The sequence below is a fragment of the Diadema antillarum genome, unplaced genomic scaffold (genome assembly GCF_040938485.1).
Source record: "Diadema antillarum isolate AM-2024a unplaced genomic scaffold, OU_Dant_1.0 seq00000406_RagTag, whole genome shotgun sequence".
NCBI lineage: Eukaryota > Metazoa > Echinodermata > Echinoidea > Diadematoida > Diadematidae > Diadema > Diadema antillarum.
The window spans coordinates 1148576-1220664 of NW_027271394.1; the positions used below are offsets into that span (position 1 = coordinate 1148576).

A 72089-nucleotide genomic window follows, 5' to 3' on the forward strand; every position below is an offset into this window, starting at 1 on the left:
GGAATGCTGGGGGATGATTGTTCCAATTCTTGTGGGATTCATTTAAGAGTATATTATGTATCTTTTGTTGTGTGAAAATTATTTGCTTCAGAACGGTCTCATATTCAAGTAATGCGCAGTTTAATGCCCCGTCACTGTACAGGCAGGTTAGCCTGAAAACATTAAACTGCACATTACTTGAATATGAGACCATTTTGAAGCGAACAATTTTCACACAACAATAGATATATAATATACTCTTCAATGAATCCCACAAGGATTGGAACAATCATCCCCAGCATTCCCACTGATTCCCACTGATCAGTTACTAGCCATCCCCTTTAAGTCTATGGGGATTTCAGAATTCAGTATGGAACGGGTTAAAGGAAGTGTCCATCAGACTCAAGCAGCGGCTCCTTTTACAAATGAGAAGAAAGTTCCACATGGGAGACTGCGCCCCCCCCCCCCCCAAAAAAAAAATGCATATCTACCATATTATGTAAATTAAAGAGATATGCAGGGATGAGTAGAAAGTTTGTTGTCCGACATGTTATAGGGTCTAGAGCAATTACCCCCTGAGCAATTGCTCCAGACCCTTCCCCTGACCCTAATCCTGATCCCAATCCTGAACCTTACTAACCCTAACCCAAACTCCTACCCTAAACCAACTCTAATCTTTACTAACCAGTATTAAGCTGGGGGTAATTGTCCTCGGGGGTAATTGGCCTGATACGGTTAAAGCCGTATAGTCCTAACGAAAACTGTGAGAGAGGAACTACAAGATGACATACGGGTCAGAAGGAGAGAAGCGGTAGGCCCTAGATAGAGTAATTATGGCGAGTAGGAGAGAAATGTACATAGAGGGGCCCCAGGGGCATATACGAGAAGAAAATAACGGGAGAGATATGAGTGGTACGGAACATGACTAGACGGAGCTGAAGAGATGGTGTCGACGCATAGAGCTGGCTGACTTCCCGTCTTCAAGATACTGTAATCCTTCCAGGAAAAGACAATGATATTCCTACGAGGAGAGTGGTTTGTATAAGCGGTCAGATGAATAAAGATAATGACGATGATGAAATGACAAACCACAAACATTTATATCTTCCTGTGATATTGACTTCTTGTGTTTGCTTTGGTCGATAATGTTGTAGAGCAATGAGTAAAATTTGCATCTTGAAAAGGATGTTAAAGACAGCGAAATGGCTAAAACGCTGCACCGAGGTTCACAGATAATATGTCGGTAATAATAACACTGATTCATCATTCTATTTCCACGTCATCTGACCCAGTACTTGTGTTTCTGGGTTTAATTTGACTGCGGCAAAACAAAATAACACATTTGCAATTGCGGAAAGGCAAAATGACTGTCGCTTATACGTTATACCTTAAAGAATTAATCTGATCTGTAAATCTGATCCGAGGCGCTGCTATAGCCCCATCAGCCCCGCACATTCGAAGACAGGTGTCTTCTGTACGCGAGAAGACCTGGCGATCGTGATGGAAGGGTGGCCGTTACACCCCGTGGGGCGGAGCGATACATCACCCTAGTTCTGACCGTATACATGCGTGCTTCCAAGCGAAGAAACGCTCTTGTCAGATGGCTTGAGGATCGAGCGAATTTCTCGGGCATCGTTTACACTGAACATCGTTTCGATCTTGTCTCCTCCTCTCCCTCCTCCTCCTCCTCCTCCTCCTCCTTCTTCTCCTCCTACTCCCACGCCTTCCTACACCCATTTCTTTTTTCTTCCCTTGATTGGGTGATTTATTGGTTGATTGATTGGTGGTTTTTGATACTTTCTGTATTTAAATAATTATATTGATATATTGGTTTATTGATGACAAGTAGAGTGTAAGCAAGCAATCTGCAATCTGCCTGCCTTCATTCTGAGTATAAACATAAACAACAAAACCCCTTCTGTTTGGGATCTGGGTCTCTCTCCCTCCCTCCCCCCCCCCCCTTGGATTATTGGAGCAACGAGATGACATTGTCAATGATTGTATTCTATTATAATAAGAATATTTTCTTAATTTCATATTCTTTGTCAGCATGATGGTCTTACGCACGAAGCTTTTTCCCCCTGGGAGGCTAAGGTAATCCCTCTGACCCCATATCCTATTTTTTGCATATTTTTCCATTGATTTACAATAACATTTGATTACTCTCTTTAATTTTTAAGAGTGTGTACCAATCATTCATGAAAATAACTTCTTCTTTTTTTTTAACTGACTTGGGGAAATTGCATCCGCTGACCACTGCTGCCTGAGACCTTAGGTGTCTCATGATGCGTCTATCTCCTATAATTCGTTCATTCATTTTATTCCACCGATGATCGATTAGTCTTCTTCGCATGCCACAATGTGCGTGCTTGCCATAAAGTTTGCTGATTATTGCCATTTATTCATCAGGGGTGAACCACGAGATAGAGGTTGGCATCGTCATTCGCCGTTTTCTGGTGTAAGTATGTGCGTGGACCACTTCACCGGGTATGGTGATCACCCTGCTCTTTGCGATAAACGAAGTGGGACGTGCGTGAGTCCTGGTTCCCTCAACAACACGAGACTTCTATGTAATGTCCTATCCAATGGACAGAGTGTTTTTACCTCTTCTTAAAGGGGACAGCATGATTACATGCAACATTGCTCAGCTATAGACTCAATGGGAATCGAACCATTTGATTGCGCGTCAGACGCGCCGCCGTATACCGACTGAGACAAATCACCGCCTTCGTCAAATATTCAATAAGTTGGTCAGAGCTCAAATATGTACCTTGATGCTTAGACCACAAATTAAGGCCATTAAATGTCTTGCTACGATTGATAATCATATGTCAGGCAGTCATTTCAAATTCACCTTATTTTAGTCAAATACACACACTGCCCACACAGATACCGAAAATCTTATACTCCAAACGAGTTGACAGCACGTCGGCATTCCTTCATGTTTTATTGAGCGGTCACTGATAACCAAATGCGGCATAAGAAATTCATACATTGGTATATCACCCCATCCCCCCCCCCCCACACACACACACACAATATGGAACAGATATAAAGCAGACAAAGGAAATAATAGTAAATGATAATAATAAATCGATCGCCTCAGATACGCGATGCCCTCGGCGAAGAGCTTGGCAAACGCCCCCTACGACAGACACCCAGTGCTGATCCATGCATCACTGTCGGTGGAAAATGGGGTGATCGAACGTGATTTGAAGAAGGCCCCCGTGTGCCCCGTAGAACGTGCAGACCTACATCCTCCAGCGAAAACAAATGACATTTGCCGAGCTGGATCGCGAGCTAAGCGAGAATCGGGAGCAGAGAGCTAAAACTCGCAGCTCTTCCCGTCGGGGATTAGCGGCAAACGCCATTCATGTCATTCATATTATTTGGAATGAAATATGACACCCTTTTTGCTAACTGCGTTTCGCTTATATCTATCGAGGTACACTGTAACGTCACAATTACGTTATCACTTGTTGTACATCTACCCAGATACCATCACTCCTTGAATCTCGAAGGAGTTCATAACGGAACCATCACATAAGCTTAACAATGAGAGACTGAATAGATAAGAAAGAACAGAAAAATAGAGGATCTAGAAAGGGAGGGGAAACGAATAGTAAGAGTACTACGCGTCATGAGAATGGCACATTGAATGCAGTTAGCTGATTTTGTTGTGTTTCTTGCGAACTTGTCGTTTCCTTCTCCTCTTCTGCCCTGCATGACGCTCGCGTTATCTATACACTTTCTTCTTTTCATTTGTTTCCCGCCCAAATCTACTCTTGCTCTTTCTACAACCAGTAATGGGAATAGTGATATCACTATCAACCACCACCACTACATAATCATAATCATCATCGTCATCATCGTCATCATCATCATCATCATCATCATCATCATCATTGCTGTTGTCATCAATCACCACCATCCTTTACTCTACTTCTAATATAGTAGGCCCATTATATGCGTGGTGTTTTACAAAGAATCTAAGTCGATCTTAAAAGTTAAAATCGCCTTAAATTATATGCCACTGGTTTTCCTGTTTAGATTCATGAATCTTTCAAAATTCACTTCCAACCGTTAATCAAAATTTACTGGAAAAAAAAATCATATCACTCTTTTTTTTTCTTTTTTTGGTATATTAATGGCTGCATGAAAAAGTCCAACATCTTTACAGTTAGAGCAATAAGGAAGACACACACACATCAGCATACCCATACAGCATTATGCTGTATGTGTGTAGCATATTATTGTTTTATGTCAAGCTTAACTTTAAATATCGAACTGCCAGTTTGTATCGCTCTCGTAAATAAAAACTAGCCATGTCACTCCAATTGCTACGAACTTATTGTTACCGCCGGCTGCGCACAGCAGCTACCATTTCAGACACTCCACATTTGTGCACACTACAAAAACCCATAACCGTCCATACATACCCGTTAACACTCATCTACAGATTAAGACGCACCGTTTTTTTCCCCCTGAAAAATAATGTCGAAAGTTGGGGTGCGTCTTATACACGAATGCAAAATACCTGTGTCAGCGTGCTTTTTCTTCCCCCCCCCCCCTCCCTCCCACCCACCTGATGTTCAAAGTCCGGTGCGTCTTTTACATGAGTGTTGTGTTTACGGTATACAAAAACGCAGATTTAAGTTTCACTGGGTTTTTCCTATCTCATCTCCCACCCCTTCCCTTTATCTCTCCGCTGATTTCCTACCTCAATCCCCATCCCCCTCCTCCGATTGCATCGGATTACATGTACAATTTGTATTTCTATCAACCACTCGGTGCAGAATTTGTCCCGTCGCTCTCCCCTTTTGCTCTGGAGGGTACTTGTGTTCCAAATCCAAAGTGGAACACCGAGGCGCTGAGAAGGATTATAATCATAAGCAGACCTTCGTTTTGTTTTGTTTTGTTTCTATTAATGCTCATGATCTTTATGAGTAGCTGTACGACAAATACAGTCATATCATATGAATTAAAATCAATACAGTGTAGTTGAGCACATCTCATACTTCCATTGCTAATCAAGGTGACTGTGGATTGTCTTTCTGAATAGCAAAAGAGCAAAGTGTCTACAATAAAAGAGACTGCATATCGCTTCGCCAGTGAGATATGGAACACCCTCTCCCTCCTTAACAAATGTTACTGTTATGCACATGTATAGTGGGGGGGATAATACTGACTGCAGCTAAGGGGAGGATGGTTAAAACTATTTGCCCGATTTCTCAACAGTACTACGAAGTCAAGGGGCATAGCACTGTTGGTAAATCACCAACTGCAAATAGTTATAACCATTTGACCTGAAAAGATGCAGTCAATATTTGTTTTATAATCAATTTTCAGATATTATGCTAACTCAAGGCATTGAAAGGAAGTTGTCATGCTCCCAGTCAGACAAATTACATAAAGTATAACTTCACTATGTGCATATATGAACATGCACACAAAATTTTCTTAAGCGCACCTTGAAAAATTGAGAGATGGCTGCCGGGCATTAAAGCAAAAACTAGTGACTGAACTTCTGACCAATCAGAATTGAGGATTCATCAAATCAGGTATGCAATATTGAATATGCACTTTTGGTGTTCAAGATGTTCTGCAAGATAATATTGTATTGGCATATGCACTCTGGATGGTATTCTGATGATACTTTTATCTACACATTTTCACTTTACTTAATGTTGCCAGCAAAAACAAACAAACAAACAAACAAACAAACAAGCACACAAACAAACAAACAAACAAACCTGAAAGACTTTTTGCTTTCAGCTAAAAATGCTGACCGACGTTGCAAAGGGGAGATTGAAATCCGTACACAGACATTTTCTGGACACAAAAATCTGGACAAACACCACACACAACAGCTCAGTGCATAGCATACAGAAAATTTATTATCCATGTCTCATTCATACAATAATCATACACAAATGATCATTTTCTTTTTTGCTTGTTCAGTTGCCTAGCTGGAGCACTACAATCTGATTTAAGTTCAAGAGAACATAAAGGGGGTAACAATTACAAGAAATTCATTCTTTCTTTTCTTTTTGGTAACAAAAACTTCTCTAGCTTCCCCTGACTGGATGAAATGACTTTTGATTTTAATCACCCTGTTTCTTACAAGAATACAATATTTCACTGGGTTTTTAACAGGATGCACCTGCTTTCTACAGGCAATAGATTAGGGTTTGGGATTCCAATCTGGGATTGGTATAGCAGCATATTGCATTTGACCAATGAATTCCATGAGAACTTATTCCCATGGGCTGCACGGCTGGATTTCCACCTATGAATTGTGAAGAGCTGAACAAATAAAGCCCTTTGAATTACACATTGCACAAACTATGACATCTTCCCATGTCTATTTCTTTCAAAAGCTGTACCTTACAAAATACTTCTGATTGGGAACACATTTGCTTGGAACACTTCTGTTTCATTTGTGTTCATTGTCTTGTGATGTGCTATATGGGATGCTTTTAGCTGCCTCTCCCTTATCTAAGGTCTTCAAATAACTGTTCATTAAACATACCTTTATTGGCTATCACTCTATTTTCAAAGAGCAGTATAACATTCCTCAAACTGAAACTTTCTAACAAGGATTCATTTAGAAATCAAAATCTGTCCTTGTAATCTACAGAAATTTAACATGTAAAGCACTTCACAGCAATGAGTGAGAGTGGCTGATAAACAGTCCCCCTTCTTTCCCCCTCGCCCGAATCAGTTTCGATGAAATTCAAAAATATGCAGGGGACATTAGGAATTTCTCAGTGGAAAGGGTATCAAAATATTCACTTAATCTTGTTCCAAAAGGCAGCTCAAATTATCTCTGCAAAGTATATGATTTTAGAATGGAAACCAAGCTCATTTTACTCCCTCCCATGCACATTCTGATCTGATTAAAAAGGCACAGCCCTTCAAGATAAGTGTATGCAGAATGTTTTATTTTTGAAGGGACTGTTCAGTTTTGGTTGGCAATGGAACATCAGAATGATTTTTTGTTGTTGTTGTTGTTGAAGATAATGAGAAACCATTTATAAAATATGAAAGAGCATTGAATTCTATGGGGAATTCAAAGTTTGTTTGACAAAAATTTGGAGTGAAATGGCTTTTCACTGTGGCGGCAGTTGGCTTGGCTGTAACTACAGCTATACAGACATACAACTGTCTCTAATATTCTGTATCCATTAGTGACCTGAAACATAAGTTTTGTTTCTTGAGAGTGATAATCAGTAAACTAATAGCCTTTCCAGTTGGATATCAGAGAACGTGCAGTTTACTATGTCTCACTGGATGGACCGGGTGGAAAATTATTCGAAGGTGATATGCCTGTCATGGTGTGGAAGAATCTAAACTGATTCCATTAATCATTTTACCACATTGCAATAAACTCTTCTGTTCATCTTACACACATATTTTTTTTCAAAAGGGGATTCGCTTCTTCATTTTGTGTTGTTTTATGAATGTCCAAACTTGGGCTTTAAAAATGGACACAACTGGAAATACATTTTGGCTTGACTTTATAATACGACACTTATGAGTAAAATAGAAAATGGGTAAAACAGAATCTCCTAACATGGGTCATGTGAGGAGCTTATAAAAGTGAAATTGTAGGGAAATGGTGTAGGAAAGGGTGGGGGTGATTTTTGCAAGTTTGCGGTAAATCCACTTTGCTTGTCTACAAAATGACCTCCTGATGAAACCTGGCACTTTATATGCAGGTTTAAGTAGTGGTTTATAGTTGTGTATAACACTGTGCCTAGCATCCACTTTAATTTAACACATACATTCAGTCTCTCGCCTCCACAGAGGTATTGTATAATGAAACAAGGAGTTAATAGTTTTAACACAGTAAGAATGTCAATTACAAAGAAATAAATCTTCTTCTCCGCTTTCCTAGCATATACAAACCGGATACTTTCAACCGACTAAACATGGTATTGAAATTCCATTTACTGTATCATGTTACTATTTACAAGAGATATGACCACAGGACAACTGCACTCTCCTGTGTGTGTGTGTGTTTTTTAAACACTCATCAATTTCTGTCTACTCGTGGGCTCATCAAAAAGACCTCAACACACAATGCATCCTACAGGTAGCTCTTTCCAAGTTGCGAATCGACTACAACATAAATCACCACAGTCTGAAGCTAGAGTAGAAATCATTAAAAGGAAAAAAAAAGATGACAATACGATGTCATCTGGGATCAACTGTCACCATCAACCCACCAAGCAGCTCAATGCTTTTCTGCTATTGGAACAGAGGATACGCGGCCTATAATCCACTTCAATCGCATCACTGGATCCAATTGCAAAGAGATCGTCTACCATTTACAAAGGATGATCCACCCACAGCAATGACACCTCCTGACTCCTCGAGGAGTTTATTTCAGAACTAGGAACAAAACAAAAGACCTCCACAGCTGTTAACTTGACAGTTAGATCTGTTGGTAGGAGTGGCCACAAGGCTGAATGGTCGAGGCCTGTCTTGCGAATTTACATTCTTGCCTCGTGGTGCCAGTATACCGCAAGAGGAGTTGACAATGTTTACCTTGAGCGCCACTATCTAGTTCTCTCGGGAGGAGTTCTGTCAAGTGTATATTACATGCAATGAACAGATTGCAGAATTTGTCAAATCAAAGAATGATACAATTGAATAGTAAGGATTCTATCTTTCTTTGTTCACTCATCAGCATTAGGAATTCCTACCGATTGCATTCCACTTCGCGACTGTCATCTAACATTCGCCTGACAACTAATATGCCTCTCCTTTCCTATGGGTGGACATAAAATACACGAGTACCATATTAAAAAAACTGTTGAGTAATGCAAACGAATAAATAAATTGTCAAGAACTTCAAACACACGGGAGAACAATCCTCGAGGGACTGAATCCCAGAAGTCATTTGATGAAAACCCACGGCAGCCGTAGCATTCTTATTGGCACTATAATGCATCACATTTACACTGTTTGAAGATTCTCGCATAAATTACAAAGACATAACCCGACACGCCGCGACACAGGCGTTGTGACGGATATTTTCTCAGAGAAATCGGGAGCACTTGTTCTTTGACAATACCTACTGGAGCCACAGTCTCTGTGTGTGTGTGTGTGTGTGCGTCTGTCTGTCTGTGTGAGCATGTTGTGAGTGTATGCCTGATTTGACACCTGTGCTGGAAACACATAGTTTCCCCTCCTCAACTGGACTGGTTCTTGTATTGTTGTGTGTTCTTTTTCATGTACCCATCATTCCACTGAACCTAAGTACATGGATGTACAAATTCTTGAAATAACCACACATTTTACACACTCTACATGCAAAAAAATGCATCTACTTCCAAACAGATCATTCAAGACATCTAAATCACTTTTGAAACAGACGTGATTGTTGTTAGTTTGTTTTTTCTTTTTTTTAAACAAGAAGTTAACCCTCTTCTTTGCCAAGACAAATGAGATCGAGCAAATATGAACAATATGTCCTTCTATTTCTCCTCTCATTCTGCTCCTCTCTCTTTCTCTCCGTGTCTTCTCCATGGCCTGCGAGGATTGGTCTCATTTCTGCTGTTATGCCGGAGTATGTTTGCTTTTTTGTACCTTTAGTTTTATAATCTCTGATTGATTGATGTTGCACGTTGTTGGTTGGTTGGTTGGTTGGTTGCTGGAATATTTCTTCTCTCCAGGGCTGCGACACCACGTTGCACGCTTCGGCTCGTCAGTGTCGGGCGCTGGATCTCGCCTCCGGGTTTCCTTCACGTGTCAGGCTTCTGCTGCTCCAGGCTCACCTTGTGGCCGAGGATCTTCTCGAGCGGTGACTGCTCCGCCCGCATCGGACTGGACCAGATACTCTGAAAGGCAGGGTAAGTCAATAAGTTACGGAGCGTACTGTAAAATCAGAAATTTCGCCAGCATGAAACTTTTGCAAATCTTGTGAGGAGCCTCTATTCGCGAAAATAAAATGCATGCAAAAATATTTGTCTACACAAAGCATAGAATGCCAGTCAACGGTTTGCAAAAGTTTCATGCCGCAAATGTTTCTGGTTTTACAGCACCATAACAAATGTAGACTATGCTCTTAAATTAAGACTATAATGCTCAGAAGAAATTTTTCATGTGAAATCATAACTTGGATTTAAACAAATGCTTTGACTAAGAATGCAATACTTAACCTCCTAGCTTGCACTCTTTTGGAATACTTCAGTATTTTCTCTTTCATACAAACACACAGATCCAATGACTGCTAGAAATTACAAACTGGCAACATTTATTTCAGATTATGGTACAGCAAGACACACGGATAACTGCTGACATTAAATACGATGCACCTTCAACATTTGGGGTTACAAACTCTAAACTAAGATGGGACCACTGATGAGCTAAGGCAGAATGATTTTTTTTTTTTTTCAATTGTGATCTACGTCAGTTGGCACTTTCAGCATCCATGCTAAATACACACTTTGTATCTCAACTTATTTTTGTTTTCATGAATGTCCTACAGGTAATACAACATATTCTATCACACCTGTGGCAAACTGCCATTACGACCTTACTGTGTGTATGGTGTACGGCATTTACAGAAGTGTGGATATGAGATACACCATTGAATATTCATTCCAGAATAGTGTGATGTCTATTCTTTATTTCAATGCTCACATGAACAGAACAGTATATAAAGGCACAAAGTCAACCTTGAAAGCAGAGAGTAGAAAGTTATGCATCCTGGGATAAGAGCAGTCATCTTTTCTTGTGTGCCTTCCAAATTTTCAATACATTTTTAGCCAAAGATGGCATTTGGTATTTGAAAGAATGACTCAACAAATGTTGTCTTGGTATTTTCCTTTTATATTTTCCAAATACTCAAAGGTTTCTTCAGTTTCCATCAGTTTTCTTACTAATGAACACTAAGAGCCAAGATGTTACGCACGATGTTTCGGCCATGGAGTGAATATAGACATGCCTATCCTTGATACACTGCACTCCCATTATAACTAAGTCCTCGGGACAGGCAGTTTTCTTTCGTTACATCAAAATTTCATAATAACCGAACAAATAAACGATAAAAACACATAGAGCCGATAAGCCTAAATTTTCATTTTGTTGTGACTGTACTGGAATTTCATTATAACCGTGTTCGTTATAACGGGAGTGCGCTGTACTGTCTTGTTGTCATCTAAAAGCCAACGGAAAGAGCCAATTTGTACTTAACATAAATGAAATTTTACTTGCCTGGCCTAAAGTGCATCAAGCCCTGAATAAGCTTTAATCCTTGTGTGAGCTTTGTTGATACTAATGTTTCTCACACTTTAACAGTTTGTAAAAGTGAGTCTACAGGGTAAATTCTATAAATCCAGGTCCACAGTTAGTAATGACTAAAAGGTTGCTATGAGATTGAGGACATATTTGAAAACACAAGAGCTCCTTCATCCATTCTCCCTAACCTGGCTTCCATGCACGTACCCTAGACTGAAGCAAACAGCTAAATACAGATGTTTCGCTCTGTTTTTGTTTTTGTTTTTGTTTTTTCTGGGAGGATCTGGATATTTCACACCTTTCCCTCACAGAGTCACATATTTCTAATAACCTGCTTTGTAAGTGTTTGTGGGCCTAGCAAAGAGATTATGTAATCTGACTAGGCCTTCGAAAAGAAAGAAAAACACAAGCACACAATAAATCCTTGGAGGCTCAGGGAGATGAATTTCCTTGGAATACTCAGTACTTTCTTTCGAGGTACACACCTTACAGGGGATGGCTAGTAACCGATCAGTGGGAATCAGTGGGAATGCTGAGGGATGATTGTTCCAGTCCTTGTGGGATTCATTCAAGAGTACATTATATATCTACTGTTGTGTGAAAATTATTTGCTTCAGAACGGTCTCATATTCAAGTAATGTGCAGATTAATGCCCCGTCACTGACCAGGCACGCTAACCTAGAAACATTAAACTGCACATTACTTGAATATGAGACCATTCTGAAGCAAATGATTTTCACACAACAATAGATATATAATGTACTCTTAAATGAATCCCAAAAGGATTGGAACAATCATCCTCCAGCATTCCCACTGATTCCCACTGATCAGTTACTAGCCATCCCCTTTAAATTGAAAGAAAACATAGTTGAATAATCTGTCACCTTGAGCTCAAGGAAGGCGGTCTGAAAGTGTTATACTGTGGGTTGCGTCTACTGTCGCTATGGTTGCTGATTAAGAAACTTACCATCACTCGATCATAATCATATGGGAACCTATTATGATATGGGCAGTAATAACAAAGATTTTGGCACATACCCTAGATTGTTTGCTTACATAAGTTTACAATTGCCAATAGTACTTGATATTAAGTTGGTACAGTATGTAGTGAGTGAAAAATGTACACCAGCAGACAAGACTGCTAACATACAAACACCATGTGTTGATTCTAAGGGCAGCTCCTGTGGATTTCAAACTCTTTGAAATGAGAAGATTATTGGGGTTTTAGACAAGAATGCCATTTGAGATTATGTCATCTACTACATCTTCATCCTTGCATACACTCTTTCTTGTATGGCTGGACTCCTCTGAACAGACAAAGAGTGTATAAAAGAAGGCCTTGAAGGGGGAACTGGACAGACAAATAGACAGACAGGCAGACAGACAAACACTCACGCCACCTTGGTCTGAAGGCAAGCAGGAATAAAGAATCCTATCTTAGGTTAACCCTTCCATTTTGTTTTCTTTTCAATTCTGAAATTGTTGCAGAGTGGATAGACACAGACAAATAATGTCATACAGAATGTTACCACTGCCTTCCTATATGGAATAATGAGTCATATCACAATTATATAATGGGGTGAGGGGGGTCTGTCAACTAGAACAGATGCAAATTCCATTAAAAAAAAAAGAGAGAGAAAGAGACTATCTAAGAACATTGAAATTTTCTGTAACCTGAGAAATATGTTGCTTTGAATAATTTTGGCATAAAGGGTCTTGTAAAATGGTTTTCATATCTAATGATTGCAGCTAATTCTGGCCTCAATGTATGGAAGGCCAAACGTGCTTAATCCAATGGGATTATGTCTAGAAGACATAGAAAGATGGGGGGGGGGGGTGGGTGTCCATACAATAGCAAAGCAGGATATGCAAACTCTCAATTCACCTCGGGTTAAAGGATGAATGGATACATTTTGTTTGAAGTGTGCCGGACAGATAGAATAGGTATCAAAGAAAGCTCTATAATGTACCTGGTAATGTTGATAGGATCTTATTTACCCAGGGTAGTCTCTGCTGTGTTTAAGTAGTGTTCTTCATAAGGAGGGCCCTGCCATTACCCCAATATGGCCATACATCCATATACTGTTTGGTTTCAGAAGGACATAGAAGTGAGTAAAAAGATCTTGTCCAAGGATGAACTTGCTAGGCATGACTCAGATCTGTTATTTATATGTACAATATATAATTAAGAGTCTAGGGCCTATTATGTAACTCATGTCTCACCATATGAAGTAAAACTTTTACAAAGTCTTTTAGCTTACCTGAGTAGATTGCCTAAGTTGTGTTCTGCTATCATTGAAGACTTTAATATTAAAGGTAGACAATGTTAAAGGGTGTGTACAGTTCTGGTTGAGGTGAGGATTTAGCTTTTAACGTTTTGCGAGATATTCAGAAACCACTCTATGAGATGTGAAAGAGCATGCAATTCTAAGGGGTATCAAAAGTTTATTTGATGAAAATCGGTTTTGAAATGGCTGAGATATCCAAAAACAAGGTGAAACAAAGATCCTAATAAAAGGCGTGGCCTGTCGCCTTTTATTATTATCACTTTTTTGGATATCTCAGCCATTTGAAAAGTGATTTTCATCAAATAAACGTTGAATTCTTCTTAAAATTACATGCTCTTTCATATTTCATGAGAGATTTCTCATTATATCACTTACGAATGTTCAAAACATGAATTCCCACCTCAACCAGTACTGTACAGTCCCTTTAAGTAAACTGCTTATAAGAATCGTGACATCATATTTCCCAAACTTGTGCTTTGCTTACACACTACGCATTTATTGTGCGATGCTCTTCTCCGGGGTTTGCCTTTGTTCAAATCATTATTGCACTAACATTTGTTGTGTACATTCAGTTGTCGCATCCTTACCTCCCAATATGGCTTGAAGAGAAGCTCCGTAATATGGCTTCAACGTAATGCCTTTTTTCCCTTAAATCTCTTAAGTCTCCCAGTGAACTTTTGATTACTGCACTCTTCAAAAGGACGAGCATGTTCATCCAGCATGGACCAGCCAAATTGTTTATAAAAAAAATGAATGTAGTCTTCAAATTTTGCAAGTTACTTAATGTACAGTCTTGTATAATTCCATGCAAGTGCTTTCCAAATCAGAGATTCGAATACTGATGATTGCTCATTTTTTCACGTAAGTAATGATGGCACCACACTGTCCAAAAATTGACAAAAGTTGGCGATACGAATATGAAATTTAATTTTTTTTCAAACAGCTGAAGCAAGCACAGTAGGTCATACGATGGCACTCGCACCACACACGAAAACTACACAAACATGTGAATCTTTATTTTGAAGTTTACCCGAAGAACACACAAAGAAACCACGATAGCTATACAAAGATTTCGCCACCACTCATGAAGTTGCTCCTTGAGCCTGAAAAAAAACCTCCCATATGTGGTCGTATGATGGCTCAAGATGCCCTCACAAATGATGCGTTGTTTATACAATCAGAGGTGAATTTGAATATTTCCTTTATCGTGTGTCCATCTTTGCTCAATTTGGGGGCAGAATTAAAATTTCTTTCCAGTTCAAAAGATGTGACTGAAACTACTCACAAGATATGTTGGCATTTAAGGCTTCAGGGAGTCTTTCTCTCACCCCCCCCCCCCACCCTTGAGCATTTTCTCGTTCAGTGTTGTAGCATTGTGCAAGGATGTACATCACATACTGTTGTCACTGTTACGATTGTAGAGAATCATATTACATAATACTGTATCTACCTGAAAGTCTCAGAATTATCAATAAGTATTTTATCTCCAGTTATATGCCATGTCTCCCAGGAAATATTTATAACTTTCTGTCATTCCCACCATGACTGCATTGTTATTTGTAGTAATGCATATTGTTTGCTGGTAATAAATGTCATTGAACTGAAAACTGAAACTGAAAACAAATGCTACACATCCAACCGAGTCAGTGTTTCTCATTAAACGATACTGAATTTCAATAGCATCATCCTCAGATAACGAAATGCACACTTCATTTCATCAGCGCAATTTTACAGCTATTCAAGCAACGTTCTGATTATCCCTGTTATGATTTCTCAAAAGAGGCTTGTAGGCACTATTATACAGTCACTTCATGTTCTTGTGATTTTTGTATCTGTGCTTTTTGTGTGTGTGTGTGCTTGTATGTTCTTTCGGTCTTGTCTGTACTGTTGAACTGTCTTGTTCAAAATGACTTTATATCTTTTATTTTATAATTTTTTGAGTCGATTGTATGAGTTGTCCACAATGCACAAGCTCTGCTTTTTAGAGGACTCCTAAATTTTCTTCTTTCCTCAGAGCATGAATATTGTAACATGTAACAAGGTTGACTTGTAACTATGTAAATATGCTTTTAATTCATAATTATCTCTACTTTTCACAGTACAGTCAACGCATATGTACTCAAGATCATCTGTGAACTTTTTTTTTGTCTATTATGCCCTGTGGAAGAACAAATGAAATAAATTGGATTGATGTTTTGAGGGCACATGTCCATCCACGAGACACAAAGTAGCACACAGTGTTTGCTTGGATTCTATTGAATAACACCCTTGTCTTCATTCTTGAGGTCACATCTTATGTAACAGAGACTAATGATAGATGCAGATGACCTCGTACCCTGCTTTGTTCATTTTCTCAGGCATTTTACTTGTATTCTGATTCTGTCTATGTTATTCGGTTACTGTATCACAGAGTATCTCTCCTACATTGATTTGGAGACGTTGCAGCTTTTGCTAAGTGTCTAGATACACCCACACTTGTGAATTTAATTTGTTTTTCTTAGCTTTTGATTTCATTATCATTTATATTCTTTCAAAGTTTGTCGAAATTCTGCTATGCAATGAAATTCTGCAGTAATACAACATACTAACACTTGCAGAATTCTTTTCATCCTGTAGTATTAAGTACCTACAAATAAATATACTTATATATACAGTTGTACCGTATCAGGGCAATTACCCGCCGAGGACAATTATTCCGATGCTTTGCGTCATTGTATCTATTGTCGATAAATTGCATGTGTGTGTAATGTCAAGAACTGAAATGGAAATGTTGCCCTGTGGATCCCAGTAATACCTGGATTCTCTCGGGGAGAAGGCTACTCGTGGGTGAGCTGGACAGCTGCTGCTCTCTCCACTTCCAGCCCAGGCTGCCCCCAAGACCCTCTCCTGCCTTGCCTGACTTAGCACCGAATCCAGCTCCATCTGAAGAACAGGACCAGAATGGTGTAACATATATACTATACGGAACAATTCTACATCAAACTTATTCCACATCATTTCATTATGTGTAACAGTAGCAGGGAATGTGCACTTTAAAAAAATGGATAAAAAAAAAAAGAATATTTGCAGTGGTTTTCAGCTCAGAATGTAGCATGGTAGGATGTTCAACTAAATGAAGCATCATTTCAATCTGGTAATGTCATATACCTTGTGACTGTTCTTGCTGATCTGCAGCTTTCCAAAATATCACAAGATTAAACAACAGCCTGTTTCATTTCTGATTCTCACAGATGTTACAGCATATCACTTCACTTCATATTGAACACACTTTACAGGCATATTCATTGGAATACTCAATACACAAAGTTACTTTAAAGTCTCCTTTCTTAGACAAGTATGATTAAACATGGTGCAGTTGAGTTTTAATGGTTGTAGTCACCTTCATCTTGTCTGGTTGACCAGGGGGAGGGAGAGCTGAAAAGGGAATAGCTGTTCCCGCTCCTGGTAAAGACACTGTCCTCATCGGAGGACTTCCTGACATTGCTGCCAGAGAAATAGCTGCAACATGAGAAGGCACAAAAAGCAAAGGTGAATGAATTTGTAGTATTATGTGTGAGGGGAATGCACCCTACAAGCACTGCTTTTTTGCATTTCCTCCCGTTTCCAGCATTTCCGTATACTTAAAATATTTTGCAAACTTATCTTTTATTATGTACTGTGATTTACTTTACAATGTACATGTATGTATTCAATTTCAGTATAATATGTTTCCATTGGAAATGGAAAAAAAAATGAATGAATGAATGAGTGAATGAACTGCGTGAAGATAGTTGTTATGGGGTAGAATTGATCCATGATGATTAACATATCAGGTACGCTCAGGTACACTCTATCATAGATAGAGTTGTAATATCAAGATATTGGTGTTTATAGCCTTCAACATTTATGCAATGCTAACTCTGCAGCAACATGTCAACTACATATTATTGATGTACGAAGCATGAACAGTTAAATGAATTCAAATCAGTCTGAATGCATGGACTTTAATGAATGGATTTCTTATGTCATCGTTAAGACAACATAATATGTGAGGAATATTATCAACCACATTACAAGTGTTTGCTTTGCAAGTACAGGCTCAGGCATTATTCTGTTAAGCTTTGCTATTATTGTGCACCAGCAACATGCAAGTAGAAGTTTTGAGTCACACATGATATCTATTAAATTATAAACTACCTGAGTGAAAAAAAATAAAACAAAAAAAATAAAGAGATTTCCCCTGTGTCCTGATTGCAAGTCACATAATCCCTTTAAAAAAAAAATAAAAATTTTCAGAAGACCCAAAAAACTTGTAATGTAAATAATTAATAAACATTTTTTTTTGGATTACATTCGTAACTGTAATGTTTTTAAACTGAAATAAGTAATCCCGATATATAAGAATGAGTTAAGAGGTTATTTAATACATGCCAATCAATGAACTAACCTGTCCTTGGACGTCGAGGACTGGGTGTGCGAAGTGGACACATAGGAGGTTGACGGGTCTTGGTCCATGAACTTCTTGGTGCGGAACATGCTCTGGGCACTGCTTCCTGGATTCACCTGCAGGGTAACGGACAATTCCATCATGTACAAGTAATGGACAATTCTATCATGAACGAGAACAGGTCTTGTTTGGGAACAGGTATCAAAGTTTACTTGAATTCAAAGATATTGTTGTCGTTGAAAAGGAAGCCTTTGCCATTTGTACCTCTACACCTGCTGCACATTATCTATTCTCTTGTACTGACAACTAAATAAAGAAAGACTCCCAAATGGACATGACACCAACAAATCTTTTTACCTCACAGTATACCCTAAAATTCTTCTCTTGAAAGATTAAATGCAGTATCAGAGCACCTTCAGACTCCAGAAGATGACTAAGAACCACATTCTAAAACAAGAAAAGCCTGCTACCAAACTGTGTTTCTGGAAATGCAGATTTCTCTTTAGCAATTAAATCTCAAATACTGCCAGCATAAAGCTCAGAAGTCTTAAAGAGAGTTTTCTACAAATAATGTTTTGACTCTATGTGATAAGGAAATTAATAAGAAGCTAGATATGTAAGCACAAACTGAGAGGGAGAGAGAGAAATGGGATGCTACCTGGCTGAACAGCCCTTCACTGGAGGGCCGTCTGGCGCCCTCTTGAGTCATGGTCTCCCGACCATCCTGCCAGCGAGATTCAAAGCCTTCGTCCTGGCTACCACCATGGTTGCGCTGGGGAAAGTACCCCAGGGGGTTCTCCTCCAGGGCGTGGCTGCCACTGCCGCCCCCTCCAATGCTCCCTACACCACCCCCATCTCGCCCCTCCTGGTTCCAACGCTGGTCTGCAGAGGAGGGGGGTTTGCTGGAGGGAAAGCTGGGTGGGGTCTCGTACAGGCCATCCGAGTCTCTCCTGGCAAAAAGATTGGGTAGCTTGACCATCAGGATCACATTACATACATATTTAATTTTTATAGAATCACATTAAAGTGTACCAATACCCGAGTACTATATTTGCTATATTTGTAGAATATACTTGAGACATGCCTCTGCAAAATAGTACAATTCATTGTCACTGATTTCTTCTTCTTGGGGTTTAAATGTAAATTTTAAAGAACATAGAAAAACAAAAACGACTTGAAATAGACTAGTCATTCACCCAATTCTTTCAATGGAACGATCCTGCTATCGATATTCTTTCCAAATATGCCTTTAAAGATAGTGATGTGCAATGCATGTAAACTGATCGACATGGAATTTCGATATTATTCGTAAAAACATACGCGTATAGCTAGAACACACACACATCAGTACCGGCACTTATGGAGCAGAACTTAAACATGCGGAGCACAAGTGTCAAATTGTTACGGAGATATGACCTGATTTATCAAAATATGCATACTTTTAGACAGTCATAATTCATAGGTGAATTATGGCTGTCTTTTGTGTATTCTAGCTGTTCACAAATTTGATTTCCAGGGGTTTGGTACACTTTAATGAAAATCCAAGGTGTCAGAAAATCAGAAGAACAAAATAAAGTTAATTGATGTAAGAGACAAGGAAGTTTATTACCTGTATGGAAAGGATGAAGCTACATCTTGCAACCCAGAGTCTTGGCTGAAGATGTCGCGACCAAACTTGGAATCATTTCCCATCAGCTGAGAGAAGGAGAATGGGTCCTTGGTCTTGGCCTCTGGTCCCAGGAAGAGGGTGCCTTCCCTCTCCTGCTGCTGTTGTTGCTGCTGCTGTGGATACACCTTCCGGAAGGCAGATTCACCCTGGGGTCGGTCTCGAAGCAGATCGTAGCGCATGCCACTAGAGGCGTCATCTTGCACCTGGTAGTAGTCAGCCATGCCTAGCTTGTCCTTTGAAAGCTGCTCTTGATAAGGATACCTTTCCACCTGGCTTTGGAATCCTGGAGGGTGGTCCCTCCCACCTTTCCTGGACACACCCATGTCCAATCCTGGGCGGTAGGCATCAGAAACGTGCTCCGGAGAGAAGCGGGATTTGCCGCTGCCGCCATGCGGGCTTTCCGGCGGCATCTGCTTCTGCATCTTGGTAAGCAGTTCTAAGAGGTTGGCTCCCTGGCTGTCCAGGACATGAGGAGGTGGTCCACCTGGCATCTGCAGGTGCTGCTGCTGCTGTTGGACGCTGGAGATGTGCTGTTCATGGGACTTGGACATGGAGTGCATGTAATTCATCTGTCCCTGATCGTAGGCTGGAGCTGATCCAAATCCTGGCATCTGCAACTGTTGGCAAACAGACAAATACCATAGGCTTTTTCACACTTGCATTAAGAAGACTTGATAGTATATAATTTCTGAAATGTGCAGGGACTTAATTTTGATGCCATTCTTCTTACATTATTATACAAGCATTAGAAATAAAATAGATGATTAGTCAAAAGCAAAAAGACTCCATTATTCTCACCTCGGCTGGATTAGATGGGCGCCTCTGCATGGGGTGCCCTTGGCCACCCTGGATGTTCATGGCCGGTCCCTGCTGCATCCCAAAGTCTTCCACAGATGGTGAGAGCCGGAACTGGGGGGAGTTGCCAATGGGGCTTCGCATAGGGCTGGTGTCCCTTCCCATCCCTGGCTGTTGCTGGTGGTGGTACTGGGTCTGGGGTAAGTCTGGACCAGCAGGGGCGTGTCCAATGGACCCTTTCCTTCCCTCTGGAGCAGCATTCCACATGCTGATGTTGGCCATGGTGTCAGTCTGCCTGTTCTCAGGACGGTCCATCTGGGGAAGTCCGGGGCCACTGCGGCCCCAGCCTCCCCCGCTGCCTGCCTGCTGGGAGGGTGGCTGCTGCTGCTGGTGATGGGCCAGACTTGAATTTGGGCTGGCTATTTTGGGGCCTTGGGGCATTGGTGGTGGTATCTGGTGTGAAAAATATCAAGAAGCACAAAGAACACTATAATATCAGCAAACTCTCCTCTTAAACAGGGAAAAGGCTTTGACAAATACATATCCAATACCAATCACAGTAGGATCCAAAGCTAAACACTGTTGAATATTGCATAATCACATTGACATATGACTGGCAGAGTCTACTTACATTTTTCAGCTGTAACTATACAATGCCATTTTCATGCATGCATGAGCAAACTCTGCAAACTTTGAATGTGCATACACACCAGAACTATGGACATGGAGCCACCATCCTCCAGCACAGCCTTGTCTTGTCACAAAATAACGTAATTGCTTCACTGTCTTCATTGCTTTGCCACATTACTGCAGAGTAAAAATAATTAGGTACAGTTGAACCTCTCGTATCCGGACAAGTTGGGACCGGGGCTCATCCGGATAAGGGATTTGGCCGGATACGGGAGACTCAATGCTTTATACATGTACATATACATACACATGTACTGATGTAGCCCATTGTAGTACCACATGATGTAGTAATGTGTATACTGCAACCTTTTCATTGTTACACTCAGTAACAGACAGCTACATTACCTAATACCGTACCAGGCCCAAGGTAAAAAGTGATAGCGCATTGCGATTGGGTTCCTCTCTTCCCCACACTCTTTCTCCCTCTCTCTCTTTGTGTGTGTACTGTGTGTGAACAATTTTTGAGTGTTCAATATCATTCGTTGCTCAGCCAATAACTCGAAACAATGCATGTCTATCTAGTCATATCGACGGCTGTGTATGGACTGCAATGCAATATAGAGGACTCGAGCGCATAATCTGTTCATGTTCTTGCGATGATTTGGGGATGTTTGGGGATGTTAAAGGACAAGTTCACCTTCATAAACATAAGGATTGAGAGAATGTAGCAATATTAGTAGAACACATCATTGAAAGTTTGAGGAAAATCAGACAATCCGTTCAAAAGTTACGAATTTTTGAAGTTTTTGTGCAGTACCCGCTGGATGAGAAGACTACTGCAGTGTATGAATAACTTAGATGTCACATGCGTACAACAATATAAGGAAAATATAAAGAGAATTTCACAAAATTCCATCTTTTGAAAAAAGTACACATTCCCCTGACTCGTTACTGATAAATGTTATGGGTAATATTATTCCCCCTGCCTTTAGAAAGAGGCAAGTCCATTGCTCTTTTATTATGCGAAAAAAGTGAAAAAATGTTGAATTTTCTTTTATATTTTCTTTATACTGTTGTACGCATATGACTCACAAGCTGTAGTAGTCTCCTCATCCAGCGGTTCCAACACAAAAATTAAAAAAATTCATAACTTTTGCATCGATTGTCCAATTTTCCTCAAACTTTCACTGATGTGTTCTACTAATATTGTTGCATTTTCTCAATCCTTATGTTTATGAAGGTGAACTTGTCCTTTAAAATGTCTGAAGGTAAGCAAATTTGGAAGGAAATTTGATGTAATGTATGTAAATCATGTTGGAAGTAATATGTAATTCATGTGTGTTTGTGTAGGAGTTCTCAAGGAGTTGGGAATCCCCCTTTCCTCCCGTAATTATTTTAAAAAATCACGGCGAGATTGCGTCCGTATAATAGAGAGATCCAGATAAAGGGAGGCCGGATAAGAGAGGTTCAACTGTATTTGCATGCCATAATCCTTGCACCACGCAGAGTGTCATGGTGGAAGTTGCACGATAACTCACCAGGTGGCAACATTTACATTACTGAGATGACATACTATGCTATAACATGGAAAAATGATTCATCGTGAAAAATTTGCAAGCATTTCTACAATTTTCAACATACCTGAACCTTAGGAGGTTGCATGTGAGGGAGGTAACCCTCTCTTGTGATATGAGGCGATGGAGGCCCGTCCCTTGGCATGTGAGTCTGTCCTTCACGCCCCATATCGCGGTGCATGGCTTGCCAACCAGGTGGGACCCCCTGACCAGCAGGCCCATGGGGTGCAGGAGGAGGGCCCGGAGGACCCCCAGGAGGACCTCCTGGAGGGCCCATGGGGCGGGACGGTGGTGGCTGCATTGGCCGTTGCGGTGTACCCTGGGGACCAGAGAAAGGCAGCGGTGGCCCAAGGGGCGGTGGTGGGAACCTCTGGTCTGGGGGCAGGCCCAGAGAGGGTGGGGGAACGCCAGGAGGAGGGGGCGGGTGACTGTATGGGTGTGGCATGCGCTGCGGGGTTCCCTGGGTGGGGAAAGAAGCTTGTGGGAGAGGGTGTCGAGGAGGGGGATGGCCGTGAGCAACCTGCCCCTTCTGCTGGGAGTTGCCTTTGGGTGGGGGCACAGTCTGGGACCCAGCCTGAGGGTGAAGGGGCTGAGTTGGGAGTGGGGGTCTCTGAGGAGGAGGGTAGTAGGGTGGTTCGTGGGCGTAGGCATGAGGGGGGTTCTGCCACTGTACATGGCGCTTGGGGCCTTCCGGATCCTTGCTACCAGGAGATTGCTTGGAGGACTTGGAGACACTCCCTGAACCAGCTGAGGGCATCTGAGAGAATGTCGTCCTCTCTGGAATCTTGAAGCTTACAGATGCCTTACCAGACTCAGGTCTTGACATAACCTAATGAGAAAAATTGTCATAACGTAGAAATTTAACAATACTATTCATATTAACAACAGTCATTTCAAGGACTATAATACAACATGGTGTCATCACAAATTTTTCTTTCTCATAACCTATATTTATTTCATATTTCAAGTTTTGTCATGTTTAAGCTGTGTCATGGCAGATTCCATGAAATGATTACCACAAACTGATAATTTCACTAAAGAAAATTTTGCTTACACGCAGTTTCCTTCTTTCCTAACCGAATAAATAGACTGTGAACTGTTGTTCATAGGGATTCTTGACTTTAAACTGATCATCATATATAATCAAACACCTAAATTAAAAATATACAAATTTTCCCGTATCTCGGTTGCTTCTCAAGGCAATGCTCAATGTACATTGAATATGTTGAGGACACCAGGGTGTCATAATAATACTGTACAGCTTTACCAAGATAATCTCTCCCCTGAGACATCATCAGAAGATTGCTGAGAAATAAAACAGAGTTCTCTACAAACACAATCCCAGGTCTATTTCTTTATAATTTTTTGTAATTTTTGATTTGTAATTCTATTTTGAGATGTTGCTATATCAGAGGAACTTCCACATCAAAGCAGCATACCTGCACACCACTGTTTTTGGTTTGTGCGTCATCTTCACTCTTCTCCCAGCTCGCATCACGCTTTGTAGCACTCTCTCGTCCCACCTTCTTGCCAGCATCTCTCTCGGTTGACGCAGGTTTAGGGACAGCTTCATGGCCTGGGGGAGTGGGAACAAGGATAACAAATGACTGATTGATTCTTTCTGATGGAGACAAGGGGTGACCCCTCCCTGAATTAATCATGCAACGTCTCATAACCCAATGCAGGCATAAACATTATATGTCAGGACTTTTTACTCTGAATTAATTAGAAATATTCACAATGAATTGCAAAGCAATTTAAAACTTTTACATTCATAATGTCACTCACAATAAAATCAATGATTATTTATGAAGTTCAAAAGAAAAGACTGTCAGTGTTGATGTTTTCATTTTCCTAGTTCACTCCTACTTTGCTTTCTTTTTTCTTCCCTGATTTCACAAGTCTGTGTGTAACTTTTATTCCTTGCTGTGTTATTTTTCAAAATCTTCAGCACAAGTACATGGACTGCCCTAATCATTCAATAGTAGAGCAAGCAAAAGGCATCCTAAGAGATACACAGATAGACAGATAAATAGATAGATAGATAGATAGATAGATAGATAGATAGATAGATAGATAGATAGATAGATAGATAGATAGATAGATTGATTGATTGGAAGAAATAGAGAAAGGAAGGGAGGAAAGAAAAGTGAATAAAATCTCCTCTAGAGCTGGTGTAGAGTTCTTGGAGCTCATACAAGATACGAAATACAAAACCTCAATGCAAGAATTGCAAAGTTTGAATCACGTCTTAGTTGTAAAATGAACACACACTGTCAAATGTGCACAGGTAAGGTTAAGACAAGGCACACCCACCTTTCTGGCTGGCAGATGTCTTTGCCGCCCTCTGTTGTCGCTGCTGGTGATGGGAGGCCCGCCGAGATGTTACATCATCACCGAGGGGGCTGGTGAAGACTAGCTTGCCGGAAGTGGACGTCTCAACCTTCAGCAGGCTTTTGGATTCGATACGACACATTACGGAGAAAACTTTGTCAATCTAGGCTGAGCTTTTATTGTAATAGGGAGACAGTTTGGTGATGCCCCACACATTAATTCACTCCAAGTGTATTATCATTCATGTGGTAATTCCTAAAATGCTTACAACTTTTATCAGAATATGGCATTTGCTGACGAAATTCTCACACGGGGATGTGCAGTGGGTATACATGTTCAATGTGTGATTTGCGTATTGCCCATGCACATGCTCCAAGAGGCTACCTTGTATTGCAAATTTGTAATTGTCCTATTTCATAGTTTTCCGAACACATGGCTTGCCAAACACACCAATAGGGCTCTCAGCGTTCAAAGGGTAGTGTTCCACCTTGTGCGTGTGTGTGCGTGTTTTGTTTATTTACTGTAAGCATCCACACTCGAGCGCGATTACTTTTTTGCGCTGAGCAGCTCAAATACATATTCGCAGGTCCATGAATTCGCGCTGCATGATTATCAACCCATTAAATATGTGCAGAGAAAAATTGTGCAGATATTTTTGTGGGTTTTAAAGTTTGCACAAGCCAAAAGTAGTGCGAAATGCGCAAAAACTTTTGCATTAACAGTAGTTTGTTGTCTGTTATTATTTTTGTTTTAGTTCTAGTTTTGTTTCTGTTTATGCAATTCATGTCACCCACCTGGGCTGGTGGTGGGCAAGCCACTTCCCCTGGCCGGCCAGACGCTGGCACCTCTCTCGGTTCATGGCCGCACGGTTCCACCCCTGATGCTTTCCAAGGCCAAAGTCCAGATCCCTGCAGTGTGGGAAAAACAACATAGAAGGATCAAATGATCAGACTTGACAGAGTAAGGGGAATACAATGGGGACAAGTCAGCTGCAGTGAGCTGCACATATAGTTTCTGGCCTGAGCATGCTAGAGATGACACCTTGCCCATCATTTTGCTACAATAGGCATGTGTAAAACAAAGACTTCATAAATAATGGCAATCATTCTTTCTTTAACTCCTCCAAGTTTCAGGAACTCTTCTGTGTAGTTCAATCCCTTTGATTCTGTGTGGTGAATATACAATTTCATAAAGTTTGATTTTGACAAACCAAACATTTGCCAACCCCTATATTTAAGAAATAGAAAAACAACAGATTGAAATTTTCCAAAATAACACATTAAAAATTTTTTTTTTGTCAATCTTCCATACTTGTCAAACTACTGACATTCACACAGATAGGAGCACAGGATTGAAAGAGCTTCTTTCATTTAACCCACTGAGGGTTTTGAGATTTTGCTATAACACATGTTTTCCCATAGACACCTGGGACTAGTCTTCAACGGGTTAACAAAAAAATACAAGAGGGGATAATATATATGATGCATACCTTTGGGCCTCTTGGATGGGTGTGAATCCATCTAGGAGACTATCTTCAGGGAGGGGTAGGGAGCTGGTGGAGTCATCTTCCTGGGGTGAAGAGTCCACCTGGAGTGACGTCAACACCCTCGCTAGCTTGCTCCACACTCTGCAATAATGACAACAGCATAGAAAAATCACACACATTTACTTTGCAGATGACATGCAAACAGATATCCCAGTAGTGACAATTTATAATTACTGTATGCCATACACACATACATGCATGCATCAACAGGTGTGTACCGTGAATGGAAGGCATACTGAGGTCGCAAATGGGTCAGAAAATGACCATTCGTGGGACTCCAGGTACACCACAGGTAGAGTAGCTATTGCCTAACTGTCATTAGAACCCCATAAGTTTGTACACAAATAAAAACCAAAACAAAACAATTGTTTCTGGCTCGTAATGCACCACCAACATCCCCTAGCTACCCCAACTTCAGGAAATCTTACTTCTCACATCATTTGCCTGATTCCAGAAGATTTTCACTGACTACTGTGAAAGTGGATATTTTTGCAATGTTTAAGTTTTCACGTAATTCGTGCAACCACAAAGTAGCGCAAAAATAAAAGCACACAAATAATTCTGCTTGCCATATGTTCCAGCAATTAATGTCTTGTTTCCACGGAATTAAAAACATTAGTGGAAAAATGAGCAAAGAAAATGGGATTCCATCGGGATTCGAACCCGAGACCTCCGGATTGCTAGCCCAGTTCTCTACCGACTGAGCTATAGAAAGCCCTAGTACAGTGTTCGTCCCAGAAACCCTTAATTCTTACCGCTCAAATTAAATACATGTGAAACTCATCTTACCAAGTCGGGCACGAAAAATTACCCAAGTGTGCAGAAATATCCACTTGAACAGTAATTCCTTTTCAAGCATTGTTTCTAATACACAACTTTTCTATTTGGGGTGACTCCCCTTCAAATGCCAATTCCATACAGAGAAAAACTCTTGAAGGTGCCTTGAGACACGTACCCAGTTTTTGTGGACAGCACAGGGTCATCAAAGATACCCTTCTGGAGAAAGATCCAGCCAAGGAGGAGGTGTACAGCGGGCAGTCCGGGCCAGGCATCCACAGCCGTGTCCCCAGACTTCAGGGGAGCATAGTGCAGCATCATCTGGACTAGGTTGACTGCCAGGGGGTATGGGAGGGGTAGGGGAGAAGGTACACACTATAAGTAGGAAAGCATTGATAACCTGATATGTGTGTTGACTGGGTACTATCTGGGCAGTATAATAATTACCTCCGCCAAGGGAGGAGGTTATGTTTTCGTTACTGTTGGTTTGTGTGTTCATTCATTCGTTCGTTCGTTAGTTAGTTAGTTAGTTAGTTAGTTTGTCCGTGTGCAAAATAACTCAAAAAGTGGTTAACGGATTGGGATGAAACTTGCAGGAAAGGTTGAGAATGACACCAGTGACAAACGATTAACTTTTGGTAGTGATCCGATAATTTTGGGGGAATTTATGAAGGATTTTTGATATTTTGGCAGGTAGGGTCAATGAACTTGGGAGTCCAGGCTGCGCGTATTTGAAGTTTGCATGCGCGCACTAAAGTGCGTGCTCTAGTTTCTGTTAAGGTGAGGCGCGCCATGCAGCTGAGGGTTTATGACGTAACAAAGGCTTCTATATTGGAAAAACAGGCAACTTTCAGCACACAATGCTGTAAGTACGTATGGGTGGAAATCACTGATATCTCTATGGAAGAACAAAAATGATTTGCATGCTTGGCAGAGGTCTGCGCTCTCAGAGTGCTTCTCTAGTTGTAAGAGAAATTACTTGACATACTACATGGAATGCTGTCTGTAACATTGACATTGAGATTCCTACATTTTTTATCCTAATGAAAGTTTCTCTCCTGGGGTTTAAAAAAAAGGGAACAAAATCCGAATATAACAAGTCATTTGAGCACTTTCACTTATAAAAGTAAAAAAGAACACTAAATGATGTGCACAACAGCTGAAAGGTACATGTAGCGAACATAACATGATGAAATGGATGTGCTTTAAATAATTGTGTCTTACATTTGTTTGATGATAACTGCCTCAATGTGTACACAAAAGCCATCAAATTGATGCTATTTGGCAAAATATCATCACAATCACTGAAGCACAGTGTGCATTATGGTTCAAACTGACTGACAATCCAATACTGCAAGTGGCTGACAGGCTTGCCACATGATCACACGGCCAGGAATGCCAACCTTGTTAACAGCATCGAGCATTCTGAGGGCTTATAAAAAGGCATATTATCCCTGGAAAAACAGTATTTTTACCTTTCCCACAATACACATGTGTATCAAAACTCTGGAATCAACTACCTATACAATTATGTCAGCTTTCTTGGACAGAAACATTCAAATCAAAACTGAAAACCTATTTGTTCCTCTTGCATTAATAATTACATAAATGTAATTAATCAACAATGTCCAGCAGAACTGTGTTCCATTTTTGCTTGCTTGTCAGTTTGTTTACTATTTTCTCCCTCACTCTCTTATGTTTGTACATGTATTTTTCTTGAAGCACCAAGAGCACCGAAAAGTGGACCAGTGCGCTAATAAGTAGCCGTTATTATCGTTAATACAATTTGGGAAAAACAGCGTTTCCGATGAAACCTGCAGTATTTTTGGCTAAAAAAAGTGCAAAAAATGCAAAAATGTATTAAACAATTGGCAAATCTGCATGACCCTGGGAAGCCTTACATGTGAAGCTCATGACAAGGGTCCAGCACTGCTGGTTGTTGGCTGCATACGGCCCGGCGTCCGACCCACTGGTCAGTCCAGCCAGCTCGCCAGTCGGCTTGGACACGCCGTTGTCCGTGTGCTGCAGGATGCTGTGGAGGGCAAAGAGGTTGATGGCCGACATCTGGTTGAGCTGGCGGCTGGTCAGGGCCTCCTGGGAGAGGTGGCTGCGGAAATTCTCCTCCAGCTTCTCCTTGATGGAACCAGCCACCTGAAGATCTGCAACCAGAGAATGAAAGGCATTCGTGAACTATTGAACTACAACCATATGACATATGCCAGGGCTCGATACTTCAACTTGTCTGGTGGCCTGTTCAGACCACTGAAATCTTCAAAGTTGAAATTTTGGTGGCTCTATAAAGATGTGTAGTGGCCCGAAATAAAAGCGAAGGTAACAATCTGTTTTGAATCTCTATGAAATTACGATTTGGGGGTTTGGGGGGTTTCTTTTGGTTGTTGTTGTTTTGGGGTGTTTTTAGTCAACAACTTTGCAATATCACGTGAATGTGACCAAGAGAGCTTTTTGCAAAGGAGCCTGTGTCGGGTGATTTATTGATACTTACTCCATTTTGACTTTTCAATGCTTGTCCATGTCAATTCAAGGAATTGAAAATATGACGTTCTGACTGAATCAATTTCCTCTCCAAGACAGTTTATCTCTTTGGATTTAAAGCCCACTGATCTTATCTCTTCGTGGCAATTCAAACCTTGCATTCCAGAGGACCATTATGCTCTTCACCTTCTGACTGACAATCATCATAAAAAAGCCTCTAAATTTGTTTACTTTCCTTCTGTGATTCACTGCGAGTGATCAAACTCTTGACAACATTACCTACATTTGTATTTTTAACTCACCTTGCTCGCAGGTAGCCAGGTAGATGATGGCATGGAACTTGATGAAGTAATGTATCAGCTCAACTTCCCTCATCTTGAAGATCTTCACTTCATCCCTAAATATTAAATCATTGGAGGGGAGGGTGTTTGTAACTTAACACGTCTGGGATTCTTGTTGCAATGTAACAAATATCACTAATATACATACAGTTGAACCTCTCGTATCCGGACAAGTCGGGACCGGGGCTCATCCGGATAAGGGATTTGGCCGGATACGGGAGACTCAATGCTTTATACATGTACATAATTATATACACATGTACTGATGTAGCCCATTGTAGTACCACATGCAGTAATGTGTTATACTGCAACCTTTTCATTGTTACACTCAGTAACAGACCTCAAAATAGAGGTTCGTGTTTGCAAGAATGAAATCATTTTCTTTTATAAATTCTTGGGATGATTTACCTAATGGGCTAAATAATTATTAAGAAATGTATCAAGTATATGTAATTCATGTGTGTTTGTGTAGGAGTTCTCAAGGAGTTGGGAATCCCCCTTTCCTCCCGTAATTATTTTAAAAAAAAGAAAATCACGGCGAGATTGCGTCCGTATAATAGAGAGATCCGGATAAAGGGAGGCCGGATAAGAGAGGTTCAACTGTAATCACGAACAACTGTGAAAATGCTCTTGCTCTGTGAATACAAACTGATCTAGATGAATGAAAAAAGGGGCAAGCTTTTGCTTGAGCATAAAATCAGTTCCAGACAGGACACCATTTTCACACATATCTGCAATTATAATAATGATGGACACAAAAAGGTGAGACCTCTTTATGACATTGCTAAATTAGGAAAGAGCCAGCATTGAAAAGAAAGCACAAGAGAACACAGCATCATAATCACACAATATATTAGAAATGACCTATGATACAACCAACATATAGCAAAGGGTAATTTACATTCAGACAGGTTTGAGGCTGTTAGATGTACAAAATGAGGATTAATAATGTAAGCACAGGAATCGAGAGTCTACAGAAACAAAGGACCAGCTCAAAAAAATCAAAACAATGCATCACATAAAAAAAAACACAGAAATTAACAAAAAAAAATGTGTGGTGCAACAATCTATGACACCAACAACAATAATAAACTAGAAATGTCGCTACAGCGACTGGTTATACCCCCGCCAAACAACATTTCATAAGCTTTGGTCAAAACAACATTTCATAAGCTTTGGTCAAAAAACTGAGGAAGTAGTTAAATCCGCAAGATCTTTCCTTGATCTTCTGCCATTAATATGCCATTACCATGGCAACGTACTTTCGGATACTGTCGAAAAATGCGTCTTGCACATCTACAACCAAAGGCACACATCTGTACCAAGTTTCATGGAAATTGGGCAAAAACTGAGGAAGTAGTTTGCAACACAAAATTTTCCATCATTTTGGCTCATAATATGTGAGCTGTTACCATGGCAACATACTTTTTGTCACTGTCAAGAAATGTGTCATGCTGACCTATATCCTAAGACAAACATTCAATATGAATTCCATGAGAATTGGAAGAACACTGATGAAGCAGTTTTGCCATGAAGCATTTTGCCCTATATTTTACCAATAACATGCCGTTACCATGGCAACGCACTTTTTGCCACTGCGGAAATATGTGTCTTGCACATTAACATATTCAGATGAACATCTGTACCTAATTTCATAAAAATTGATCAAAAACTGTGGGAGGAGTTCGCGACGCAAGATTTGTACCCATTTTTGCCCATAATATGCCGTTACCATGGCAACGTACTTTTGGGTACTGTAAAAAAATATGTCTTGCACATCTACAACCCAAGGCACACATCTGTGCCAAGTTTTATGGGAATCGGTTGAAAACTGAGGAAGTAGTTCGCGACGCAAGATTTGCAACGGACCGACCGCCCGACCGCCCGACCGCCCGACCGCCCGACCGCCCGACCGTCCGCTGATTCCTATATACCCCCTTCAAACTTCGTTTGGCGGGGGTATAAAGAGTGCAAAAAACTACATTGATAATAAGAATTTAGTACTAAACACCTTAGATTTTCTTCTGCAGATGATGAAAGATAAACAAGAGGTATGTACATGGCACATAGGCCAAAACATTACTGTGATATCATCATCGACTTTACCTGTCAACAAGCTTGGCATACGTTGTCTGGAGGTTGGTGGCAGCAGCGGGGAAGGGGTGCTTGACGGCGATGCTCCTGATGTAGTAGAAAGCCATGGACAGCTGGTCTCCCTTGGCGGCAGAGACAATGGCCAGCTGGTTATACGGCTGACCGTTGGATGGCACCAGGCTGGCCGCATGACAGTAGAAGCTCTCGGCCTGCTGGGTGTCATTGCGGTAGCGAGCTGGGTGCAATCAGAAGGCAGCAGGTAAGTGTAGCGGGTAAAAAAGCTCACATTCTATCCGTACAATGCTTTACTAAATTCTCAATTGAAAATGTAATATTACCGGATTTCTCCAGCTACAACTTGTATGTGGGATCTTTTTGGGGTTTATATTCACAGACATTTCACTCACGCTCACAGTAATCAGACCACATCTCCATATCACGCCGAGTCGACATCATTAATTCACAAGCGACAAGAAAAGTGCATGCGGAGAAGAAACTTTATTACCATACTCGCCAATCCGGAGAGTTTGTCTGCCACGGTGCAAACTGTCACCGCCGCACGAAGAGCTGATACACACAGCGTATACAATACACAACAAAGCACAGGGAGACACACCATGGACCACATCCGCCTATGTGAAGAGTCAGCTAAGAACTGCTCGCTCTTCACTGCCCAAGCAAGAGTATACCTATGTGCGGCCCGTGCCCCCCACTACAACTCTTAAGGTCATGGGGTCACCGCACGCCCCCTAGGTCCTACTAGACGTACCAGAGACACTTACTTCCAGTGCTCTAAACTCATTTCATTACAAAACAACAAATCCCGAATAATTCATGATGCTAACTATGATGATGATACAGAAGTACAAGCACATATAATTGTACAATGAGTTTTGATTTCATAATGCAAAATCTAATTGGTTCACCTCTGTGCTGCCCCAAAGTATCGACCAAGATTCATGTCAATCCATGAAGTAAGTTAAAGATGGAAAGCTCCCCACAAAAGTATGACATCAGTAAAGATATTTATCATCATTATTATCGTTATCACTATCAAGAAGGAGGGGGGGGGGGGAAGTGTTATAACAACAACAAATATATCTAATGATAATGCAGCATCAACAAAGCATCCACATGCATCAGGCATAACTCTCTCTGCTAGCCCTTCAAGCTATGAAATAATGTTAACTTTGTCATAATGTACTTCAAAGATGGTCTACTTAAAGAGGCAGGTTCTTGTCTGGTGAAGGAATGTGTATTTTTCATAAAATTTGATGATGTGTAAAATGTACTCTATTTTTCCGTAATATTATTCTCCTATTGTGACATCACAAATTGTTGTAGAGTTCCTATCTAATAAGGGCAGCACATGGAATTGACTAAATTACTTGAATTATTAGAATGAATTACCCTTGATCACGCCCACTAAGTGAAAAGACCTGCAGAGGGCCATTTAACAGATCTAATCCTGAACCTGAAAAGTTCAATTGATGTATCCACAAGGTGGTCAGTTTATGCACTTTGGATTAAATCTATCATACTACTGTTTCCAATCGTCATCAAGTTCAGACTTGAAGGCATTACTTGATGATGTCTCAACAGTATCAGCAGAAGGACTGTTCAAAGAATTCACTTACAGTACACTGGCTGACATCCAAACTTCTTAATAGTATGACATCTTCCCTTTACACAACTGAAACTTATGACTGCATGTACATAAGTTTTGAACAGACAATCTGATTTTTTAACTCTGACAGGTGAAATGCCAACAATAAAGAGTGAAAAAAATCAGCATAAAAAGGTAAAGTACCCCACTACAGAAATGTGGTGTGGTGGGACTTGACTGGCAAATGTAAAGGCATAGACATCTGCTTACCCAAGTCTCCGAGATGGACCAGGCAGTGCTGGCAGATGTAGAGACAAGATGTCGCCTTGGGCTGGATCAGTTTCTGGGACGATGGCAGCAACTCCTTGAACAGCCCCAGCCGGCGTGCCTTGATACGGCACGGCAGCTGGACGTCAAATGCACTGCAGATCTCTTGCAGGAGCTGTGGAGAATAATGCATCAATACCACATGACATGAAACCAGCCTATTCTTAGGGAGGAAGTTTCCTTCAACACATACATCTCAAAAATTTGGGTTGATTTACTGTAAAACCAGAAATTGTGGGTGAACAATTCTTTGCATTCGGCCAGGTCATATAAATTTCTCCTGTTTCCAATTTTGTGGATGGTTGCTGTAAAAGTGGAAATTTTCGCGGCATTGAAATTTTTGCGCATTTCGCGCAACCAGAAACTAGCGCGAAAATAAAAGCACACAAAATTTTTTGTTTGCCATTTGTTCCTGTGCGTGATGTCTTGATTCCGCGGAATTAAAAACATGCGAAACTCTTCTGACACGGCCAAGCGCGAAATATTAGTCGCGCGAAAATATCCACTTTTACAGTATGCTGACTGAGCGAGCACTTCAAACAGCTCACAGCTGCCATGGCAGCTAATTGCTTCAGCAGCACGTTTATACTACAGTAAAAAGTGAACAGTCCGTATTATAAGAGCAAATGTTTTCACGCTACAAGACTAGCAAATATTGAGAAAACTACAATAACACGACAATTGCTTTGTACCTCTACAATACACCTACTTTGAAATCAGAGATCTTCATGTAATATAATATTACATATAACTAGCAAAAAATGTATGAGCATTTAATTATTTTCGCATCACTTTGATGTTGCAGGAAATGCGCAAAAAATTCCATCCATGAAAATTTCCACTTTTACAGTAATGCACCATCCTCTCTAGCCATACAAGGAACCCAACAACACTGTGTGATGTCATTGTACTAGAACAATACAAAGAAAATATTGTTTACATCATTTTACTATTGTTATAGCATGAATTGTGGTAGATCCCTAGACGGCAGCATGTCCAATAAACCAAAGCTTTCATCAAGTGTGTCACAAATCTTCCCGAGTTCTAAATTCACATAATATTGTACATATCTGGCGAAGCTTTTCTTGACAAAGATGTAAATCTTGCATTGCTTTCTTTGAAAAGAAAATGTTCCAATGTAATCTAAAGTTATGCACAAATCATAACTAGTAACATATGAAGGTTGTCAGATTCTAAATATCTGCTAATAATGGATCATTCTTACAGAGAGAATATTGTGCCACAGTTATGAATTCAAAATGAATACAAGGTGATTTGTCAATTGCTCATGACTACTGTAAAAGTGGAATTTTTCACGGTGTTGAAATTTTCGCGCATTTCGTACAACCAGAAGCTAGTGCGAAAATAAAAGCACACAAATATTTTTGCGTGCCATATGTTCCAGTAGTTGATGTCTTGATTCTGCGGAATCAAAAACTCGCAAAACTCTTCTTACCGTGCAAAGCGCGAAAATATCCACTTTTACAGTATTTAACAACTTGCCAGATAACACATGCACAGTATCGTAGAACATTGCTGTATTGATGTATTTGATATACGGCTTGTCCGTCCTAGCAATCCCTCAAATATTTTGTGATTCGTCAAACCCATCGCATCATCCTACAAATGTACACTATACCCACACTCATGAACTGGAAACAAGAGCAGGAGGAGAAGGTGGAGCACTACACTTTGTCATACAAGAGAAAGCACTACACAAGTGCGGAATTACATATGTAAAAGCTCCCTCCCCCCACCCCCCCCCCCCCAAAAAAAACCAAACAAACAAACAAAAACCACACACACACACACAAAACAAAACAAAAACATATATCCATAAGATGACAGTTTTCTAAAACAATCACTTTATAAATGGTTAAATAAGGATAGATTCTTTTAATATTTAGCCCTATGTTCCCATATCCACGTTGCATGCATTTGATGTTGATGGTCAGCAGAAATCATTTTGAACAAATATTCAGTATAAATTTGTTTTTGTTTTTGTTTTTCCCCGCGTGCTGGAGCACACAGCATTCTATTTCTTATCACCAATCTCTAATCGAATCACTTACAAATGGCAGAGAGAATCTACTGCAACACATCCACCCAGAAGATTTCATCACTATAACTATTCATCAGCTCTATAATCACATAAACAGCTGACAATATGATGCAGTAACAATTGACTACATGCAGCACAAGTTGAAAGCATCACCATAGATACAGTACCTGGATGTAGAATCCACTGGCATTGTCCAGAAGAAGTGAGAGCATGGCTTGAACTTCAGATCTCTTGGGATTCTGTTTTAGCAAAGAATAAATTGAAAAATAAACAAAACAGGGATAACAGTTTCCATTCTTTTATACACGTAAGTTATTAAACACATACATGTCTAAACCATTTTCTTTCTTTGTAACTTTAGATATGTATGATTCCACTCCCATCAATTAAGTGAGCAATAACTCTACATGCAAGAGAATGCATACAACTTACAAGAGTAGATCTCAAAAATTGTTTAGAAGTCAGCTTGTCCTTTCCATCATCAATTTTTGGATAATGTTGATTCCTTTTTTTGAAAAGCTTGTCTGATTTCTGGAATATATCTCACACACACACACATATATATCAACCATGAATCTAACATGGATAAATAGTATCACGGGAAATCAGCTCTGGAGTGTATCCCCATTTCAGAATATGTGTGGAAGGAATGTTGTATGTACAAGTACAGGTGGCAAATAAGTGATCTTCATACCACCCACAACACACAATACGAAGCAGCAATGTGTTAATTCTTTCTTGCCTGTTGCTATGCTGGCGCAGAAGAACTTGTATTTTGTATGGTCTTGTCAGAAGTTTTCTGTGACTAGAACATACTAGACTACTTTCAATAAAGGATTTGAATAACTGCATCATAATTTTTACTAATAAGCCCATAATCTGGAGTCAATCATTAGACCAGTTATTTTTCATACTTGGCAAAAGAATATTTTGACTAACAAATCCATAGTTTGGAGTCAGTCATTAGACCAGCTGTTTTTCAGATTTGGTTACAGAAGACTTTGACTAAAAGACCCATACAGCTGTAGTTTGGAGTCAGTCACTAGACCAGACTTGGGGGGGAAAAAAAATCAAAGTTTGCACTACTCACCATACGGTCACGGGCTTTGTGTTGCAGCGACGAGATGTGGTTCTTGAAGACATGGTTCCACAGCTCCTGCTCCAGCTTCTTGTCGAGAGCAGACTCCAGGTCCCCCAGGAGGAGATTGTGATAGGCATCCTGCAGGGCCTGCCTTGTCAGCCACACATCACTTCCGCCGTCAGCTGTGGGCGTGTCCCAAGGATGGTGTTGGTGGTGGGGGGAGAGGGTGGGGTTAGGGAGCAGATGGCACGGATACCAGGGAATAATTTTCCAACTCAAATTTGACTAGCAATTTCAGCTGATGACTACAACAGTTCAAATGGTATTCTGTACATATGACCTTGTCTGAAAGCAAACTGCTATACTAAATATAGTTTGTGTAGGAATGGTATAAAAGAGAAATGCATAGGAAATTGCAATGCATTACCAGAAAAATATTCCTTGGGATGCATATTAGTTACTTTCTTATTTCATTTACAAAAAACACACACAAAATCCACTAGACCATTTGCCTGGCCTACAGAGAGCCAAATACATTTTGGGGTCAGCATATCACACTTGTCCAGGAGATTCTACTGGCAAGTTGTTTTTGTTTCCTTAAGCCAGTTTCAAACAACTTTAAAAGTAAGTCTACCCTCGGCGTTCCTCTTGACTAGAGGAGTTAAAAATGGAAACCATTCAAAGCTTGGGTAATGATACTGGCAGGGTCCTCTGGAAGAGTAGTGCTAAAAGTCAAGAGGCTAACCTGGGCATCTTTTGGGGACAAGCAATTATTATTTTAGAAGAAAAAAAAACTAAATATACTTCTCTTCCACAATCTGCTTGCATTGTAAGTTTACAATTTTCAGGAGTATACACTGTCTCTTTTATTTCAATATTATGAATGCAACTAACACTTGCTACTGCTGACACTTATGTACAGTTTCTATAACCTTTGAGAGGGAAAATGAAGTAGTATCCAATCAAAAATCTCAAGAACCCTCAGTAGGCTGACTTTACTGCCATTACTTCCCTAGGCACAAGCCTCAACGAAGCGTCATGAATAAAACATTTTTTGGCAGTATTTCTTTTTATCTTCTTTAGCTCAAAGCAGGCTTAAAATGGTGATACATTAATGTGATAAATTTTATGTTCTCAAGCAGACACATCTTGACTTTGAAAAGACCCCAACCTGTCATCTCTGATTTTATTTCTATCATGGATTCACTTTCGGTATTGCAGTGTAGTTGTCTTTCCAGTTATGGCGGCCATTACAAAACTGAAACTTAACTCCGCCAATGCAACAACAACAACAACAGCAAAATATCAAATTCTACTCTGTCTGCACTCTTACCTGTAAGTTGTGCCTTGAGGTCATTTGCCTTTCTGCATGGAAAAACCACAATTAAAGTACTCATTGTTAGACATAACGATACATAAAACTTTTGTGCACCATTCAACCACACACAAATACCACATGCCAGTGGCAGTGAATGATATGCTTTGTGACATACACAACTCAGACATGGCAAGGCCAACATACATGTACATCTCCACCTCCACAAAGTGTTATTGAACTGAAAGAATGGCTGTGACTCTCCGCTAAAACTTTGCATTAAACACTCTCCAGATCATGCCCTGACTACATGCTTCTATGCTGCAAGTTCCTGTAGCCAGGGGGGTATTCACGACATAGCAAACTTTCTTTGAGTCGTTTCAAAATTAGCACTCTGTACAGTTTGACCAGTTGAAGTGCAAAGCCATATCACCATTCAAGCTAACTTTAAATCAAAAGGTAAAATTATCACAAAGAACAGCAGACATTTCATCAAATGGGGATTTTCTTTTACTATGGAATTTTTAAAGTTTCATCTATCTTTACCAAAATAAATGGTGATATTTGAATTGAAGAGGCAATGATGTTATTAGGTGTAACACCTCTCTGACTTTGTACTCAAAATTATCAAAAAGCACTGCCTTTGGTCAACAATTATGCAACTGCAACACCTACAATGTATTCCCAAAAAGTTAACTGTTGACGGGTCATTACAACATTGAGATAATTTGCTGTGAACAATACAATCCAGATATTATTTTTCATTTCTGCTGCAAAAATCCTCTGCACTTCACTTTTACCTGTAGTAAAGGGTGGCTTCTAACTTCTTCTTTTTTCAATATTGCTTAGGTTCTAGTACACCTGTCACAGGTTTTCATATGTGACTTGAAACATACTGTCACAATTGCAATGTTAACACACATCACAAAGTCTCATAATACAATGTATGTTGAGCCCCCACCTAGATGTCACCTTTGCTCTGTACACAATGTTTAAATCTCATTGGAAACAGGTCAATAGCCATTCCTCCAAACAGAAAAAAAGAGCATACAGAGTGACACATGTTAGATTTAAGCTAAAACTTTACCTGCTGTAAATAAGATATCAAGATATTCCTTCAATTTCATGTCTTTCTATGTTGGAGCTCGGAGGAATATGAATTGCCTACAATGTAACTGTCATAATCAACATGAGGAACTTGTAAGTTATTAGTACTTGGATGATACCAAACCAGAAAACTTGTAAACCTGTCAATAGAAACAGCTTTTTCATGCTTTACGGTCATAACTCACTGCAACGATACATTTCCAAGACACAACTAATAGAAATACATGTGACTTTAAATAGTACAATAACATTTCAAGACTACCACTGCAATATCCATTCTCAGCAAGTGGTGACAGTCAAAGGGCAGTGGTAAGCTGGAAGTTGAGGTTTTTGTCTCCCATATTTCTTTTTCTACTGGAGTCTTTTTTCAAGACTACACTTTTAATCATTATTCTTTCTCTCCCACAATGTCTTTCCCACAGGAAACCTTCCTAGGATCAACCCACGGCTGCATTGTCAAAACACTTTACTCACTTCATTTTCATTCGCTTCACTTTGTGATATCATTCTGAATTTAACATCTTTTTCACTTCTCTCTCTTATCTCCAGATGATTTTCCACCCTTCTCCTTCCCCCTCTCCTCCCTCTTTTCTGTTTCATCTTTCTCCTCCCACTGACTTCCAAACCCCAAACCTGATTCTCACTCTATTCTCTTCCTTGCAACTGTCCCTGTCTCCTATTCTCATATCTCCGTTAGTGCAACCTCAACTTCCAGCTCACCGCTGCCCTTGAGTTCGACTGTCACTACTTGCCTTCCTTAATTACTCTCTCCCTACACTGTACGTCACTTCACTCCTCAACTCTACTCTTTCTAGGTTCTTTTTGTTGCCAAACAACAGTCCTTTCCAGGACTACATTGTACATAGGCCTACCGGTACACATTGTGTCAACTGCAGCTATACTACAATTTACAAACCTCTCTTCCTCATATTACTGGATATACAGGTAGTATGCTCTTGAGCGACAGCATGCAGTTTTAAACAAAAGGTAATGCTACAAAGTACCAGACATATAATGCAGGTACATGTATAGAGGTTGCAAATGATCTACATATGCATGATATTAATTTCATTGATGGGGTTCTCATAACATCAACTCTGGCTGCATGTAATACGCATGTCTTCCCCATGACAATCTCAACAGACTCTGTGAGAAGTATCAATTCCTAGTATTAGTAAATTAACCTACATAACATAGAAATCTAGAATCTACCTGAAAAATCTGCACCAAAGTTTGACCTCCTGTGACAAAATTTAAACACATGTAAACGCATAGGTTTTACATGTTGCAGGCAGTCAAATTTTGGACAGTGCTATGGTCAAATTACAACATGTATGGGCAGCGTCCTTTACGTACAAATGTACATGAATCTAGATTAGAAACACAAGTGTATCATAAACATTTGTAGAGGGTTGCACATGAGATCAGTAAAATTTATTATGAAGAAGAACACTGAAAGTTTAATAGAAACAGCAAAAGAAGAACCTAGAAAAAAAAGTAGAACACATGTCATGATGACGTCGATGTTGGAAGTTCATTGATAGGTGGACAGGTGGAGGATCATTTTATTAATGCCACAGCACACACCATATAGTGTTCTTAGCCACAACGCACAATCTGAACATTTTTTTTTTTCCAGAGTCCGAGGTGAGGTACCCAGGTACTAGAAAATTAGTCTTAAAACGGTATCATATCAGTAATAAATTATACACTACGTTAACTTTATTGTAAATTAGACTAAGCCTAATGCCCCTTTTTACATTGTACTACAAATTTTTTAGGCTTCCATTCTAACTGTATTATTCATGATTTCTTTTATTTACATAATTTACTATTAGGCTTTGCCTTAAAATATGATAATTTGAATTTAACAAAATAGACTAGACTCTAATCTGAGCATCATAAAAACTTCTCTGTGCATAATATAAGTTAACGTTACTTGGTAAATTTACACTTCTTTCCTGTCAGTGACAATGTCACTGTCAGGTTCTTAAAAGGCCAAAGGAAACTCAGTGATAGACTTGGTTACACTGCTTACATGCATCATCATTCCTTTTTTCTCAACATTTTGATAGTGAAATAACGTGTAAAGCCGAGTTTTAATGCACAGACGGCTTTACAAGCATTGCGCGCTATCGCTACCAGACATGCACGGTATGCAGTTACGTGCAACGAAGCTGAAGCACTTGTGCACAAGTGTCATACATCGGACTCATACAGTGAAGTTTCGCGTATGCGCTGCGCCATTGCACCATTCGCAATGTGAAAGCTAAAGAATCGTAGTTGCAGTGCCACGATCGTAAACTCCTGGACACTTTATGGCCATTTCGATCATGATAAAGGCAACGAAGGTATATTTACTGCAACAAATAGTAAAAGCAGCTTGGGTATTTCGTGAAAAATATGTACTTACCTATAAAGCTGAACAAAATTCATCACATTTCTGTCATTTCTATTTGCTTATGTAGCAGACTTCAGCCTACTATGGTGGCCGCCATTATTCTCTTTCCGGTTTGCGGGCTATTGACCTTTCAGGGGAAAATACACTTTCGGCTGATTTAGGATTGTATAGACATACAAAAAATATCAGTTAGAACGAAAATAATTTTTACGGCAGTTTAAAAATATATCACTAACGTGTAAGAATCTTGGACTTTGCATCAATATCAATCATTTTTATTCTGCAAATTGTAAACAGTCAACTCAATCGATCGTGATGAACTCGGACGTCCACCAGTCGGAAGTTTCTGGTTCGCACACAAGTCATAATGACAAGGTGGACCACTTTCTCGGAATGCTTAGCAGTTTTACGCTGAAAGGGGAGCGGAGGGGTAATGGGATCGAGGATACCACGGATAATCATTGGGAAGGGATAATTAGGATAATTATCTTAAAGTATTTAAAGGTGTGATAACCAATAGACACAAACTTTGCCCTTTTTATGTGGCATTATCAGTCTTAAAGGCATTATGTGTATACCATTTGCAGATGAAGCAAAAACACAGCTTTATAAAACATATGTTATATCAGGGAGGTCACCTCCCTGGTTATATAGACCGGTAGTGCTTCAAAATAGTTCTACGTACAAATGAGAGTTGTTGTTTTTTTTATGGATACAAACAACCAATGTCAAAATGTTAATCAGTCAAAATAAATACTAAGGTTTACCATAGTTTTTAAGTAAACAAAGAAACAATTATAGTTAAAGTAAAATTATTTCTTTTATAAACCCTCTGCAGTTACTATTCATTGAGAAAAATATTGATATCTATATCTTTGAATTTGAATTTGATTTTGAATTCATTCGTTTCATTTCCATTTTTTACATTGCATTTTTGTTTACATATTGACACATAATATTACAGTAATATATCAGCATGAATTGACAGAATATAGGGTACTTATACAAACGGAAATGGGGTGACCCAACTAAAAGCATGTAATAGCTTGCAAAATTTGCAGATCACCATGACGAGTAATATTCATAATTGAGAATTATACAGACTTCTGAAACATATTTACATAACTTGTACATATTTACATCTTAAAGGTAGTAAACACGAATGAGAAATAGAGGGAGAGAAGGAGAGAACGAGAGAAATAGAGGAAATAAAGTGAGAACCGAAGGGGGGAGAGAGGGGAAGAAAAAGAAAGAAAAAAAAGAAAGAAAGAAAGAAAGAAAGAGAAAAAATAAACAGTGGATATATTATATTAGGCTTTGTTTCGAAATATTTATGAATTAATTATGCTATGTTAGGCCCTATACCACGACCGACACATAGACCTAAGGCCTCTAGTCCCTATATAACTCGAACATTTCTAAAATCACTGCTTCCCATGGTAAACAATATGTTACAATATGTTCTATGTTAGAAATGTCAATCTTGTATACCTTTACCCACCATGATGTAGAGTACCCTTCTTCTTAGTTCTTCCTCTCCATCCCTTTTTTTCTTTCTTTCTCTCTCCTTCTCTCATTTCCCTATCTATGAATAAATTGAACGCGCGTAATACATTTTTTTTTAATGATGTTTATGTACATAATATGTGAACGTTATTCATACTGGACGTCCCAGTCAAGCTTTGAATAGCTTATGACGATCCACACTAAAATGTATAATAACATATTTCGTGTACAAACTATGTGCATATTTGTGAGTAATGTATGTATATATGCATTTTGTGAAAAAATCAAATCAAATCAAACAATACCTTCAGAGAGGCATTTATCCCAAATGTTGCTCAGTGGATGCAGAAATGGTAGGTGCCTAATCATATCAGTGAAGTTGAAGGAAATCAATCTGTTACAAAAGCATATTTTTTTTTAAAGTTTGATTAAAGGAGAATTTACTGTAAACACAGTCCTACATGTGGACTCATTGCATACAGATAGAGAAGTGGAATACGTCAGTACGTGACGTTTGAGGAAACAAAGTTTTGGTAATATAGCCAACTCATAATGCATGCTAGCTGTCATCACTGTATATGAACTATTCAACAAATCGTGACAGTCGTACACAAATGGTTAGAAAATGACGTAAGGGAATACAAAAGAAACAATGAATGTCATTTTTGATGAAAATTACGTTTCTCCTTATGATAATATGTGAAGGGCAGCATTGTTCTTTCTGCATGCCTCAACCGATGGAAGTACAGTGGCGATTAATCCATGTTTTTTTTTTAAATCATGTTCTAAATATGAAACTATGCATGTTAAATGTTTATATTTTCTTTATATCGTTCCACTACAACGACATTATGAATTGTTATAGCCTCCTTATCCAGTGAAGACAAATTTGCAAGAATTCACAATTGGACGGATTGTCCGATTTTTTTTTACTTTTTTGGTTTTTACTCCTTTTTCAATTTTCATCTTTCTTTTATATACTTTTCTCTCAAATATACTCTGCCCCTCCCCCCCCCCCCCCCCCCCCCCCACACACACACCTTAAACGCCGTCCCGGACGTCTGTTATGAACCCTAACAGTATTTGACGGAGGCTGATATCATTTGGAATCTTCAAACGGGATTTTACAATCGTAAGCCTATGGAAGAAGGCACTCAAGCATTTTCATCCTAATCCGATTTATTATTCATCAAATCCATCGAAAACAGCACTTGCTCAGCATATAATTTGACTTTAATCTGCTTAAAAGTAGGCCTGTAATCGCCTGATTTTAACAAATAGATGGAAAGTGTTTTTGTTTTTTCACGTTCCCTCCTCCAACTCTCCTGTACTTCAATCAATGTGCCAATTGTTTTCTTCTTCTTCATTTTTTGTCTCTCTGCTCCTCTTCCCCCCTTTTTTTGGTAATTATTTTCCCTATCAATCAATTTGGTGCCAAACTTGAATGAGTATCATAGCAGCTCTGTAATTAATTAACAAAAAATGAAATGATCTCTCTTTTTTTTTTTTTTTTTTGCTTTTAATTGATTCTTACCAAAAGAATTAATTGGTGTGTCACTTCTCCGTTAAATACTCTTGATGCTATCCCACATACATTTGACTTATTTGTTTGGAACTGCGCAACCTTTGCAGGAGTATATTAGGTCCGTTACTTTCCTTCTTGCAAATGTATGAGGATACAGTGCCTTTCAAAGTCATAATGAACTTTCTAGAAATGTTCGATCTGAGAAAATTTGTTAAGTATTTCTATATACGTCAAATTTCGAAAATATAAGGTATACATACTGTTTTAATTGTTTCATATTCATTTCATCTGTTTTTTACATCTCGATTTATGAGTTATGCTGTGCCCTCTTTACCTTTTATTCCATTATTTGTTTCTCTGTGATACCTATTTCATTTTACGTTTTATTTACCATTAGAAGCGTATCAAATTTTGTATGCGTTTTGCATACAACGTCATATGATTTATTCATTTGTAAATACATTGTATTTTACTTTAATGAATAAATGAATATATAAATGAATAAATAATTAAGTGCATAAATGAATTAACTATTTAATTTATGAATTAATTAATTGATTAATTATTTACAATGTATCAGATACCTTAGTGGATGTCACGATGCATTTCACATATCATTTAAAGCTATATTTATTACTCTCTTATGAAAGGGATACTATAAACTATCAATAGTCCTGATGTAATATTGTTTTCAGTTAATTTATTCACAAACGCTTGCTTCATGATGAATTGAGAATTAATTAATTTTCACAGGTATAACCAATCAAGATAAGGGCAGATGCATGTAATTTATCACTCATTGAAAATCAGAAAGAACACAAATGAGAAAATGAAGTTAGATGGAATGTTTGATCGTTAAAGTATACTTAACATCGAGGAATTAATGACGAATTAAGACCGTGTCTGTCAGACTATTGATGATGTAGTCACATAATATATTTCGGTAATTGTGTGGTACCTCCCATTTGGTAATTCAATTTCAGTTGCCAGATCTATAGATCTGCGTATAAGGAGAAGAAGGAGCTCTACAAATTCTGATATTTCCTACATGATCATCACTCATATAGCATTAGTTTTGTTCAATTGTCTGTTGATTGTTCCCCTATTGTTTGATAATACTTCAATGACAGAGCTCCACGCTGCATGTAAAAAGTGAAAATCTTACGTACATATAAGTATCGTTCTCGACCTGCATGCTCACAAACTCTGTCCTTTATTGCACGATGGAACAACTCATAAGCTTTCAAACCACTAACTTTTTATGTTTTGCATCTAGAGTGTATTTTTAATTTCTTCGAAATAATTCATGTCATTTCTTTCTTTCCTCAAAATAGACATCGAAAGAATCTCAAAATATAACACAAGTGACCAGTTTCATATCGGTCCATACTGGGTGATTACTTTGTTCTGACAAGGGCCCTTACGTAAAAGTAATCATGTTTAATTCTTAACTCTTGCGCGTCATTAATTTCTCTGAATGCCTGCTCAGGTCATTTTTGTTTGTCTCTATTGTTCGCAGTCCCCATCATACCATGTCTACCAGTGATATTTGAAATATTACATAAATCTTTGCCTCTGTATGCAAAACACACAGATTGCATAGGATGAAATCTGTTGCATGATTAAGATGGAAACAAGATGTAAACCTCTTGGAGGAAGAGGGAGAAGAGTACACCAACCAGGGCAGCATTTCATAAACAGTTGACATGATAGCAACTCCTGCCAACTGTCATGGTAACGACAAGAATCTAGCTTCCTGATTGGCTGTTGCTTTGGGAAGTTGCCATTCCAGCGAGAGTTGCTATCATATCAACTTTTATGGAATGGGGCCCAGAGAAATGAAGATGAAGGAGAAGTCGAGGAAAAAACAGAGTAAAAGAAGTATTAAAAAAATAATTTACACGATAACAAGGACGTGCCGTACGCATCCTGAATTTGACAGAATTTAACATTCTTTGTTAATCATGGGAAATTGGCTGCTTGTATAGAGATACAGTTAAACAAAACCCATGTAAGTCCTTCTCATTTATCCAGTCAAAGAATATGTTTATTTATATTGAAAACATGGGGGGGGGGGGGGAAGTAGACTCATTTGAAGCGTCGTCTAGCCAATTATCAAGTGAGTTTATTTCCAGCTTTTTTTTAAAATCTAAATAATCATTAAACATAACACCTTCCTCTGAATTTTGTCTTAATTTCAAGCAGCGATACTGTCTACCTGTCTGTCTGTTTCTCTCTCTCTCTCTCTCCACACATACATACTATACACATGCATGTACTTGATATCAGCTGCTGAAAAACAAAGAAAGTAATCAAAATATGTAATGATAATGTCTTAAAAATATTTCCTGTTGATGAGTAGTGTCACTGACTAGATATTATTTTCTTGTATTATTTTGATGACCTCAGTTCAAAAACTTGAAAACAGTCTTTATCTGTCTGTTTGTTTGTTTTGTGTGTGTGTTTTTTTTTTTTTGCATTCAAACTCTTCCTATATATTTCTACATTCACACAAATACATGGGATGTATGTAACTCATGCACACACAATTCACTAAGACATGACAAGAGGTGTTCCACTGTTTAAGAGATTTTCCAATTTTTATTGAAAGCCATTACAAGAGTATTGCCAAACTTTCAACTGCAGAGTTAATCAAGTCCCATAGCCACCAAATTACACGAAACAATATATAATGCAAGATAAATGTAAGACAAAAACAATCTAATAATAACAATAATGCCAAAGGAACAGTGAGTGCGAAAATGGTAATTTGTTTTGAAAGAAAAAAAATCTGACTTCCAGCCACATCTCTGTGTGGTAATTGTTGCTGTTATTGTTGTTGCTGTTGATGCTGTTCATTATTTGCTTTTGTCTTTGCTTTTTATTCATCCTTTAAATCAAATAAAGAAAAAAAAAATGACAGAAAAACAGAGAGGAAACAACCATCGAGGCAGGAGGGTGAATATCACTCAGTCATTTATGAATAAATGTATTACCATTAAACTACCAGGTAGATGCAAAATAAAGCCTTTTATAGCACAGTAAGGCGGGAAAGAGTAAAAAAAAAGTTTCACATGTCAATAGTTGAAACACAATCAACCTCTCCCCCCCCCCCCCCCCCCCCACCCCTTCCCTACTGGCTATCTACAACATTAACACTGGACATCATTTTGCCACATCACCACAAAAAGATTGCAACCACACAAAGTCCCCACACTTTATTACCAAAGCTAAGAAATGCTGAAGTTCAGTTGCGTGCATCTGGAATAGGCCAATGCCACAGAGTTGAGAAAACCACCGATAAATTCAAGACCATTAAATGTCACCTCAGTTGTGCAGCAAAAAGGAAAACAGCAAATAAGCACACAATATGGCAAGATTGACTCGCAGAATACAAAGCTCCTGATATCACTTAGCTGGACCTGATAACACACATTTGTTAAACTTTTGAATACCAGTTTTCTACGAGTTAAGCAATATACACATTATACATAGCCCTCTTCTCCTACACAGAGGTTGTACTTGCTTTCAAATTTGCGTGGTATGTTCGCAAAATGAATACAAAATGTAACATTTCAACAACAAAATGTGGTAAGCATCCAGTATGCTACATCCTTTACAGCTTTACATTTCATATCATTTGTGAGATGACATGAATGCATATTTTGATACTCCATGAACAGTCCTATACATTAATGGCAATATTTGGGGGGTTTTCAAGGTAGGGTAAAATATTTGATGAGATGGCATGCAAAATAAAGAAGAGAGTAAATACAAGCAAACTGTTTGTAATATACTCATTGAGTTCCTTTTACAGCATCATTTCACATGCTGGGTTTAGTATGATTACATCAGTGCAATGCATGGTATGAATCTAACAATCATCTTAAGGATTTCAATAAGATCATGTATATTGTTCATAGTGGCTCAGCAATTTCAAAGTTGTTCATAGCCAATGCACCATATGGATGTACATAGTGTACATAATCTGACATATTGGAACATTGAGGCATTTGGAAAGACCTGTACAAGGCACCTGAAATCACTAGAAATGCTTCAGAAAGAATCATATTTCTTCCTTCCTCTATGATTATTCACAAACAAAGCAGGAGATACAGAGCAATGCAGAGATTATGAGGTGAGTCTAAAGAAAAAAAAAGGCCCAAGTGTATGGTACACCTGGTTCATGGCTTGTGCATATTTTGAGTGCATGAATAAATGTGGCACATTGCTTAGACTGCAAACAGACAATGCATAATGACTGCACACTGAGAAACACAGGAACAAGTGTGCACTAGTTCTAAAATAGCCAATAGATTAAATTCTAACTAGGATTCAGGTCTGAGAGATAATTTAAGTAGTACTGGAACAAGATCAAGTGACCACTAAACTACAGGAGATATTTCACTTTAGCACAGCGTTAATACTTACAACCATGACAGCCTACACGAATTTTCTGCCCCTTAAGGCAAAATGCTTGTACGATCAGAAATATGATGTGTCTACCTTTAGATGGACATACTGCATACATATAGCACTTTACATAAATGTTCTCATTCTATACAAGTCCCTAGTGTTCACATTAGCGGACAGTGATGCAAACAAGTAAAGGTATGTCCATAGGCTTCACCTGAAATACATTTAGTTCTGAAACATCAAACATACAGTAAACAAATTCTACCAACCCAAATATACATTTTGAGGATTTTTTTGTTGTTGTTGTCAATTGAATGTTATATACATTATACATGAATACATAGTCATACATGTACTGACCTCTACAAATATATTTTCTTTGCAGTACAATATCTGAAAAATATAATATTCCCCTTGTGAATCGCCATTTTATATATCAACGGGTATATTATGAGCACTGTTTTTGTAATATTGCATATGGAGAAACATATGCATAGATTAAAATTCATTATTGACAGAGTTCTAATCAATAACAATCACAGCATAGTATCATTATGTGCATAACATATCAAATCATTCAAAAATTAATGTAATATTTGATGTCTTAATTTATGCTTTGTGCCTTAAAGGGGAAGGCTAGTAACTGATCAGTGGGAATCAGTGGAAATGCTGGGAGATGATTGTTCCAATCCTTATGGGATTCATTCAAGAGTTCATTGTATATCTATTGTCGTGTGAAAATGATTTGCTTCAGAATGGTCTCATATTCAAGTAATGTGCAGTTTAATGTTTCCAGGTTAGCGTCCCTGGTCAGTGACGGAGTATTAATCTGTACATTACTTGAATATGAGACCATTCTGAAGCAAACAATTTTCACACAACAATAGATATACAATGAACTCTTGAATGAATCCCATAAGGATTGGAACAATCATCTCCCAGCATTTCCACTGATTCCCACTGATCAGTTACTAGCCTTCCCCTTTAATCAAAGCATGGTTCAGTTGAAAATACATTGTATCTATGAGGTTTTCACTTTCCTCACATGCTTTCATTCCTGGGAGGACATCTTTTTGTTTCTGAATCATGGCTGGACTGCATATCTATGTACAGTCAAGCTTACAACTACTAGATGCTCTAAAACACTTCTTAGCTGTTTTTGATGCTGCAAATGCTACATGGAGAGTTTCAAAATTTTGCTTCATCAGACACTGAACACTTGTTATAAACATAAACACAACGCTTAGTTAGATCATCCACACAAAGATACACACACCTATATTTAATGCTGAAATATTCTGTATTATTTTGAAGAATAAATAATGCCACGCTCATTCCACTCTTTACATGTGGTCTGTATCAATTCAAGGTGAAGCACAAATGATATTAATCAATAACTCAGGTGAAAATTACCTTCAAGATGATGGAGATATAAATGTATAAGCATCATTGTACAGAAAAGAGTTCATATTTTGTACCAAATCGCTATTAGCTTTGGCACAAATACTACATGTACATGGACATTCAGCCCAGGAAAAACTTATTATCATATGCAGGTAAAACACAAGTAATTGAAAATTTGTAAAATAAAAATAAAGGAATGACTGTTTGAATCTCGGCAATTCATTTTAAAATGGCATCATTAAGGCTACTGTTCAACTTATGTCTTTGTGGCATGATTACAATGGCTCTTCTCAAGTACTTTATTTGCTTCCTTTTAATATGAAAGAATAAAAGCTTAACCTTTTCGAATAATCTCAAAATATTTCAATATACATGTATCTGTTTTCAAATACTTGTTAGCATGTAATATCCTTATTTTCTCTGGAGCCGAATAATAGATGAAACTATTTCTTGAATAAAACAAAGAAGAATAGTAATTTGAATGACTTTATATCCAATTCCACAGTCCAGTTGCAGGGCCCCCAAGAGTAACAGTGTATAAACCACTACCAGGGTAAAGAATACTGCATTGATAAATGAATAAATAGCAGGAAATAGCATTCATCAGCCTTTTCCTTGTTTGCCTGATTTTACTCAAGTTTGCATTAAGTCAACTCCATTGTTTTAGATCCACTTTCTAAAAATTCTTTCCCTGCATACATTCTCCCTCAGGAAAAAACAAAAAATCTAATAAAATTCATAGCTAAGCTTAAACTTGGTCCATGTACTCTGTTCTAAGGCTCAACCTGTGTTATTTGCCAAGGTACTCACCTAACTGATCGATTGATTGATCAATACATTATACAGTAACATATGGTAATTAATTCATAGATGTTGTTTCAAAAATTAACTTCATCATAGGTTTGTTATGGCCAATATAAACATGGACACACATGCTCAATACTGCACAATACACAGAGGTATTCTGGGAAACTTCACGAATGAGAAAGCATCTCATGTTATAATCCTTACGATTTCATTTTGATAAAAAGAATGCAGAAGGGCTTTTAAAGACTTCTATAACTATCAGAAATAATATTGCAGAGTTTTGCATTAATATCATGACTGAGTTGAAGGAAGAAACAAAAATTAGTGACAGTACATATCCGTGTATGACAAACAAAAAACTATGGAGTTGAATTACATGAAATTCATCAAGCAATACACTTTCATAATATCTTGCTCCATGATAATTCCCTTACTGGAATCATTTGCTCAATGGTTGAATGTCTTCTGTGGTTGGGAAAATTCTGCTTCTTACCTGCTGCCCCATCCATAACATTTACATAGAAATGTACACTGGCCATCTTTACAAAGAGAATCCCGAACATATTTCACACCAGTTGTTCTCTCAGAAATATTGTAGATTATTGAAACGTTCAATCTTTTCATCTATTTTCTGGATTTTGAAAATAAAAACTAACTAGAAATGTCGCTATGGCGACTGGTATGCCTCCGCCATAATGCATGATTCTCCTAATAGGTCTATAGTACATGTGGACAATGTGTGATTACATTTTCACAAAATTGGCAAAATATTAAAATGACATGTTTGTCACAAATGTATCGAATGTTCACCTTCCCTGACCTATGTTTAATTGGATGAATAGGAGAGCATGTATTTGGGGATTTAAGAACTTTAATTTCGACTTTGACCCTTTCATAAGTTTATGCACTTGAGTAATTGTCAAGGTATAAATCGTATGGAGAAAAAGTGCAATTTCTGTATTGAACAGTAAATTGTTATCATTTTCATCTGGCCTTTGATTCATAAGAGAATCAATGTCAGGCAGAACATACATAAATATGTACTAAGTTTAAAGATAACTTGAGCCACTTCAGAGATATGGAGAAAGAAGTAAGTTCAGCACTTTCACTTGATCTTTGACCTTTTGACCTTTGACCTTATTGGCAAAAAAAAAGAAAATCCCAGAGAATCTCTAGTGGGTTACACATGCATACATCAAGTTTTTAAAAAGAATAATCCTGCTGGTATTGCATAAATATAAGGAAAACAGCAAAATTTTGAAGTATTGCCCTTGACCTTTGACCCCTGACCTTTGACCACATGAACCCCAAATTCCCTAGATAACCACTGCCAGTCAGTACATGCATATATACTTTGTTCCATGAAGATACCTTGAACAATTTCCAAGATACAGAGAAACAAGAGACCCGCGGGTCTAGCGCTCACCTGAGTATCGCAAGTTCACCTTTCACGCAGTCACTAATCTAAATTACACACAGCTCTACCAAAATTTGACCAGGCATTCTCAAGTGGAAGATGAAAATGTACAATAAGGGCCCAATTTTTTTAAGATTCCTTAATTTGGGGGGATTGGGGCCCCCTGGGGCCCTCTGGGTGGGGCATGGTGCCCAGTTTGATAAATTGAGATCCTGACCCCTAGGGATGCTACCTGCCAAGTTTGACAAAAATCCATCATGAGGTTTTCAGGAAGAAGTCCCATTTGGACCCTTCCAACCAACCCCCCCCCCCTACCCCCAAGAGGGGCACCCCTGGATCTCCTATGAACAAACTTGAAACTACAGTCATTAATGTACTCACTCATAGTATTATCTCAGCTCTATGACTTCTGATTCTAGAGAAGATTTTTAAAGATTCCTTCATTTTGGGGGTTGGGCCCCCTGGGGGCCCCCTGGGCGGGGCATGGTGCCCATTTTAACAAATTGAGATCCTAACCCCCTAGGGATGCTACCTGCCAAGTTTGGTGAAAATGGGTCATGGGGTTCTCAAGAAGAAGATAAAAATGTACAATTTAGGCCCCATTAGGACCACTCCTCACCCCCCCCCCCTCCCCTGGGTCCCAAGGGGGGCACCCCTGATTCTGCCATGAACAAACTTGAAACTACAGTCATCAATGTACTAACTCATAGTATTAACCTAGCTCTATCACTTCTGGTTCTAGAGAAGAAGATTTTTGCGGATTCCTTAATTTTGGGGGGTTTGGGCCCCCTGGGGGCCCCCTGGGTGGGTCATGGTGCCCATTTTAACAAATTGAGATCCTAACCCCCTAGGGATGCTACCTGCCAAGTTTGGTGAAAATGGGTCATGGGGTTCTCAAGAAGAAGATGAAAATGTACAATTTAGGCCCCATTAGAACCCTTCCCCACCCCCCTCCCCTGGGTCCCAAGGGGGGCACCCCTGATTCTGCCATGAACAAACTTGAAACTACAGTCATCAATGTACTAACTCATAGTATTAACTTAGCTCTATCACTTCTGGTTCTAGAGAAGAAGATTTTTACAGATTCCTTAATTTTGGGGGGTTTGGGCCCCCCTGGGGGCCCCCTGGGTGGGGCATGGTGCCCATTTTAACAAATTGAGTTCCTAACCCCCTAGGGATGCTACCTGCCAAGTTTGATGAAAATCGGTCTTGGGGTTTTCAAGAAGAAGATGAAAATGTAAAAAGTTTACGCACGACGCACGACGCACGACGGACGACGGACGACGGACGACGGACGACGCACGACGCACGACGCACGACGGACGCCGGACGAAGGGCGATCGCAATAGCTCACTTGAGCCTTTGGCTCAGGTGAGCTAAAAAATGAAATTTTAACATTTTACTTGACCTTTTGACCTTTGACCTTTTGACCTCATGACCCCAAACTTTCACCAGAGAATCTTAATTGGGTAATACATGTATACACTAAGTTTCAAGAAAATATCTTCAGGCATTGCATAGATATGGGGGGAAAAGTGAAATTTTAAGCATTTGACCTTGACCTTTTGACCTTTGACCTTGAGCATGTGCACCCATAAGTTGATAGGCACAACTTCACCTCCTAATACACATACATGCCAAGTTTCATTAGGATACCTCAAAAGGTTTTGATAGTTACCCTGTCCACAAAATTCATTACGGACGGACGGAAGGACGGACGGACGGACAACCCGAAAACATAATGCCTCCGGCACCACTTCGTGGCAGAGGCATAAAAAGGAGATGAGACAAGGTGTGTGTTGGCTTCATCTACGCACATTTGGTGAAGGGTATAAAACAATCTGTCTTCTGCGTAAGATTCTGCTTCAGCTTGGGTTTTGTGAAATTACTCACATAAGCAGACCTGCGGGGAATGTTTCTAAAGTTTGATGATTTTTTTGGAAAGGAGCTCTTGATTGCTTTAGGGGACTAACCAAGGTAACTTGAGTTGAGGGGCACAAAGTCCAATATCGGGGACCACACTGAAGCTCTCCAGTGTTAGATATAACATTAAACAAAAGTAAAATGTAATGAGGACATTGCCTTCATCACAACACATCACAATTACAGGCACTTACTGAGTATCACTAACAAAAGCTAAGTTTAATGCCATTTAAGGTTAAAAATACTCCTTGCTGAGATAACAGCATAGACGTCAAAATATCTTACAATATATCCAACAATTTTTACAAGAAACTTGATACATTGCACTCGTTACAACTTACTGCATACATCTAATACTTCCACAGTTCTCTTCACAACAAGCCAATCCCCTTCCCCACATAAGTTGCTTATCAGCTGAATGTATGGTTGGATTTGGTTAATACCATTAAAGATAGCTGTAGGAATACATCATGGTAACTTAACGGCAAGTATATGAAAATACAAACTCTGAAGTGAAGAATTCCACCATGATTCCTGTGTCAGTGTTTGTACTGTTCAAATGGAATGCCTCAATTCTCAGAGCCATCCTTGCGAGGGAGTCCCCTGGCGGCCATCATGGGCCGGACCAGTCGCCGTGACAGCGGCAGCCCCCTTCGGTGACACGCCCGGTCCTCACTCAGGCTGGTCTCGCAGTGTTCAACCAGGGCCATCACCCTGTCGCACAGGGTGTCCCCTCGCACCTTCCTCCTGGCCAGCAAGAAGAAGGCTTCCAGGAATGCCCCAAAGCACATGCCTGCCGCCACGGCCTCGCAATTCTGCTCATTCCAGCGCCGAGCGATATCGATGTACATGATGTCTGCTGCGGCCATTGAGAAACCGCTCTGGCACAGCTTGCATTTTCTGAAATTGAATGAATCAAAATATGCAGCAAAATCTAAAACAAAAAAAGAATAGACACTGTGAATAATGAAGTCAAATGGCTTTCCAGCAATAATCATGAGAATTAATGAGTAGATACTAAAAATTTGCATGTGATGAACAAACAGCTACTTTACTAATCTATACGCTATACATTTCCCGAATATAATATTTTGCACATTGAGAATTATGACACAAGTTCATGATTGGTTTACTTTGCCACAGTGAACCACAGTGAAAGTGAAAGGATGAATGAGAAGAAAAGTTTGTTTGGAGACAATATACATTGTATTAGTGTTGTTATGGGAGGCAATATTCTTGCAAGTAGTTAAATTCATATAGACATACAAGGTAACTTGAAAATTTGAGAAAATGAGAACACCACAAAATATGCTGCATATATAGCAAATTTTGTGACCAACAAAGTTCTGGTCTCAGGGGCATGTACTGAGTTAGAATAAACTTAAGATAACCTCAGGGCATTTGGATTTGCCAGTAATCACTTACCTGCAGAAGGTCCGGAATCCGGTGGCCCCCATGCGCTGTGCTCCCCGCACACCAAGGAAGAGGTTGAAGAAGGCAGCCACGCGCTCCATGACCCGCAGGTGCTCGTACTCGCTGGCAAACTTTCTGGGCCAGATTTCCTCCAGGCACGAACCATAGAGGGGGTCCTCCTCTTCATCCTCGGCCCCTGCATCCTCACTCGTCGTCCTCTCCTGGGGTGGATCGTCCGCATCGGCTTCATCTAGATTGACCACCTGGATCTGGTTGCGCTTGGCGGCCATTACTGACGCGGCACTCCTACAAGTGTGTACATACATGTGTGGGTGGGACAAACTATTGTAACTTGCTGCTCACACTGTTCACAGCTAATACATAGATTTACACACGCTAATATTTAAACCAGTGCATTATATGTACAATCTGCAGTGAATGGTAACTTTTCACATCTGCAAACCATATGTTTGTGTGACAAACTCGTTACACTCAGATGAAAATTTTGTGCTGCTAAATTTGTGCTTTGACACATGTAGTCCCACTGTGTCATCATGCATGTAGCCAAATTTGCAAAGCTCTGTGATCATCTTTCATCAACTTCTGCAAAGCCATTTCATACTCATATTAACAACTTTAAAGACACATTTGTAAACAACATACAGTACAAGACAAAGCCAGTTTTCTCTAAATGAAGAGATAGAATACATATTGTAAGGAACCAAAGGAATTTTATAATTACGCAAGCTTTCAGAGTTATTGATTACAACAACATGTAACTAGAAATGTCGCTATGGCGACTGGTATGCCTCCGCCATTATGCATGATTCTCCTAATAGGTCTATATTACATGTGGACAATGTGTGATGACAGTTTCACATAATTTGCAAAATATCAAAATGACATGTTCGTCACAGATGTGTTTAATGTTCACCTTCCTTGACCTAGGTTTAATCGGATGAATGGGAGAGCATGTATTTGGGGATTTGAAGACTTTTACTAGACTTTGTTTTATGCATTCCGTATTTTTCAAGGTATGGAGAAAAAGTGCAATTTCTGTATTGAAATTAGTAAATTGTTATCATTTTCACTTGGCCTTTGACCCTATGACCCTAAAATAAATAGAAGAATCACTGTCAGGCAGCACATGCATAAATATGTACTAAGTTTCAAGATAACTTGAGCCATTTCTGAGATATGGAGGAAGAAGTAAGTTCAGCATTTTCACTTGATCTTTGACCTTTTGACCTTTTTGGCACAAAAACAAAAACAAAAACCAAACATCTTCCCAGAGAATCTCTATTGGGTAATGTACATTATGTCATGACAGAGGTGAATACATTATACTGTCAAACACAAAATGTTTGTGTGCATTTTAAATTTGCAAATTACCCAAGAGCCAAGATTCACAAAATTAAAATAGACGTGAAAGTTGTTTATGATATATGCATTGAATGCCAGTGGCAATTCGCAAAAAAAATTCATGCTGCAAAAAAGGCAACCAGCTCAAATTGGTGAAAATGTCATGCAGTGAAAATATCTTGCTCTTCAGTAAACTCAGTATTTATCTTCCTAAAGATTATAACCAATCATGGCTTCGAGGAAATATGTGAAGCTATAAAAGGTCAAATCTTTCTCCTCTGCCTGATTTTCATGGTAACTGTACTAATCTGTTCATTGTGATAACTCTAATGATTTTAAAGACAACAGAAACATGAGGTGGCATGTAACATGATTTACTTGGCATCTATCCAATATCACTCCACTGCTCATCATTTGTATTTTGCAAGGTATTGTGTTCATCAAAAATAATATCTCTGATCTACCGTCTGCATGGTATTGAAATAAAGAGACATCATACCCATGTCCAATCTATTACATGTATACCTTCCACACTGTGTCCCATAGGGATGAATTGATTGATATAAAGTGCTTTGCTGTTGTTAAGTTAGTAGTTTCTTGGGGGGGGGTAGGGTACTTGGGGTTCACACTTTTGCTCATCCCTCCATTGAGCAAATGAAGAATTGATTGTAGTGTTTCAATACAGGCAGACTTCAAGGTTGTAATCTATAGAATTGTGATGGGGGTCAGAGAAAGAGTTTGTGCACACTCTTATTGACCATTTGCTACACATTTATGTTACACAGTATTGATTTTTTCACCTCATAGAATGCTCTGCCACTTCTAGCCTCAAGCGAAAATCAATGGCATGTCTCTTGGTTAGAGTGAGAACATATGCCTGACGTTCACATAATGTAAAGATATTTTTGTTTCATCTGCCATTGATATGCCACAAGTAAGTGTGCACAAAAATGTTATTGGATACTAGCATTGTGCTTTGTTTTTCATTGTCTGAAGTTATATTTGTAGAAAAATTGCAAAGAAAATTACACATTTATCTATTTGCTTGAACACTGGGCATGGCATCTGGAAATTCTTTGCAGCTATTTTGATTAAAATGATATGTAAATGATTTATAACATCTGAAGGAGTAGAATGGCATACTATGAACAGGCTAGAAATACCAGCGTCATGTGGTGCAGTTGTATTATGGGAATGCAAGTAGAGTTATTGTACAAGTGTAATAAATGCATAGCTGTTTCTCCTCCTTCATGCCAACCTATGAGTCGTTTGTTTCTTCATGCGCTAATTTAATTCATTTTATTCTAATTGTAAGACAGCACTATACTTACATTGTACACATATCTTACTGCCAAACTGTGCAATCCATGCACAAGAGTATGCATATTTTTTAAGTAATTGTGTTAAATCCCAATTTTCCTAGCCTGGATATGAATGCCCATTATTCTTTTTATTTTTTTTATTTTTTTTTATCCAGGCTACTTCCAAAAAACTGATTAATCTGTGCTCATTCTCATCAATGAGGGCAATTTGTCATAAACTTGCAATAAATCCCAATTACTGCACAAACCGTTGCATTTACATAGCTTTAGAATTCCTGGTGAGTTGCACCACTTACTACATGTACAGAATTTACCTCATGATGATGTGAAGCACTCACAGGCAGCAGGTAATATAAATTATTCTGATTCACATGTTATCAATCTGATGAAATACAATGGTATCAAATTATCACTTGAATCTCTCACCAAACCTGGAGGCAGTTGATGCAATATTTCGCATTGTCGCTCTGATTTCCATAACAACTACTTTTTTTCTTTTTCTTTTTTAAAAGGAGTACTACAGAGTGCACAGGGAATGCTACTTGTAGAAAACAAAAACGCGGGTGTGAACAACACTCACTTTGGCACCTTGGACATCTTGCCCGGTCGCATCAATCGCAGGACATCGGTGACCAGCGGGATCTTAATCTCCTCGTCGACAGGGCTTGGGAGAAGCTCCACAGAGCCATTGGGCAGGTGGTTCTCAAAGTCCAGTCGCAGGCTTGGGTTGGCATTGACCTCAAGCAGTATTGGCTGCAGGTTACTGGCCAGCAGGACATCAAATCCCAGGATCTGGACAAGAGCAAATGAGGCACAAAGGATAAAGAGGATCACAAACATCAAATTAAGCCATAAATGCACAATACATCTACTCTATGGAAAATATCTTCTCAGAAAATCTGATGTTATTTGGAAAAACAGTGCACTCCTGTTATAACAAACACGCGTACAGATATTGAAATTTTGAATACAACAAAGTAAAATTTAGGGCCCACAATTATCATCTAGATATCTTCATACACTGTACTTGTTCTGATATATAACAAAAGAAAACTGCCGGTCCCAAAGAGTTTGTTATAATGGGAGTCGCCTGTACTGACACTGGAAGATGAACACTGCACCAGGTAAAGAGAGCTCTGCCTAACCTACAAAATACAGGAGATCACTCTCCACTGTTTACATGGCCAGATCTCCTGTGGGATGCCCAAATTTAGCAAAGATTGTCTGAAGTACCGGTACCATAAAAGAGGATTTCTTTTTTGCAGTGTGGAAATTTTCATGCATTTTGCAGAACATGAAAATAATGTGAAAATAGAAATACACATTTTTTTTCTCGTTGTACGTAATACTATTTCATATTTTGATTTTGAGGAATTAGAAACCAGGGGAATTCATCCTACCAGGCCATGTGCCAAAAATTACTCATGCACAAGTTTCCAAGTCTATCGTACTCCCTCTACCATCATATTATCCTGAATGGAATTTGCTCTTGGATTGTGTGTGAACAGCCATGAACCATGACAAGTTTACAGCTATATACTAAACATGGATTTATGTAACTTTGTTCAAAAAGTTCATTTCAAAACCTAACTGTATCTGTCAGTCAAAGTCCTTAACCACTGTACTACAAAAGCCCACACATATGATGGGAGCAGTATCAAACCAGAACCACCCATGAAGGAATCAAAATATGCAGCATTTGTGTATATTCTTCATCTAAATCTCACCTCATTAGTAAGTAATCTAGTCACAGTCTTAACTTTATGACAGCATTTGGTACTTGTAATGACTGCCAAATTCAAGGAGAGGTTTGGAATATCAAACAGCCAAATATCACATGTAGTGTAAAAAGAAACCACCAGGGATGTGATCAGATTAGATATGGAATTTACCTGAAAGCAAGATGGGTTCATCCTTTTGGCTGGGAGCTCAGCCTCCATGATGACGCGGAGATCTGGCAGCATGGCCGTGATCGTCTTGATGACCAGCTCCTGGATCTTCTCCCACAGCTGCACGGTGTCCAGGCCGCGGTTGGCCAGGGTGGCAAAGACGCTGCTGGTGGTGCGCTTGCTCCCGCGGTCAGTGGCGTCGGTATGCACGAAGCTGTGGCTGTACTTGTTGAGCGAGTAGTTGGTGAGGTGCATGTAGGTGACGTGGAGGTTGCGGGCGTTGGGTGGCTGGTAGGGCACGGTGCAGAAACGCGCCAGGCCCTCCTTGCAGATGTAGATGCGGAGCGGGGAGATGGAGGCCAGAAGCACATAGATGCGCAGGTCAAACTTCAGCCTTTCAAGAAGGAGGGGCTTCTGGACATACTCCTGAACAATGGCTGGCTTCACCAGTCCCATGTTAGACATGTGATGAGGGTTGTTGATTAAATAGATCCCATCTCCCTGAAGAAGATAAAACAACACACAAAGGTCATTTTGTTCTTTCGAACTATAGATATGTCCTTCAATTGAACTAAAAGCCCTCTGTTCTTGGCAACTTCAACTTCAACTGCTACTTAATGTGAAGGTAGCAATCATTTATCAAAATACTGTTGGAATTTCAATTATTGTCATTTTTTGTTTCAAAATTGTTTTAAAACAACACACTGCAGCTACTTTGTACTTTCCTAAACTACCAGTTATGGACTGACCTCTATTCAAACTAAAAGTCCTCGTTTCTTGGCTTTATGAGTAGGCAGTAGTCGTCAAATGAAAATAGTAATAGAACATCAATTCATTCTTTTTTTCCCCCTCAGTGCTTGAAATTTTACCTTGAGGCCCAAAATAAAAAGATATATTGCTGATATAAAGACCACTGCATGTCAATCTATGTCATAAGACAGGATGACATAGGTTTGCACAAATGGCCTTGCCTGTAAGAGACTGCTACAATGTTAGTATGACAGACAAAAAAAAAGTTGTTTCATTTGAGTATTCATGCCTTACTACAAAATGTAGCTAATTACAACAAGTGATCAGATCAATTACTTTTGTTTATATAAACTTTAAGTATCTAAAACGAAACTGGCAAATGTAATTGTAAATGCACAAGAGTTAGAAATAAGAATTCAGGTTAATAATCTCCAAAAAGGAACAAGTTTCAACTTTCAATGTCAACCTGTAGTAACCTACGGCAGTGAGAGGTTGGAATTTTATATTCAGCAACATCGTGCAGCAAATTCAGCAACCCAATTAAAATCTTGTTGTTCTTACCAAACCTAGCCACATCTACCACCAGCTACAGTAGTAAGCACACTGACAACAATCTACATGAGTTACATTTTCGAGTCGCACAAACCTGACTTCCATCGTCCGGTTTGACGATGAAGACTGGCTTGGATCGGGGATTCTTCTGAACAAACGTGGCGACCTCCGCACAGAACACATGGTACTGCTCCGGGAGGATCCACGTCTTTGGGTAGAAGCCATATTCACTGGGAAAGAGTTGTCTCATTTGATGCAGTAGTTTAGAGAGCTGGGCTTTGCGTACAAGTTCATGGAGACCTGAAACATGGAATGCAACGAGCAATGAAATGACACTGAAATTATGTAACTACACGTATACCAGAGGATATGGGGTTTTAATAGTTTCGATTCTACATCCTAACTTAGGCAAATGATATGATTAATACAAACTCACACTTTTCTAAAAAGGCATTTGAACTCTTTGAACTACTAGAATGATAATTGTATAGCCATCATGCCCATTTGTCACCCAAATGATTACAATTTGCAGTAAGAGCTTTCTTTAATTCCAGCAAGGTTCATCTTTGTTAATGTATGATAATGAGTGATCCTATTCTCAGCTTTGTACAATACATAACTCAAATGTATAACGCAAAAATAAACAAAAAACAACAAATTTACATATTAAAAGCCTTTCAAAGCACTGTCCCTAGTATAATAAACAAAAAACAACAAATCTACATACTAAAAGCCTTTCAAAGCATTGTCCCAAGTATTGTACATGTATATACAATGTAAGATCTACATACAGGATGTGATCGAACTTTGCTGGGGGGGGGGGGGGAAATTCACATATAATGCATCATCACTGACTTCTACCATGCTACAACATGACTCATGAAAGTAAAAGATGTATGTCAAGCATGTAAATTTGCAAAGGCAGTGAAGATGGCAAAATAACTTTACTGGTAAATTACACATTAAGCTCTTCAAGACTACTACTAGTATTACTAACTTTACTGACAGTCTAGATACAAAGATAGATAGATAGATAGATAGATAGATAGATAGAGATAGATAGATAGATAGATACAGATAGATAGATAGATATAGATAGATAGATCTACTGTAGATAGATGGTTGATAGATAGATTGACTGATAAGATGATCGATAGATAGATAGATAGATAGATAGATAGACAGATAGATAGATAGATGGATTAGATAAATAATTTAGATAGATCCATCCTCTCATTACTCAAAATCCCAAAATGCTGAGAAATGTAAATTTGATAGCAGGAAAAATGTTGGTTTCACTAATGAGAAGGCTACAGTGCAAGTCTTCATCCTCCTTCATCAAACTTACTTTGCATCATACTTTTAAATAAAACACTATTGAAAAGTGCAATATATGTCCAGGGAGGTGGGAGCTGATACCATGTGTATGTCAGAGGCAATGGGCTATTGAACAAAAAGAAGCTACTACGTGTACATGTAAACTGTACAATGGGAATGAATTGTGAATATTACATGAAATAACTTCAGTAGAATCTAGTTGAAATTAGTGAATGCATAATGTATATATGCCACTTCTTACTCACCTGGCACTTTGTTAACCATTCCTCCAAGTGGTATGTTTTCGCAGTCAAAGAAGGAGTTGGCATTCCAGAACAAATCACATGGGAACTTACTTTGGAAACTTGTTATCTGCAAAATAATATCAAACAGTAGCAAAAGAGTGTCTGAAAAGATTTTCAAACTAGAAATTACATTGTACAGTCTGTATAGATGCACAAATCTAAGAAAGGTAAAAGGGGCATTAAAATTTCTTCATTTAATATTTTTTGAAGCTCAATGCCATGGTATTTAAATCAATCAATGGAAAATGCATACCTACATGAAGATTACACTGAAATTGCTACATGTACATCAGACATTCAATATTCAAACATGAAAAATTGAATGTCACTCACAATCATTACTGTTTCTCACAAAATCACCTTACAATCTTCTTCCTCATTTAAATACATTTTAAGTACACTCCACCATTTGGTGTATTTTCGTTTACTGTTTGGCGGGTCTGGTGTGATGTATATGTACAGTGGGATGAAGTGCAGCTAAGGCAGCATTCCCCTTCTATCGGAGCTGGAGTTTCTGTGTACCATCTGCCTGAAACTGTTATTCTCGCAGAGGTACATTTGACAAAACCTTTCTTCTGGCAGTGAGTTCCATGACCATAGCCAAATGTAATCAGGAAAGAATGATGTACTCCTAGCAAAAAGAATAAAATAAATAAATAAATAAATAAATAAATAAATAAAAAAGGTAAAAAAATAAAAGATGGAGCTACATCCTTTAGGGTAGACACACATGGAATTGTGGAACTCTAGCCAAGAATGATAAAACTGCGTCTTGACAATTGAAGAAGGAGAAGCAAGATGATGAAATAAAGAAGATACAGACTAGAAGAAGAAAACAAATCAAATGTGACAATAGGCAACGCAACGAGGTAAATGTGACAGCTGAACAACTACAACTGTACCATCGTTTAACACTGAACAAAAAATTGTTATTTTTGCTTTTGCGTTTTGCCTTTTAATACCTCTTTCCATCGCCATCCTAATTCATTCAGACTGATGCGCAGAACTTCTCCACTCGTCTTCGATTTTGCTGTATTGACAAGCAGTATGTTATGCCGGCGACGCCTCTTTCCACTACGAGATCTGGGTTTTTTGCCTTCTTTAGAACCAATTCCATTCCTTGTTCCCTCTCCATTTGGCTGGACCCTCGCTATACTCGGAGTCTGCCCGTGATAAACTGAAGTTGATGTCGCATTCTTGCGAGCCGCTGCCAGCTTTTGCTTTCCATCACCGCCAGTGCTGCGGGCAGCCTTTTCTGCGGCCTCTCGTTGTCTGTCCGCGGCAAGTTGGGCTAGCTGCAATTTCAAGCACTCCTCGTACGCCAGCTGGGCATGAGTGGACCTCGGTTTGATCGGCTCAAGCTTGGCGTTGCTTAAGTCCCGACCCCCGTTCGAAGTCGACATAATTATGATGTCTCATTTCGGTTAGTTACCCCATAATTTCGAGTTTATAAAGTACTTTCCTTTACTTGGAATGAGCGGTAATAGGTTACTAGACGCGTTGATTTTGCGGTCGCGTCGGCATAAGCGCATCAACAACGAATCCAAGGCACAGTAGATCTTCATTATAATTTTAGTGCATGTAAACAATGCGTTGCGAGCACAATCTGTGGTTGCGAGTACATTTTGGCATCGTAGCTGGCGCCCTATATAATGAGGTTTTTCATTATCGCAGGCAACAGCCCACTGATGATTGACGAAATTATAATATTGGAAAGTTGTTGCCTGTGGCAAACAGGGTACTATCTCGGAATAAAACCTCTATGGGTTGTGAAGGGTTAAGCTTCATGAGTTCTGTTTGTAAAGTACAGAATGCTATATTCTAAGGAGGTTCAAATGATGGAGTTACAGACGTCGCAATTATTATTCTCTTGATCCATTGTTTTATGATGCCGCCACTCAAAATTACGTGAAGTGCCATGCACACACAGGCATGTGCCAAACTACTAGTAGATCTATCTCACAGACAGGAGGACAATAGATTCATAATAAGTCTCTTGATAATGACCAGTCACTCTCATATAGGGAAGATATTTTGCCTCTAATATGATTGCAACTACTTTCCGTCATTCCTACTTCAAAATATTGAGAGGTACATAGCAGTAAACACATGCCGGAGAATGCGCGAATAGAAATTGAACAAAAATTAACATAATCAAAATCAAAATTACCGCGACTGGACATGTCTGGACACCACTATGAAATATAAATTCATAAAGAAATAATATATTTGAAAATACCATATCGGTTTGATTTGTCTGAAATTGAAAAAGTGATAAGATGAATAGTCTTTGCATAAGGATATACATTTTGTAGTTTAAAGGGATGGTACAGTATTGGTGGAGATGAGAATTGGACTTTTAATTTTTGCGAGATACCAAGAAAACATTATGAAATAGTACAGAGCATATCATTTTAAGAGGAATTCAAAGTTTGTTTGATGGAAGTTGGGTTTGGAATGGCTGAAACATCCAAAGACAAAATAAAACAAAGCGATTGTAATAAAGTCGCTCTGTCTTGGATATCTCAGCCGTTTAAAAACCAATTTTCATTAAATAAACGTTGAATTCCTCATGGAATTACATGCTCTTTCATATTTTCTCGTTATCTCACCAAAAATGTTAGAAAAATGAAGTTAGGTCTCAACCAAAGCTATTCGATCCCTTAAAAATACTATCACATCATTCTGCTCAGATTGACACTTTAGCGTGTATTTCTGGAAGGGATTGATATTTTGTTTTTTACATGTTTTATCAGAGGGTGAAATTTTATTTCACTTAAACAGGCAAAAAATTATTGGGCAATATGTTAAGTGAGTAACTCATTGGTGTGGAGAGTAGGTGGAGATGTGACTACCTGAGGCTGTGGTCCACAGATGTCTCGGCGACCTCTCCGTGACGTCCTCCTGGTCGAGGGAGATGCCAGAATCGAACGTGTTCAATTTTTCTTTCCTTTTTTTTTCGGAGACGGGGGGGGGGGGGGGGGGGGGGGGGGTGCGCGCGCGCACACACACAACACACACACACACACTTTCAACGACGTCGACGGCAATTACAACAACAACGAATTATTAAAAAAGATAAGAATAATAATTTAAAAAAAAACGTTCAGCGGCCCCCGCATTAAGCAAAGGGAAAATAATATAAAACTTCTGCGTTGCCCACAGGCTGTACACATATGATTATGGAGCAGCAGTATTACTCAGTTTGTCGAGGTCTCATATCTAGTTTCCTTTCTATTGGGTCTCACTGCACCTTACACCTTGTACCTTGCCATTTTTCAGCTTTGAATATTACATTGTACTATGTTGTTGTACATGTACGTACTTCTCGATCTCGGCTGGCTGGATCTGGGATCTGCTTATCTGCGCGGTGGTTGGATTTTTTTAGGCCCTTGCATGTTTACGTGTTGTATAGGTCTCTTTGCTGATCAGCAGGGATCAAGAAGTCCATTCATAATGGGCCCCATTCACAAGCTCTGCTTCTTGGGGACTCATATTCTTCATTTTTGCTTCATGTTCATTTTTACTGTGATTATGTCTGGTTTTCAATAAATTGAACTAAATTGAAGTGAATGCCAAAATAGAATGGACCAGCTAATTACAGGCCTATATCTATTCATCGTACCAAAGATAATGAGTAAATTAGAGAAAAATGTATACTATTAATTTATGCTATACCATGCCAGCCTTATATGAAATGCACAGGCATTATTGATTATGGCTAATCCCTTATAAAATACACCGTAACCTTTTCAACCCATTGACCCCCTTTTTGTTAGATTCAGGGGAACTACTATGCTAGAATGTCTGTGTTTGCGTTGATTCAGAAACATATGCATTTCTTCTTCTTTTTTTTTGAGAAATCAAAAAGTAATATTCTTCAAAGGACCTCTGAGTGGAGTGTGTTCTACTAAAAGAAATCAGAACGAACAGAATAAACAAGTTTGGTATATCTTATATGAACAAAAAATGGCGCCCGTTTAGACACTTGGGGACCGTTTCATGAAAGTTGTCGGCCCTGACAAGTTGTCAGTCTCTGACAATTTCAGTAAAATCCTTGGATTTGATTGGCTGAGAAGCTCTGCTCACTGACTGTTACTATGTATATGGTAACTGTCGGAGACTGACATCTTGTCGGGGCTGACAACTTTCATGAAACGGTCCCCTGCTCTCTTAATACGTATGATGTGATGGTCTGAGTAACAATATTTCATTGTCTGTTTTTCAAAGTGATTTGTTCGAAATAATATCATGATATACATTGTATTATGTGTTTATATGCATTTTATCTGATATAGAATATATCCCAATGGGGCGGAAAATATATTAAAAAAAAGAAGGTTGGTATTCTTTTTTTCTGTTTTGTTTGTTTGTTTGTTTTTGTTTTAGGACGTTCTCTCTCTGGAGATAAATGATTATCATCAATGATTATTCAAGAGGTAGTGCTATTCTGTGATAGAGAGATTGCTCACCGACTTCGAGGCTTCAAGAACTGAACGGGCCACTGAACTAGAAAGACGTCTTTCTATAAATTAGTGGCCCTGGCGGCGTTTTTTTTTTAAAGACGGCACAGATTGGGGCATGGCGCGTGTTAAACCTATGGGAAAAACGTTGGGTTAGGGTTTTTGGTTATGGTTATGGTTAGGGTTAGGGTTAGGGTTAGGGTTAGGGTTGGGGTTAGGGTTAGGGTTAGGGTTAGGGTTAGGGTTTGATGGTTAGGGTTAGGATTAGGATTAGGGTTAGGTTTAGGGATAGGGTCCCCGTTAGATTTTTAGTTTCCCCAATCTGTGCCGTCTAAAAAAAACACGCGCCCTGGCGCCTCAGTTCCCTGTCCTGTAAGCAACGTCGAGGGCGGCATTACACATCGGACAAACACCAGACTAGAACTTAGAAGTGATATGATAGCAGTATGGCGGCTTTCACGAAGAAGTAACGGTACAGCCAAAGTTCAATTGTCCAGTACCAAAATTGAACGCCGGGTGCGGTTTTACCAACTATTATTTCGCACGTTGTGAGGATAGTCTGTTGACTTGTCTTGCATTGTATTTTTAAAGGTAAGCTTGGTCATCTTTTACACCGTTGACGCACGTAACATGAGACATTTGTGCCCTTGTTAACTCTTTTTAGTCACGCTATCAAGTTAGTGCACGGTTTTACCATTGAGCATGATGATGATGGTGTGTACAGTAAGATCCGCAGTAATCGACACACAATCGACACTGCGTCTGCGACTGCCACTGCACTTCTGCATGCACTTGCCACTTGCAGTGCACTGGTTGCAAACGTGTCGTAACCTACGTGTACACGGTATTCAGTTTTGGTGAAATTTCACAGCTGCCCATTCTCCCTGAAAATGTTGAAAATGAAAATATTGAGTTCATACACTCTGGAGTAATTTTCATTAAACTACAAAGTGTAGACTAAATCTAATTTATAATAGGCATGTTCCAGATTCCAGAATGAACATGCGCATATCACATGACATTGTTTCACATACTGGCACACTCATTCACCACAGGAAAGAATGCCTGAGTCACCTCCAAAAATCCATCTAAATTTAAAATCCCAAATTTTGCCGTCAAACACGCAGAATCGCCGCAACTTTTCCAAAGGGCGCGTGAATTAGATCCCGTGGAAAGAATCAGGGTCGCCGGAAAAGCGCTAAAAATTGAAAAATTATGCCGTTCTGTTGCGAGATTTTTTTGCTTATTGCAAGCTCAGGAGTCAGAGACAGAGTGTGATGGTATCCTCAAAAACGAAAAAAAGTCAAGAGAAAAACAAAATCTACGTACGTGCAGATACAGTGAATAAATGTACAGGGACTGAATGCAAGTGCAGAGTCACCGAAATTCGGACACGAACGGGCGCCGCAGCGTCCCCGATGCAACCTTGCACCAACAAGGTACAACATTATGGTGCACGCTCTTTTTTCAGCGGCCTTGCATGCGTATTGACATTGCGCGCGTGTCCGAATTTTGAGGTATTGACAAGGTGATAATATTTGGGGATTCTGTGAAATTTGATGATGTATTAAAAAAATCAATTGTATTATTTGAGTTGAACAAATATTGCAAACTAATACCCCTTTCCCGCTGCCACTTTCGGTGAACCGCCGTTGGATTTCTCGGTGAATTCACTGGGGAACCTCCCGTGAAATTTTCAGTGCCGTCTTTTCACTCCTACAGTGTTGTACGACAATGCTCTCGGTAAATTTTGTTTGCAACTTTCCCCTAGACGTGTTTTCTGCTTCCACCGCGGCCAATTCCAGCGGAAGTGTGTATTATATATTATGTGGCGTGACATTTCGCGCGCTAATTTGAACGTGGTACTTTACCAGTATAGTTCGCACTCGTAATTCTCTACCTCTCACAGAACTGAACTCCAAAATAGTTAATTCAACTGCAACATTTAACAGGACAAATGACACAGCAACTCAAGTAATAGTCTCAGTTTTGCGTAGCGCTTATTTGTATACGGCATGTGCACAATACAACACGATCCAATCAAAGAGGTTCTATATATGTAACCTCTTTGGATCCAATACCATGCCGGTGTACGTCACATGAACGTCATACTAGTCGTGTGCATGTTTACATACACGCATTATGTGTGGATTAATTTAGGAGCGCGTGCTAGCTAGCAAAAAACGTTTGCATTACCGGAAAAAAAAAGACCTTTGACATAATCTGCATATTTTGCCCGGTGTTTCACCACGATGACCTTCCACACTGGGCGTTCCTAGGTGAACCACCGGTGGTTTCCCGTTGAACTATCGATGTGTACTGTACCCAGGACGCTTCTAGGGTAAAAATTGCCCAAAATTTAATAGGTGTTTCACCTAGGCTTCCCCTAGGTTTCAACTGAGTTTCGTTTCATATTGCAGGGTGCACCCGGGTGCCGGGGGAAGATTTCCTTCAGCGGGAAAGGAGTATAAGTGTCTGAAAATTGGGGGTTTTACTCTAGGTTCACTTCTACGAGTTTACCGGTATATAGATCTAGAACTAGGTCTAGATCTACTGTACATAAAACTCTTGAGTTTTCTAGGAGATGTGTTGTGAATGTTCAATATTGAATATTTGAGTGGTGGCATATGAGGAAATTATTGCTTTCACCACTAGTAGCAAACTACAATGTACCAGTTAGTACTCATAATTTGACCATAACGCTATCCAAGATTCGACCACCGGCTACATGTAACGTAAGGCCTATACGTGTACATAGGTAGAAACTTATGCTCTTGCGCAGGGTCAAATTTTGGCATGGGAGGTTGAACATTGGTGCTGATTTTTTACAAGATGTACCTTGTAGTGCATGACTGAAAATGTTTTTTTTTTATGTTTGCCCTGAAATGTTGTTTCTTCTCTTTGTATTGAATGCAGTGTCCGCTGGTTTGATGTAAAGGCACTCGCAATGCCACCAAAGAGCAATACACTACCTCTGTGGGGCAACCACGCTTCCATGAACCTAAATTCCCTCATCCTGACCAACATCCAGTCCTCGCCCTACTTCAAGAACGACCTTTTCAAGCTCAAGACATACCATGAAGTCATAGATGAAATTTACTACAAGGTAAGGGGCGGAGGTAGGTGCCATTCTCTCTTGACCTTTTCTCTTTTGAGATGACTAAAAATGCTTGATATCATCTTCATCACATGTCTTTAAAGTACAGTACTCAAGCTACTTACTGCAGAATGTGATGTGTTAACCTCACTCGAATGAAAATCTTTTGAAATGCCATGGTGAAATGCATCACAATATACCAGGGGAGGGGAGGTGGGGAATTGGGTATGGACTTATACTAAACATACAGTTACATTGTCAATCTTATATCAGCTTCATTAACTTAGTGATACATGTACCAGTAGTTTACAAAGTTTTTGTTCAAATTTGAAATACAAGTAATATTTTTGAGAATGTCTATATGTGTGTTTTGTTTCCGCTTTAATTGAAGAGCTTTTCTGTAAAGTACAGGATCTTCTTTGAATATGATTTGTTATGCTAAGGGCTGCATTCATATTAATGATTAGTTTGTTGGCACCCACCCTAAATAATTCCGCTGCAGGTTGCACACTTGGAGCCATGGGAG

General features: G+C 39.2%; 3 protein-coding genes across 3 annotated transcripts in view; 1 reads left to right on the forward strand and 2 right to left on the reverse strand.

The window, feature by feature from the left end:
- Positions 1 to 7675: 7675 nt before the first annotated feature.
- LOC139732227 (uncharacterized) lies at positions 7676 to 42174 on the reverse strand. The gene is made up of 21 exons (XM_071643103.1): positions 42108 to 42174; positions 38606 to 38637; positions 37282 to 37454; positions 36359 to 36430; positions 34073 to 34244; positions 32209 to 32431; positions 30064 to 30158; positions 29170 to 29427; positions 27447 to 27603; positions 26435 to 26572; positions 25740 to 25853; positions 24928 to 25064; positions 24051 to 24187; positions 22679 to 23440; positions 20411 to 20860; positions 19553 to 20229; positions 18602 to 18893; positions 17944 to 18059; positions 16897 to 17015; positions 16312 to 16439; positions 7676 to 9827 (listed from the first exon to the last, which is right to left on the reverse strand). The coding sequence occupies exons 1-21, from the start codon at positions 42128 to 42130 to the stop codon at positions 9732 to 9734; spliced, it is 4371 nt and encodes a 1456-aa protein (XP_071499204.1). The 5' UTR covers positions 42131 to 42174; the 3' UTR covers positions 7676 to 9731.
- A 13488-nt stretch (positions 42175 to 55662) lies between these two features.
- LOC139732200 (tubulin polyglutamylase TTLL11-like) lies at positions 55663 to 65406 on the reverse strand. The gene is made up of 7 exons (XM_071643076.1): positions 64966 to 65406; positions 63965 to 64070; positions 62476 to 62681; positions 61083 to 61580; positions 59771 to 59982; positions 56519 to 56812; positions 55663 to 55993 (listed from the first exon to the last, which is right to left on the reverse strand). The coding sequence occupies exons 1-7, from the start codon at positions 65404 to 65406 to the stop codon at positions 55663 to 55665; spliced, it is 2088 nt and encodes a 695-aa protein (XP_071499177.1).
- A 3513-nt stretch (positions 65407 to 68919) lies between these two features.
- Positions 68920 to 72089, forward strand: part of LOC139732201 (pre-mRNA-splicing factor 38B-like) — a 15112-nt gene continuing 11942 nt past the window's right edge. The window contains exons 1-3 of the mRNA XM_071643077.1: positions 68920 to 69057; positions 71383 to 71572; positions 72066 to 72089. The exon at positions 72066 to 72089 is cut by the window's right edge and continues 45 nt beyond it. Coding sequence (XP_071499178.1) covers positions 71414 to 71572; positions 72066 to 72089 — 183 coding nt within the window. The 5' untranslated portion in view covers positions 68920 to 69057; positions 71383 to 71413. The remainder of the gene's footprint in view (positions 69058 to 71382; positions 71573 to 72065) is intronic.

Coding starts and splice junctions, on each gene's coding strand:
- LOC139732200 (XM_071643076.1), bottom strand. CDS start 65,406: ATGTCGACTTCGAACGGGGGTCGGGACTTAAGCAACGCCAAGCTTGAG. Junction 61,581..62,475: donor AACCGGACGATGGAAGTCAG/GTTTGTGCGACT, acceptor TATCTTCTTCAG/GGAGATGGGATCTATTTAAT. Junction 56,813..59,770: donor AAGATGTCCAAGGTGCCAAA/GTGAGTGTTGTT, acceptor ACACACTTGTAG/GAGTGCCGCGTCAGTAATGG.
- LOC139732227 (XM_071643103.1), bottom strand. CDS start 42,130: ATGAATTTTGTTCAGCTTTATAG. Junction 25,854..26,434: donor CCCATCCAAGAGGCCCAAAG/GTATGCATCATA, acceptor CCCACACTGCAG/GGATCTGGACTTTGGCCTTG. Junction 18,060..18,601: donor GTGAAGGGCTGTTCAGCCAG/GTAGCATCCCAT, acceptor GTTACCCTGCAG/GTGAATCCAGGAAGCAGTGC.